The sequence below is a fragment of the Mytilus galloprovincialis genome, chromosome 5, assembly GCF_965363235.1.
Source record: "Mytilus galloprovincialis chromosome 5, xbMytGall1.hap1.1, whole genome shotgun sequence".
NCBI lineage: Eukaryota > Metazoa > Mollusca > Bivalvia > Mytilida > Mytilidae > Mytilus > Mytilus galloprovincialis.
In genome coordinates, this window is record NC_134842.1 from 5664294 (window position 1) to 5736382 (window position 72089).

General features: G+C 31.9%; 1 protein-coding gene and 1 long non-coding RNA gene across 3 annotated transcripts; one reads left to right on the top strand and one right to left on the bottom strand.

The window, feature by feature from the left end:
* The first annotated feature begins 2437 nt into the window (after window positions 1-2437).
* On the top strand, window positions 2438-21196 carry LOC143074273 (uncharacterized). Its single transcript, XM_076249809.1, has 4 exons — window positions 2438-2571; window positions 16324-16593; window positions 18554-18802; window positions 20792-21196. The coding sequence occupies exons 1-4, from the start codon at window positions 2523-2525 to the stop codon at window positions 21037-21039; spliced, it is 816 nt and encodes a 271-aa protein (XP_076105924.1). The 5' UTR covers window positions 2438-2522; the 3' UTR covers window positions 21040-21196.
* Window positions 21197-43501: 22305 nt separating this feature from the next.
* LOC143075024 (uncharacterized) lies at window positions 43502-47086 on the bottom strand. 2 transcript variants are annotated; one of them, XR_012978211.1, is made up of 3 exons: window positions 46971-47086; window positions 44084-44186; window positions 43502-43607 (listed from the first exon to the last, which is right to left on the bottom strand). It is a non-coding gene; the product is annotated as an uncharacterized LOC143075024 (long non-coding RNA). The 2 variants fall into 2 exon arrangements; XR_012978212.1 differs by having other exon boundaries at window positions 44084-44183; window positions 46971-47082.
* Window positions 47087-72089: the final 25003 nt, after the last annotated feature.

The window sequence follows — 72089 nt, forward strand, 5'->3', positions numbered from 1 at the left end:
AGTCTATCAATGCTTTAGCCTTTACATCTTAAAATAGTCTTTCAATGGTCTATCATTTACATCTAAGAATAGTCTATCAATTGTCTAGCAATTACATCTAAGAATAGTCTATCAATGGTCTATCATCTACATCTAAGAATAGTCTATCAATGGTTTAGCAATTACATCTAAGAATAGTCTATCAATGGTCTATCATTTACATCTAAGAATAGTCAATCAATGGTCTAGTAATTACATCTAAGAATAGTCTATCAATGGTCTATCATTTACATCTAAGAATAGTCTGCCAATGGTCTAGCAATTACATCTAAGAATAGTCTAATAATGGTCTAGCCCTTACATCTTAAAATAGTCTATTAATTGTCTAGCAGTTAAATCGTAGAATATATTAATGGTCTAGTAATGACATCTTAGAGTAGTCGATTAATGGTCTAGTAATTACATCAAAGAATATACAGTGTCCCAAGTGCGGAGCCTCTGGCCTTTGTTAGTCTTTTTGGTTTATAATTTTTGTTCATTTATATATTTCGGAGTTTAGTATGACGTCCATAATCACTGAACTAGTACACATTTTTGTTTAGGGGCCAGCTGAAGCACGCTTTCGGGTGCGGGATTTTCTCGCTGTGTTGAAGACCCAATTGGTGGCCTTCGGCTGTTTTCTGCTCTTTGGTCAGGTTGTTGTCTCTTTGACACATTTCCCATTTCATTCTCAATTTTATTTATCAATTGTTGATTTTAAATGCGCTAAGAATGGTAAAAATAGAAGGATTATATTGATTAAAGTTTTAACAGGTTTCTATACCTACTAAAAACTTTCTCTGTCACGAAGCACTACTAAAGCTAAACATCAAAATCAAGATCTTTTAGGATTAAACATGACTATGAATTTGAGTGTTCATATTGTACAAAGATGATGTATACATATAAATATTTCTAATAAAACTAACTCGTTTGTGATATTACTTTGCATTAGTTCAAATCTGCATTCAAATGATTTAATCTAAATTCCTGCCAAAAAAAGTATGTGTTGGTATATATTTTACCAAGGAAGAAAAATATTAAAACAATTAAATTTTGTATTACAAATTTGTTTCAAAATTCATAGAAATTGAACGGACTATATCTGATATATGCATACGACAAAGAACAAAATAGCAATTATTACTGGATGATTGCGTATTTATCAAACGTGAAAAATAGAAAATTACAGTACTTTTTTAAATATTAATTCAACTCTTTCTCTACTACTACATTAGCAACCTATGACAATCGTATGATGAAAAAAACATTCAGTTTGTTTATTTCCGTTGAATGTTTTTCAAACTATATAGTGACTACACTAGGTAGTCATGATGTTCAGAGATGTAATTGTATTGTTGTACATGTTATCTTCTTGTGGTAATGTATTATCTTTATGTCGTACAAACAGTTTTGGTTTAGAAAAACTGTGATAAGACTATATAATCTTTCTTATAAGATCATAATGTGTTTTTGAATCTCGCAAACTTAAGACTTTGCACTCATCTTGTGATTTTAGGTTTTAGTGTAATATTAGTTCCGGACGATCCGGTGCCTGCTAAGTTTGCTGGTTGGGAAAGACTCGTTTATTTTAATTTAAAACAAAGTTCTATTGAAATAAAATCATAAAGATAATCAAGCATTTAAATTTAAAATTTAAAAACACGTTAAAAACACGTTTTTTTTCACACGCCTTAATATGCAGCATGCTGAATGATCTGCATAAAACGCACTTTTAAGGTAGCACAATACAAAGATTTTCATGGTCTGGTAATAGGATATTGGAATATATAAAAAAAGTCGAACAATTACATCTTAAAAATATTTAAAGTCTAGCAATAAAAACTAAGAATATGAAACTAGTCTAGCAATGACATCTCAATTTTTTTTTATTAATGGCCAATTTTGAATACGAAAGAATGGAAAAGAATGAGGAAATAAGTATTCGAAGTTGGTACATTTTTGCCCCTAAGACTACAAATTCATACACAATAAAAAGTTTGAAGGGAAGTTTCATTTTACTCAAATACTCCCCATGCGATTGTACAAACATGATGTATCGGAGTTATAGAACTAATGTGTTGTCATGTAATATAGAATTTGTTCAAATCTGCATTTAAACTATTTATCAAAATTCCTGTTACAAATGCACGCGTTGGTATAATCAATAGAAATATATATAAAACGATAAAACAAAAATATCAAAACAATAAAATTTTGTATGACGTATTTGTTTCAAAATTCATAGAAATTGAAGGGACTATATCTGATATATGCATATTGCAAAGAACATTATAGCAATTATTACTGAATGATTGCGTATTTATTTAACATGAAAAATAAAAATTACAGGACTTTTTTCATTACTAATTAAACTCTTTCTCTACTACTACATTAGCAACCTATGACAACCGTATGCTGAAATCGTAATGATGAAAAAACATTCAGTTTGTTTATTTCGGTTGAATGTTTTTCAAACTATATAGTGACTACACTAGGTAGTCATGATGTTCAGAGATGTAATTGGATTGTTGTACATGTTATCTTCTTGTGGTAATGTATTATCTTAATGTCGTACACACAGTTCTGATAAGACTATATAATCTTTCTTATAAGACCATAATGTGTTTTTGAATCTCGCAAACTTAAGACTTTGCACTCATCATGTGAATTTAGGTTTTAGTGTAGTATTATTTCCGGACGATCCGGTGCCTGCTAAGTTTGCTGGTTGGGAAAGACTCGTTTATTTTAATTTAAAACAAAGTTCTATTGAAATAAAATCATAAAGATAATCAAGCATTTAAATTTAAGTTTTTTAATGCATTTCACTACTTTTTAAAACACGTTTCTTTTCACACGCCTTAATATGCAGCATGCTGAATGATCTGCATAAAACGCACTTTAAACCGTCAATTAAAATATTTAATAAAAACATATAATATATAATAAAAGAGGGACGAAAGATACCAAAGGGACAGTCAAAATCATAAATCTAAAACAAACTGACAACGCCATGGCTAAAAATGAAAAAAGACACACAAACAACAGCACACATGACACAACATAGAAAACTAAAGAATAAACAACACGAATCCCACCAAAAAACTAGGGGTGATCTCAGGTGCTCCGGAAGGGTAAGCAGATCCTGCTCCACATGTGGCACCCGTCGTGTTGCTTATGTGATAACAAATCCGGTAAATAGTCTAATTCTATAGGTTACATTCATGAAAGGGAAGGGGATTGTAGTAACGACGTAAGGAACATATCCGATATCATTTGTGAAACGGTTATTCCATAACGGTCAACCAACTCGTGATGGCGTCCGTAAAATTTACGAAGGGATGATTTCAACTTCACCATTTGGAACTCTTGGTTTAATAGCTTCCTTGTGAGCAGCAACCCTCTATCAAGAAAATCATGATAGGAAATGCAAGCACTGGAATATCGTATCAATTGGGAGATATATACCCCGTATGCAGGTGCTGCTGGAATGTTGCTACTTTGAAATTGAAAGTTCACAATTGGAAAACTGAAATCATCTCTTTTGTCGTAAAGTTTTGTTTTCAACCGACCCTCATTGTCAATTTCTAGATGTAAGTCAAGATATGAGACCGACTTAACTGTATCTGTAGTATTCTTTATCTCTAGCTCAATGGGATAGATGCGTTCCACATAGTCACCAAATTTTGAATTATTTAGTGAAAGAACATCATCTATATAGCGGAAAGTAGAGTTAAAGGATATTGCTAACTTCTTATCTTTTTTCCTAAGAAGTTCCTGCATGAAGTCAGCCTCATTATAGTAAAGAAACAAGTCGGCAAGTAGAGGGGCACAGTTTGTTCCCATTGGAATACCGACAGTCTGTTGAAAAACACGTCCTCCGAACGTAACAAATATGTTGTCAATCAAGAAATGAAGCATCTTGATAATATCAGTTTCAGAGAATTTTTTGTTTGAATCAGAGTGATCCTTTACAAAGTAGGATTTATCCCTCCCTAAGACAAGATACTTGTATCTACGTTGGCCATTCTTTTTTATGAAGCAAAGCAATACCAACTCTTTCAATTTGTCTCTTAGTTTGGAATGTGAAATACTTGTGTAAAGAGTAGAAAAGTCAAATGTTTTAATACTGTTACAAGATGAAAGATAGTTAGATTGTATGTACTCTAAAAGATCTTTGGAATTTTTAAGTATCCACATCTGATTCACGCCACCTCTAGAATAGGCAGTTTCACAATAACTTTGAAGCCCGTCTTTGATTGCTGATAAAATAGATAATTTAGAAATACGTGAATAAAATAACAGTTAAAAAATTGTCTCAGTGTATATAATGTATCATGATTAAAATAGCCAACGAATATGACTACCATTGAAATGAATAAAACGACAGTGAAATTTTTTATATTTTTCATTTTTCTGAATTATAATGTCAACTAAGAATAGTATATTCATGGTCTGGTAATAGGGTGTTGGAATATATGAAAAAAGTCTAACAATTACATCTTAGAAATATTTAAAGTCTAGCAATAGAAACTTAGAATATAAAACTAGTCTATCAATGACATCTCAATTTTATTTTATTAATGGCCAATTTTGAATACGAAAGAATGGAAAAGAATGAGGAAATAAGTATTCGAACATGTCGAAGTTGGTACATTTTTGCCCCGAAGACTACAAATCCATACTCAATACAAAGTTTGAAGGGAAGTTTCATTTTACTTAAATACTCCCCATGCGATTGTACAAACATGATGTATCAGAGTTATAGAACTAACGTGTGGTCATGTAATATTGAATTTGTTCAAATCTGCATTTAAATTATTTATCAAAATTCCTGTTAACAAATGCATGCGTTGGTATAATCAATAGAAAAGTATTAAATGATACAACAAAAATATCAAAACATTAGAATATATAGAATTTTGTATGACGTATTTGTCAATTAAGAGAAATGCAATGGACTATATCTGAAATATGACTAAGAGCAAATTAGAGAGAGTTTCAAAACTCCTTTAAGGTTGCATTTCTGTAAATATTGACAATGCAATTTCCCATAGGAACCTCTTTTACTATGAAGTTTTGATTTTTTTTTAATCCTAGAAATGAAAGTTCATATGCACTACAATGTTTTTCAAAGGTCAAAATATAGGGCTGTGCGGCATAATTTCAACGTTTATATGCCCTGAACTTTTCAGAGTTTAACTAACACTAATTTTCTTAACTATCCTTACCTCGAATGAAGGGTTACCACAGATTTCAATGTAAACAATATGCCCATGTTTTTTTACTGGTAACATTCTCAAGTTATGTCTCTATGAGATGGAACACAGAGAGCATAACTGGGAACCAGTATGTAAACAAAATTAATTTTCTATGAATATTCTAAATCTCCCCAAAAGAGGCGTGGTTTGAGAAACAGCTGTATTTACAAAGTGCATACTTAAATAGCATAAGATAATCTAACATTTAATTTCAAGTAATTTATTGAATTTTATTACCTTTTTAATCATTTCTGAACAAACCGTAATTTATTTTCGCCTTCTGATTAATGCAGTGCACGAATAAGAATCTGGAGTACACGCTCTTTTATCAGTAACAGTAAACTCTTAAGCATTTATCTTTTATTCTAGTAATTTTAGTAAAATGATAATAATTGAAGATTTAACTGATAATAACAAAGAAAAACTAATAAAAAAACGAAAGAGTATTATTTTTCATCAACAAAATATACATGTGTACTCGAAGAACTTAAAACAAAGAATGCGAGAAACTTTACAGTTAAACGATCGCCACAATGAGAATTTATTTGTTCTTTTGCATAACCCAATTTTTTAATAATTATTTAGTGAAAGAACATCATCTATATAGCGGAAAGTAGAGTTAAAGGATATTGCTAACTTCTTATCTTTTTTCCTAAGAAGTTCCTGCATGAAGTCAGCCTCATTATAGTAAAGAAACAAGTCGGCAAGTAGAGGGGCACAGTTTGTTCCCATTGGAATACCGACAGTCTGTTGAAAAACACGTCCTCCGAACGTAACAAATATGTTGTCAATCAAGAAATGAAGCATCTTGATAATATCAGTTTCAGAGAATTTTTTGTTTGAATCAGAGTGATCCTTTACAAAGTAGGATTTATCCCTCCCTAAGACAAGATACTTGTATCTACGTTGGCCATTCTTTTTTATGAAGCAAAGCAATACCAACTCTTTCAATTTGTCTCTTAGTTTGGAATGTGAAATACTTGTGTAAAGAGTAGAAAAGTCAAATGTTTTAATACTGTTACAAGATGAAAGATAGTTAGATTGTATGTACTCTAAAAGATCTTTGGAATTTTTAAGTATCCACATCTGATTCACGCCACCTCTAGAATAGGCAGTTTCACAATAACTTTGAAGCCCGTCTTTGATTGCTGATAAAATAGATAATTTAGAAATACGTGAATAAAATAACAGTTAAAAAATTGTCTCAGTGTATATAATGTATCATGATTAAAATAGCCAACGAATATGACTACCATTGAAATGAATAAAACGACAGTGAAATTTTTTATATTTTTCATTTTTCTGAATTATAATGTCAACTAAGAATAGTATATTCATGGTCTGGTAATAGGGTGTTGGAATATATGAAAAAAGTCTAACAATTACATCTTAGAAATATTTAAAGTCTAGCAATAGAAACTTAGAATATAAAACTAGTCTATCAATGACATCTCAATTTTATTTTATTAATGGCCAATTTTGAATACGAAAGAATGGAAAAGAATGAGGAAATAAGTATTCGAACATGTCGAAGTTGGTACATTTTTGCCCCGAAGACTACAAATCCATACTCAATACAAAGTTTGAAGGGAAGTTTCATTTTACTTAAATACTCCCCATGCGATTGTACAAACATGATGTATCAGAGTTATAGAACTAACGTGTGGTCATGTAATATTGAATTTGTTCAAATCTGCATTTAAATTATTTATCAAAATTCCTGTTAACAAATGCATGCGTTGGTATAATCAATAGAAAAGTATTAAATGATACAACAAAAATATCAAAACATTAGAATATATAGAATTTTGTATGACGTATTTGTCAATTAAGAGAAATGCAATGGACTATATCTGAAATATGACTAAGAGCAAATTAGAGAGAGTTTCAAAACTCCTTTAAGGTTGCATTTCTGTAAATATTGACAATGCAATTTCCCATAGGAACCTCTTTTACTATGAAGTTTTGATTTTTTTTTAATCCTAGAAATGAAAGTTCATATGCACTACAATGTTTTTCAAAGGTCAAAATATAGGGCTGTGCGGCATAATTTCAACGTTTATATGCCCTGAACTTTTCAGAGTTTAACTAACACTAATTTTCTTAACTATCCTTACCTCGAATGAAGGGTTACCACAGATTTCAATGTAAACAATATGCCCATGTTTTTTTACTGGTAACATTCTCAAGTTATGTCTCTATGAGATGGAACACAGAGAGCATAACTGGGAACCAGTATGTAAACAAAATTAATTTTCTATGAATATTCTAAATCTCCCCAAAAGAGGCGTGGTTTGAGAAACAGCTGTATTTACAAAGTGCATACTTAAATAGCATAAGATAATCTAACATTTAATTTCAAGTAATTTATTGAATTTTATTACCTTTTTAATCATTTCTGAACAAACCGTAATTTATTTTCGCCTTCTGATTAATGCAGTGCACGAATAAGAATCTGGAGTACACGCTCTTTTATCAGTAACAGTAAACTCTTAAGCATTTATCTTTTATTCTAGTAATTTTAGTAAAATGATAATAATTGAAGATTTAACTGATAATAACAAAGAAAAACTAATAAAAAAACGAAAGAGTATTATTTTTCATCAACAAAATATACATGTGTACTCGAAGAACTTAAAACAAAGAATGCGAGAAACTTTACAGTTAAACGATCGCCACAATGAGAATTTATTTGTTCTTTTGCATAACCCAATTTTTTATTAGAAATTGAAACTCACTCTTGATCAAGCTATCATACGAGATAAGATAGTACAGTTTCTGTAACCGTAAGAGGATAGGGATGATTTTTTGTGAGGTATGGTTTTGTTGTCCATATTTAAAGCAGCATAACCGAAATAACATGAGTCAGCTGACAAATCACTATGTATCACCATGCTGATGAAGACACCATAATATGGCCCTCTTGTGTCAGACTCTAAAGAAATATAATATTTTCGTTAAAGAAAATCTTGGACACTTCATCAGTCAAAGTCTTAAAATAAAACGTTCAAATTCTACCCATGGGTTAAAAAAGTTTATGTTTTACTGAACCAAATGTTTGGAAAATTAAATAGGTACAGAGATACAGGCGCGTTCGCTACCTGGTGAATAACGTCACAAGATAGTGTTTGATTGACGATCTTTTCTTATACGTTGAACCACAAACGTCAAAATCATTCAATCGCGTAGTGGAATTAACTATTTTTGGATTCTTATAAATTCTATATATAACTTTTGGACTAGTTTAAATCTCGGTCTATTTCTTAAATTTATTCTTACATACTTTTGATTTTTTAACCCTGTATGCTAATATTCCCATGAACATTTTAAAATTGTTTGTACGCACATTGAACGACAAATTTATGTGACGTATAAAATTTTCTGACGTCAGACACTCAAATCAATAAATGTGTTCGTAGATAGTAGATGTTTTTGTGTTCTGTTAAATTGTTCCTTTTAAAATTGTTAAACGATGATGACTGATGTACCCATATTCTGACTATTATATTTATTGTGTTTTATTTAACGCATCAATGTAAAAATATCGGAAATTGATGAGACTGTCATTAAAGTGAGAGGGTTAGCGCTATAGAACCAGGTTTAATCCACCATTTTCTACATTTGAAAATGCCTGTACCAAGTCAGGAATATGACAGTTTTTGTCCATTCGTTTTTGATGCGTTTTGTTATTTGATTTTGCCATGTAATTATGGACTTTCCCAATTGATCTTCCTCTAAGTTCAGTATTTTTGTGATTTTACTTTTTTCCGGTGAAAGCATGATTCGAGAAATAGCCTGTTGTTTGATATGTTACAAGCTTCAGTAACCATTTAACCTCAAGTTTCCAAAATATTCTATAGAAACATCAAATTAGAAAGTAATTGTGCTTCTAAACACCAAAAATATATATGTTTATGACTCAGAATTTTGTTTCTACAATGAAATGTAGGATTAATTTCGTACAACTGTCAAATTCAAGGGAATATTTTCTTTCGGCCCTTTTTTGTATGCAACCGGATGTGACGTACTATGATTTGGCGGTATTCCTCCTTAATCTGTATTTACTGAACTTTTCTTGATAACAACTCCATTAATCCTGTATCGCGAAGCACTGTAACACCACGAACACTTAGCTTATCTTTTTGCAACTGCCATTTTATTCACAAGGGATAAAGATACGGTACTGTTTTTGAGATGGCATTTTTTGAATAAATATTGATTCAATCGAATGGTCTTTGCACCGAAAATAAACGCATTTATTCTAAAACCATTTGTTGGCATGATAGCTTGTTTTCTTCGTTTTATTTTGATGGCGTAATACTAAACCGCTAACCGGAGGGATTGTAATTGATTTTCATCTGATGATGGACTACTACTTAGCGTATTTATTAACTACCAGCTAACGTATTTACCTTACTGAAGACTGGTAATTCTTTATTGCCTTTTTCACCTTAAATTTCATATTACGCGTATCCTTACCACGTCTGCCAAAGCTCTGTACACTACAAACATTTTCTCCTAATAATGGCCAATAAGATATCAAGTGGTCTGATTTATTGCACCTTCAGCACTTTCTGTCAAATGTACTTCCACCGCTACCGCCTACGGGTCTATTTTTATATGTATTACTTACACTTGACCGTTTTTTTGTCTTCTTTTTAAGTGCGACTATATTTTTCTCCCCTTGTCTCTTTAAATTAATCAGCATACATAGTCACCTCATCTATAAACTCTGGAACTCTCTCTTTCAAAAAAGTTATTCCCTCTTTATTACATTTACATGTAAGTAAAAACTTATTTTTCAACATAAGATCATAAAGCCCATCAAACGTCTTTAAAACATTTCGATCCATTTACCTAAATAACTTTCAAAACGAACGGAAAAACAGCTGAAATATTCCACAAGACTCTAAAACCACCTTCGGTCATGTTAAACCTTTGTAATAAATATGTAGAGCATCATTAATAAAGGCAACGTTAGTTTACCGCTGTTAAAAGTCATAAATCGATTGAGAGAAAACAAATCCGGGTAACAAAATAAAACTGAGGGACAACGATTGATCTAAGGAAGACAAGCATACACATTTAATGTATTACTTTTCAGAAGTGCATTCACACAAGTGGTCCATATTGATTTGTCCCATTTTTGCGAAAACGCATATCTTTCATAACAAAGCAATTATGAATCCATATCATCAGTACCTTCCTGAAGAGGAGGTTATTTTATGCACCTTTTAGGGGTAAACCTAACCTTGTCCGTTTTCTTCCTTTTGTTTCAAGTCTATGAGTGTTATCTAGCCTTTTGAGTTCACAACAGTGCTCTCAAATTATTCTCATATTCCCATTCTTCTTTCACTTTCTCTTTCTTCAACATGTTCAATACGTCAATAGGTTGCATTTCTCTAAATATTAACAATGCAGTTTCTCATAGGAACTACGGCTAAAACTTTACTACTTTTATACTAAGTTTTGAAAAAAAATATTTCCTAGAATGGATAGTTCATATGCACTACTATTTTTTTTAGAAAGGTCAAAATATAGGGCTGTGCAGCATATTTTCAACGAACTTCTAGGAGTTTAAAAACTTACACTAAAATTCGGAACTACCCCTACATTGACTTTAGGATTTCTACAGATTTCAATATGACCAAAATCTATGTTTATACATGTATCTACTGGTAAAATTCCCAAGTTATGTCTCTACGAGATGAAACTTAGAGATCATAAATTGAAACCAATACGTCAACACAATGTATTATCCATGAATATTATATATCTCCCCAAAAGAGGCTAGGTTTTAGAAACAGCTGTATTTACAAAGTGAAACCAATACTAAAATTTATTTCAATATACAATTCTCTTAAACCATTTTTTTCTCACAACAATACTTATTTATCAGAATTATAGCCTTAAAGAAATCACTGAATATACCCTCAGTTTTCCTTTACAGTACATTTCATACCCCCACCCCTGTTTCATTTTTTTTTTTAATTTGAAAACATGACTTTAATAATTGCCAGCTTACATGTTTCATGCTTACATGGACATGTTTTCTGATATGAAATGTCTATAACCAGTTTGATAACATTTCAGAATTCTATAAATGTAATGTTTAGCAGTTAATCATTCCAACATTCAAGATTATATAAAGTATCCTACCCTGACTCTGTCTCCAGTCCACATCTTACTGTAGGCCTATTATCAATGAAAGTTCACAATTTATGCCTCTAATGATCAGTTTAAATTTTGTTGTGACAATAGTATTATCTCTAACCATATATCTAACATAAGTTAGCTAATATATGAATTAGAGGTCTTTAAACAAAAAACATATTTGCAAAAGTTACATGTATTAAGATACCAGTCTGACGTATGAGTTCATTAAAAGTTTTATAGAAATGACTGCTCACATCTGATTTTTGCATAACTTCCAAGCACAGTTATTTTTTTTTCTATACAAAGACTTTTAAAATAATAAAATCATAGCACTTACAAGTTAAATTATAAACATTCTTATCTTTCATACCATGAAAAAACCACAATAAGGACTTAGCTAGTGTCCAGTGTGATGGTAATTTATGTTACTGTTAATAGTTATCAAAGGTACCTGGATTATAATTAAGTACGCCAGACACGCGTTTCGTCTTCATAAGACTCATCAGTGACGCTCATATCAAAATATTTATAAAGCCAAAAAAGTACAAAGTTGAAGAGCATTGAGGATCCAAAATGCCAAAAAAGTTGTGCCAAAAACGGCTAAGGTAATCTTTGCCTGGGATAAGAAAATCCTTAGCTTATCGAAAAATCAAAGTTTTGTAAACAGAAAATTTATAAGACTCATCAGTGACGCTCATATCAAAATATTTATAAAGCCAAAAAAGTACAAAGTTGTTAACATTCATGGACATGATTTTTGACTTTTTACAAAAAAAAATCGCCCTTGGAAAGCATTTAATGTTTAACAACTAATGCATGAATACAAAGTAAAATCATTTCTAAAAACATTGTTAAAAAATTCATTTTGATTAGTAGAGTTGTTTTGTCAGAAAATGCGTTTGAATTAACAGTAATACATTTATAGCTAACTTCTAATTTCCCTACAAAATTTTAACATACACTTTAATGGTATTGTTAGATTCTCAAAACAATTTAATACAATACTAGTAGGTATATTTCAATTGGTCTAATGAACGAAGGCATAGAACACATGTGTAGACCCCCAAAAAAGTTAAAAAGCCTTTGAACATAATGTTTCTTTAAACCAAATACCTATCTGACTTGAAAGTTAAGATATTAAAATCCTGTGCTCTTATGTTGACTCAGCCTAGATGTGTAGAAGTCAAGACGTTTGTTTGTTTCTTCACGGATTTTATTTTTTTTATTTTTCAGTCAACTTTTTTTCTTTTATGAAAAACATAAATACAAACTCACGACACTTACAAAATTTTAAAGATGGACATGATTAGCATATTCTTTTAAAAAAGATAGAGACCAAAACCACAAAATCGAATGTGAAGCGTTAAGTGCATTTGTACTATGGAATATAACATAACTCAAGTTGTAATACCTTCATAGTACATGTACGTCACACCCAGTTGCATAAATGAAACAGTTCGGAAAAAAATCACCTTCATTTGACAATTCGACAGTTAAAACTATATTTCATTGCAGTAAAACATATATCTTGGGTGTTTCAAAATTAATGATAATGTATAGGGTGATAATTTATTCATCAAGCTCTACTCAAAATTGATAAATAATAGAGAATATTTAAAAAAGCAATTTTCAACATTTCTTCTTCATTAAACCTGACTACATCATTCACAACCAATCAAGATAAAGAAGTTATAAATGGTCTTGTGTTAACGTCGAAAATATTATCCAACAATATAAAGTAAAACACAGAGCTGATAATGTACAAGTATCTTGTAGGATTGTTGTTTTTATTCATCTGCTGTGGGAACGTATACTTTTATTGATGTACATTTTTATTGTAGGATAACACTCTCTACATTTTTAATTTGTTTTTTAACATCATAAAAGGAGGGCAAACAAATCCCAGCAGGACATTCAAACTCATAAATCGAAAATAAACTGACAACGCCATTTTAAAAGGTTTAGAAATGTCTCTATTAAAATTCTAAAATTGTGTAAGCTATACACTGTTTACTTAAAATGATCAGAACAGAATTTCAATTTCATTAAAAGAAAGTGAGTTTGTAGATTGGAGAAAATTTGGAATTCTAAAAACTAGAACTGGTTTTGATTTGTTAGATTCCGTCAATTGATATTCGATTTAAGTCATTAGTGAATTAGAAAGTCAAAACTGTTGTTGTATCTACCCAATATTTTGTAATAGATTTACAGACATTACCTCCAATTGATGTGTATTAAACTTTCAAACAGTCAATCGTAAATCACGTAAATATTCTATCAAACAATTAAAGACACTAAAGGCGTCAAAACAAAGCGCTGGTAATTTTGATTCATGATTTGGAGCAGACAGGAATAGCAGTTCTGATGAACAAGTTTATTCAGATACAAACAGTGACAAAGTATGAATGTTTTCGTGTTATTTCATAATCTTCATTATTATTGATTTTAACATAGCCATCGTTACTTGCGAATAAGTGCTGGAAAAGAATTTAACAAAGTTCTTGCCAACAATAAACTCATCGCAGATACCAAGGTTGAAATTTTGTATATGCGCCGACGCACGTTTCGTCTACGAAAGACTCATCAGTGACGCTCAAATAAAACAAAAGTTAGAAAGGAAAAATTAAGTACGAAGTTGATGAGCATTGATCAAGGACAACAAATTCCTAACAGTTTTGCAAAATACAGCTAAGGTTATCTATTCCTGAGGTAGAAAAGCCTTAGTATTTCAAAAAAAATATAACGGAATTTCAATAATATTTTTGACTAAGTATGAAAACGAGTGTGAGGATTTTGATTGTTTCTTTAGTTTAGTTTTGTTTTTCTTTTCTTTCGGAAAGTACAGTATAACAAGAGAACTGTCTTCTCACATACATTTTATCTTTTTAACTCTAACGTTTAGTTTACTTTTTGTTTATATGAAAATGCGTTTTCTATAAAGACCTAAATTTACACGAACCACAATTTGTTTAATAGGAGGACGGAATCCGATATCTAACCAATTTGGAGTAATTCATTAGGACATTCTTAACCAACACAAATATTTATCGAAAATATTTCAGATAATATCAATCAACGAAAACATAAATTTATGTAAATAATTTCGTTTAATGTCACGTAATGTTGTCATTTTAGCGGTATTTTTAACATAACCATATCACCAGGTTGAACCCACCATTTTTCTTAAATGTCCGGTACAAAGACAGAAACATGGCATTTGTTATCAAATAGTTCGCTCTATGTGTTTAACATTGGCGTTTGTTTTTGTTGCTCTTCAGTGTTTCAGTTGTTCCGTTGTTTTTCCTCTTATAGTTGATATGTTCGCCTCGGTTTTAGTTTAAAACCCGGTGTTGTTTCCGCTCAAACGAGTTATAAATGTTGACAGCAGTATACTATTGTTGACTTTATTTAAAACAAAATTTAACAAAAGCATGACAAAGTATAAATATAATCTTAAAATAATATTCAGAAGACAATCTTGTTAATCTACTCGAAATCTCCTGGATTTTACAAGAAATTTAGTGCATCGAAGAATCCTATTAATATTTAAAACTATTTACCGGGTTTGTAATAATATGAGCAACACGACGTGTACATCAGGATCTACTTATCCTTCCATAACACCTGAGATCACCCCCAGCTTTTGTGGGATTCGTGTTGCTTAGTTTTAAGTTTTCGATATTGTGTCTGATGTACAATTATTTGTCTGTTTGTCTTTTTATTTTTTAGCCATGGCGTTGTCATTTTGTTTTCGATCTATCAGTTTGAATTTTATCTCTGGTAATTTTCGCCTCTATGTTAATACTATGTGGCGATCCAAACGTCTACTAGTAGATTTTTGAATTCCAATTTGTACTAGGAGGATTCTGGATTCAACTATTTTCCAATTTGTATAGTAACATTTACGTGTATTACCAATGTGTATACCTGTATTACAAGTGTATATATATGAATTAAAACTATTCATACCGGAAATGTTGGATTTTTTAGTAATCTATATATATATATATATATATATATATATATATACAAACAAGTCTAAACAAGTGACAAACCATACAATATAAATTGTTGAGTTAGATTGCTGACAAATAATAAATACATTGTGTATGAAAATAATAATATAACATCTACACACGCTTAAAAAACACGTGTCTCATGTCTATCTCTAGATTCACCTTCCGTGACAAGGTAACACTACGACTATTGAAGTTATATTTTTATATAGCGGATGTGGTCGAGTGGTCTAGAGCGCTGGACATGAGGCTAAGCGATTGGTGCTGTAGTGTATCAAAGGTGTGAGTTCGAATCCCGCTGAGGGACGGACAAAAATTTGTCAGTATAAAATCTAACTCTAACACTGTTTGGTGTAATTTTCAGACTTATATATATATATATTTTGTTTGAGGACTGCCCTCAATGCAGTTATAACATCTAAACTGTCACAACCTTTGGAAATTTAGAGTTGTGCCAGTTCACATCGAAAATAACTTTTTTCATTTAGCATATCTTTGTAATCTTTGCGCCGTGTTTGGAAATTTTAAAATTGTGTATCAGCGTCTGTGGTGTTGCTTAAATTGTATAAATTTCAAGGTTTAGAAAAAGTTTCTCAGTTTGAATATATTGACATGATTCTTTTGACATCGTGCTATTATTGAAGAAGGATATCTGTTATCCGAAATATCTAATATTTGTTCATTTTATAGTTATTTAATGGTGATGTTGTACCCTTTTTGACTTGTTATATATTATATTTTGTAGTGTACAGAATCATATTACATGATCCATCGACCTGTAAGATTGATCGTTGACTATTTATTCAGTCATTTTATATATATATATATATATATATATATATATATGCATAACCTGTTTTATTTTGTTTAAGCCTTTGCTGATATAAACATTGCATCAAAGAAACCTACAAAGATGTCTTCCATTTATGATCCAAAAGTTGGCGAGGGTGTTGATTATCTGTGTTGTAACTCTTCTTATGCCAATGATGGAGTGATGCCAAATTCGAAGCGGCAGGCACGCGAAGATTTTTTATGTGCTCATACACACAGGAACGATAATCAGCAGCAATGGTGGACTAACGACCTTCAAAATATTTATGATATCAGTGTTATCAATATTTATGGACGCACAGATTGTTGTCGTAAGTGTTATTTTTTTCGTTTTCGTTTATGAATATTTATATAAAAATACTTAAAAAAACCAACATGTAACCAGATAAGACTTTATCATTGTTTATTAGTGTAAAAGTTGAACAAGAAACTGATATGACTAGTTGATATTCAAAAGTGATACACCTTATACGTATTTTCAGATTGGCATACAGAATTACAAAAGGGGGAAGGGGGAACTAGACAATTGTTGAAATAAAAAAGGTAAAAAGCATGCATGAAGCATAAATGTAACTCCAAGAAGGGCGCTGGAATTTCGAGCCCACCTACATCCGTCATTGAAACTTTTCCCGTGCTGTTATATCAACCCCTGCCTTGACTCAATTATAAGGTAAATATATATCAAAGTCTAGCAGATATAAAATGTTTGATCACTTTATGGTACAGGCTTTTAATTTGGTATAATGAAAAAGTAAGGGATATGAAAAAATTGCAATATAGCCGCCAAATTAAAGATGGCCGGCATGAGGTAAATAATAATAATAATAAAATTCTTTATTTAACGAAGGTAACACATTTAACAATGAAATGTAAATCTTCCATGAGTCCTTCAACAACTATTAATACAAATAGAAAAGGAAAAAAATAAATAAAATACAAACAAAATAAAATACATAATACAGTTATGTATAGCAGCTTAAATATTGAATAAGTATATATTTTTTAAATAGAAGAAGAAAAAATACATTAGTTTCGTGCATCTTTATTCTGTTCAGTTAGAAAATAGTTTGAACAGTGGTCTTAAATGTATCTCAATTATCTATTTCTTAGACCAGAATATTTAAATGTTCTTTTTAAAAATTCAGAATTAGGTCTTGGTACATGACGAAGTCCTGAAGTTGTCGACTTGAGGAATACTACATCATACATTTAAAGAAGTCTACCTATATGCAAGAGTTCAATAGAAATCACAAGTTTAAGAAATTACATTTAAATTAGGCCAATAATTATTATTTTTCAATTCCATGAATACATAATAACAAATGAAAATGGCGTTTATTTCAATTTAGCACTTTCAAAGATGTCAGAGTTTGACGGAATTGATAGGAGATGTATATACTCAATGTGGTATAGAAAGTTAGCAAATTAGTGAAACTGATAATGTGATATAGACACAGGCTTACAATTTATTTACTATACAAGGGAATTAGTTCACTCTTAATCAGTTTCTCTCTGATAGTCTAAACAAGTACATAATGCTGACATTTCAAATCTGCTTTCAAGGATGTAGATGCACCGTTACATCCGTTTCTACAGTAACAGTGGATAAGCTCTTGACATGACATTGCAACTTCTGCACGCTCTGGTATGAAAAAGTAAAAACACAAAAATACTGAACTCCGAGGAAAATTCAAAAAGGAAAATCAAAAGGCAAAATCAAAAGTCCAAACGCATCAAACAAATGGATAACAACTGTCATATTCCTGACTTGGTACAGGCATTTTCTAATGTAGAAAATGGTGGATTGAACCTGGTTTTATAGCTAGCTAAACCTCTGACTTGTATGACAGTCGTATCAATTTCCATTACATTGTCAATGCATCAACGCAACATTTGTTGTTTTCCAACCAAACAACACTGGTGATAGCCTAACAGGATTTGCATCGATATAATTAACCCCCCCCCTACTAAAAAAATAAAAAAAACCCGTACCTAAGTAAGCTAAACGTTTAGTATGTTTTTTTTGTGAATCTAGTTTCCGCTGAATATTGTCAGTTGATCTTGTTTTCTGTATAATTGTTTTCTTAAAAAAACCTGTCCCATCGAACTAAATAAACAACAACCTTAATTAGTGGATACAGTGTACCGCACGATATGATTTTCTTCCAAATAATTACCTTTCTTTGTAGATATTTTTCACATTAGTAATAATGTAATATGATAAATCTTAATTAAATTATCAATGTAATCTCATAATTTTATATTTTTTAGCTGACCATTTGACAAACCTTGACGTCGAAGTTATCATGCCATCATGTGCATGTAATAGATGGAATAATTTACATGAGGGAGATGTATTTCTGTGTCCATATCAGAACAAATCAAGCTACAGCATCACTATAACCTGCCCTCCTAACACAAGAGGGAGGTTTGTCAGGATTAAACGTAAGGATACGGAATATCTAGCATTATGTGAAGTGGAAGTCTATGGCCATCCAGTAAACAGCGTCTTTGGATCAGGTAAGTATTCTTCATTCGTTTGGTAATGAAGGGTAGATCTTAATCATGAAGCATTCAGAATTATATAAAATAATACTTAATAGTCTATAGAATTTGGAATATTGAATCCAGTTCAGATGGCATGCGCTTGATAAAGATTGATGTCGTTTAAAGTGAGAGGTTAAGCGCTATAAAACCAGGTCCAATCCACCATTTTCTACATTTGAAATGCCTGTAACAAGTCAGGAATATGACAGTTGTCCATTCGTGTCATGTGTTTTATCATTTGATTTTGCCATTTGATTAGGGACTTTCCGTTTTGAATTTTCCTCGGAGTATTTTTGTGATTTTACTTTTTAAAACCTTTCTTGAACAGCTGAATGGAACATACATCTACTTGTGATTCCAAAGATAACTAAATAAGTCGTAAACCCCTTATTTCATTGTTTTGAACTTGCATAAAAATATTAACCACTAGACGTTTAGGCATACAACAAATAATTCACCGATCACATAAACAGATTGACCATATTCCATGTTTATGTCTGAAGTATATAAACTCGTCAGTGTCCTTTCGATTGTTTTCCTTTTACATCGACATTCGTTAAGGACGGGCAAAAGATATCAAAGGGACAGTTAAACTCATAAATCGAAAATTAACTCACAACGCCATGGCTAAAAAAGAAAAAAGACAAACAGACAAATAATAGTACACATAACACAACATAAAAAAGACTAAGCTACACAACCCCGCAAAAACTTCCCGTCGTGTTGCTTATGTTATTAAAAATCCGGCAAATAGAGTCTAATTCGGTAGGTCACATTCGTGAAAAGGGAAGGAGATTGTAGTTACAACATAAGGAACATATCCGTAACTTGACCAAACCAAGAGCTTGTTTACAACAAATTTCCATTGATTGATTGATAATTTACATACACATATAACCCCGCCGCATTTTTGCGCCTGTCACAAGTCAGGAGCCTCTGGCCTTTGTTAGTTTTGTATTATTCTAATTTTAGTTTCTTGTGTACAATTTGGAAATTAGTATGGCGTTCATTATCACTGAACTAGTATATATTTGTTTAGGGGCCAGCTAAAGGACGCCTCCAGGTGCAGGAATTTCTCGCTGCATTGAAGACCTGTTGGTGACCTTCTGCTGTTGGTTTTTTTCTATGGTCGGGTTGTTGTCTCTTTGGCACATTCCCCATTTCCATTCTCAATTTTATCATATCATACAACTTTTACAGATCACCTAACTGCAATATACAAAGGATTGTCCATGATATACTTCATAAGTGATCTAAGGCCCAAAATAAAATGACTTGATTCACGAGTAACTAACAAAAGAGAGGCGAAAGATAACAAATGGACATTCACATTCATTAAAAACTGACAACGCTATGGATAAAAAAAGAAAAAGTCGAACAGACAAACAACAGTACACACAACACATCATAGAAAAAAACCTATAAGCAACACGAATCCCACAACCAGGAGTGATAGCCAGTTTTCCGGAAGGATAAGCAGATCCTGATATATTTTTACGTAAATATATAAATGAAGGGTAATACATCCACATCCCGTGGCGGTTTCTGATATTTAGACCGGCATAGTTTATCCTCCTTTGTGGAAGAAACTAATAACATAAACGGTACCAATTTTTCTGCACAAGATGCGTATATCTACAATCAATGTCTGTCAAGGGAGGTTCAAGGACAAAATATTTGAAAATCCAAAGCTTATTAAAAGAATGAAGAGCTATAAACCAAAACGGACAATAAAGTATATTCAAAGACAGTCAAGGAATCAGAGTTTTACATAAGGGAGATACAATCCTTGATCTTAAATAATTTCAAAAATTGTGTAACACAAAATTATAATTACAAAAAATCCGAATGTTCATGACATAATCAGAAAAATCATCGAACGAGTGATAGTAATAACATAAATGGTACGTATTTTAGAAGTGAATTGTCTATTTTAACAAAGGCTATTTATTTGTGTTAAAGGTTTGTCCAGAACGAATACTTCATATGCATGTGGACATATCGGGTACGGATATGAAGGTCCTGTCATAGGAACATCTGTAGAGGACAGTCCCATTCAGTGTACAAGAAAGTGCATCACCAAGACAGCCTGTTCTGCTGCAGAGTACGACAAGAACACACATGTCTGTATACTGAAAGGTGAATGTACAGGTGGAACTCAGTCATCTTTGTTCCCAGACAACAACAAGGATGTTTATTTCATTCAATAGGACATCTGAAGGTCACATGATATGAATCCATTTTTAAGTGATAAAACAGTTTAAGAAGTTCAAACAAAATAGTTGTAACAAATCAAAAACTGTTTTCATTTTGTATTCCAACCTTATAATTGTTTTGTAAAAATATACTAGTAAATACTAATTTAAATCGTGTTTAGTTTTATACATGATCCTGCAAGAAAAAAAGAAGCTATTTACCGCGTGATTTTGATATATCTGAACATGTGTGTTCACATGGGATATCATTGATATGGTCATTATTATACCTACAATCATGAATGTGACCTACCGAATGTGACCTACCGAATTAGACTATTTACCGGATTTGTAATCACATAAGCAACACGACGGGTTCCACATGGGGAGTACTTTGTACTTTATTTAGGATTTCTAATTTTTTTAATTAAAGCGTGTCTGATGAGTCTCTCAGAGACGAAAATCGCGTCTGGCACATATTTATCACACATAACCATTAATTTGTATACTAGCGTCGACAGTTGATTCATTGTCATTCGTGCGATAGCAAATTTTGTGGATTTTATGGTTAAAGGTAAATCACTAATTTCTATATGGCTTTTATAGTGACTTTAGCAAATCTACAAGATCAAATATGCGTTTGGCAAATCCCCATGTCAAATATTCATAAAACAAATGTATGAAATATATATATTAAGTAAAAATTATTGTACACGCCCTGAATATACATTCATGATTAGCGACTTTCCGTTTTGAATTTTCCTCGGAGTTTAGTTATCTTGTGATTTTACTTTTTTTTCATAGGTTGTTATTGTTTGTCAGATTATCAGTGGGTGGTATTGCACACTATCAACATATGAATTAATAGTGTGGTTGGAATTTAAATCTAACAATGAGAGTCTTGAGAGTCAAAAGGTATAATAGAAATCATAACTCGAAATATGGATTGACAATTGGATAGAAAAAAACACACAAAAATCCTGAGTAACCTGAAAACTACCTGCACTGATGGAGACTGGAAAAAATATAAATTGATTAATTTCAAAATATGTCTTTAAAAGATAAAAATGAAAAAGTGTATACTTGATATATAATAAAAATGTGGTATGATTTCAAGGAGAAAACTCCCCATCAGAGATTAAATGACAAAGAAGTTAGCTAGCAAAAGTCAATCAAAATGGAGCAAAACCCATACCATATAGCAAGCTATATACATGTAAAACAATAGACACGTGGAAACTGTAAGGCTTATTACGTACAAAACAATGAACATAATACAAATATATGTTAATTATACAGGTTCCTGACTTAAGATACGAACAAATAAAACGGAACAGAGTATTCGTGGCTACCTAATCTTTCCCTAACCGTGGGTTGTAGTGAATCAGAGTATAACGTATTCGTGGCTACCTAATCTTTACCCTAACCGTGGGTTGTAGTGAATCAGAGTTTAACGTATTCGTGGCTACCTAATCTTTCCCTAACCGTGGGTTGTAGTGAATCAGAGTTTAACGTATTCGTGGCTACCTAATCTTTCCCTAACCGTGGGTTGTAGTGAATCAGAGTTTAACGTATTCGTGGCTACCTAATCTTTACCCTAACCGTGGGTTGTAGTGAATCAGAGTTTAACGTATCCGTGGCTACCTAATCTTTCCCTAACCGTGAGTTGTAGTGAAACAGAGTTTAACGTATTCGTGGCTACCTAATCTTTCCCCTAACCGTGGGGGGTTGTAGTGAATCAGCACAATATAAACATAAATCATTTAAATAAGTTGAAAGTACTTATATATGGAAAGGATTTTTTTTGTATTTACACTAGTGTAAAACCGACATGGCTAGAAAAAAACAATTAATTACACCATAACTAACATAATGCTATATTAATATTTTTGCCATTGTTAGTAAATACATCAAATAGCTCCATTAGAAACCTTATCCTAATTCTATATCTAATTTGTTAGAAATTTACATGTGAAGTCACGTTTTGTGGTGTTGATACATTCGTATGATGCAGAGTTACTGTTGTTAATTAATTTTTGGTGTTCGTTAATATAAACCAGCAATCATAATCGTGTGGTATAAACTATATACAATGAGTAAAGCCTAAACAACACAACGATCTTTAAAAGGCCCCGACAAGATATTTTTAAACAATTCAAACGGATACTCTAACGTCTTACTTTTTGTACAGAACAATGAATGGAAAACACATTTGATATACACCAAAGAACAACAACTACTGAATTCATCACAAGATATAAACACATAAATAGTGTGATAGGGTTGCAAATCTAACCCTTTTTCATCTTATATTGGACAGTACAACACATGAACAAATTAAAAGTATTCAGTAGAGAAGAGTAATCCGATTGAATTAAAGTATAAACAAATATGAAATCACAAACATAACGAAAAATTCTAATCCCTAATGAAATGACAAAATCTCATACAGTTCAAACGATTGAAAAACAACTGTCATATTGTTGACTTGGTTCAGGCATTTTTTTTATGTAGAAAATGATGAATTAAACCTATTTTAAAAGCAAGCTAAACCTCCTAATTCTATGATAGTCACATTAAATTCCATTATATTGATAACGATGTGTGAACAAAACAAACGGACATAACACGTAAAAATGTCAAAAAGAGGGGTAGAGTAGTCAACAATGTGTTATTATTCTTATCACAATAAAAACAGACAAATATGTAACAAAGAAGCACAAATGGCATACAGACCAAGCATATTGGCAAAAGTTAATAACACGAAAACACAAATTTACCATAGTACAATAACAAAATGACGGGATATATAAGTAAAGAGTCACGTCATATATGTATCAACGAAACATAAAAAGGCATATAGACAAAGCACATTAGAGAAAAATGAAAACACAATACAAAAATGTCATACAATAGCAAAATTATTATAGAACAATAACACAATGACGGGATGAACAAGTACCGAGCCACGTAAAACGGATAAAAATAAAAAACCCAGATTAAACAGTAAAACTAATATTACAAAGACAGCACGTTTTAAGATGATAAACAACGTAATTACCTAGAATACAAACGTCAAGACCGGTACCACTACTACTGCATTGAAACTCCTTGAGGGTATCGCCGCGAAAGATGACGTCTTCTCTCGATTCTTTTTTTTTTATTTACTAGTCAGCATGATAAAGACAGTTCAATAAAAATATGATTTTGTATCACAAACTTGAAAATCGCTTTACATCTATTATATCAACTAAAAGCAATATAATCAGATCGATCATATGTCAAGCGACATCATTTTTTCTACCTTTTACTATTTCGAAACTGGTTTTGATGATCTTTACCTGATCAGTGTCCAACTTAATAAGGTCAGAAATCCTTGAATGCAAATAATAGAAAAATTCCTCATAAGACATGATAGCGAGGAAGACACTGACAATTATTGGATTCATATTATTGACTTCACAGCAACTAATATCACGTCTTGGAGAAAGTAACAAGCGGCAGTTGTATAAACTAGTGTACAAAACTAGCTGAAAACAATTAACCGACAACAGCTGGGTAGTAAAAGATGAATCGCAGAAGGACATACAGCAGTCTACTCTACAAAATACTAAATAGAAAATTTAAATCAAAGGTAAAATCGGACGTTCCAGAGTTTATCATATCACGTTTCCTAACACCATACGTGGTGTGTGCGTTCGAACGCAGTATTAATTGACTAGGATTGTCAGTTTTCCCTCCGCAGATCAGTCGTTCTCTCTAAGCACTACGGTATTTCCGACGATAAAATGACCGCAAAAATGATGTAACCAAAGGGCTGAAAGTGGACTTTTACACCTACATTCAAATAATGATGGGTATTTTGTTTGAAGGTGAGCATCAAATGTATGTTCTCTGTCCTAGTCAAAGTTTAATAAACTGAAATATTTCGCTTAAAGGAAATCAATAATAAATAAAAAGATGATTACTTAAATATATAGTTCATCACATTCAATGGGAAAATTTAAAAGGAAATCCTATTTATTAAATTAAAAATATCTTTCTTTCACGAATTTCGTCATAGTCAATTTATCATAATAAGAGACTGAAAGAAACAAAGAAGCACAAAATGGAATACAGACCAAGCATTTTATCAAACATTAAGGACAAGAATACACAATTTTACCATAGTACACAATAACACAATGACGGGATGTATAAGTACAGAGCCACTTCATATATGTAACAAAGAAACATAAAAAGGCATATAGACAAAGAACATAGCAGAAATTAAAGACAAGCAACAGACAAGTTTAACAAAAGCACAATAACGGGATGTATAAGTACATAGACAAGCTATATGTAACAAAGTAACACCAGAGACATATGGATAAAGCACATTAGCAAAAACGAAAGACAGAATACGAGAATATCATACACAATATTGAAAATACAAGTGCAACAAGTATCTTAATCACAATAAAAACAAACACAAATTTAACAAAGAAGCACAGACAGTAGTCTATTCCTGGTGCAGAACATTCTTAGAAAATAATTGGAATTGAAATTAAAGTAGACCGAAATAGAGGAAACGCTTATTACTTTTAAAATAAGAAGACACATTTCTATTCGTTCAAATTTTTTCTAATCGCCATGAAAGTCTGTTCTGCATCCAAATCATTCCAAATAATGTTTATTCAAGCAACTCAGTTTTTTCCTCTAGACATTTGATCTTTCATTAAAATAATAGATTTTATTTATATTTATGTGGTTAATATTTACAATTAAAATGCCAGTACATTTTTTGTTAAAACATTACATAGTGTAAAAAAAGAACAAAATATCTAGTATTAATTTTCGTTTTAATCGCATGGATAATACCATGAATAAGAACATTAAATTGCAAAAGTTAAACTGAAACCGACAAATAACAGTCCACAACACATCCCATAATGATAGAAAGACTGGGTAAAAATAACCTCAACAAAATATGGAAAAGGGGGGGGGGGAGGAAGTTCTTAGAAATAGGCAGGTCTAAAAACTAAGAATTTTCTTATCCCAGGCATGGATTACCTAAGCCGTATTTGGCACAACGTTTTGGAATTTTGGATCCGAAATGCTCTTCAACTTTTTTACTTGTTTGGCTTTATACATATTTTGATTTGAGCGTCACTGATGAGTCTTATGTAGACGAAACGCGCGTCTGTCGTACTAAGTTATACTCCTGGTACCTTTGATAACTATTTACACCACTGCGTCGATGCCACTGCTGGTGGACGTTTCGTCCCCGAGTGTATCACCAGCCCAGTAATTAACACTTCGGTGTTGACATGAATATCAATAATGTGGTCATTTTTATAAATTTCCTGTTTACAAAAGTTTGAATTTTTCGAAAAACTAAGGATTTTTTTTATCCCAGGCATAGATTACCTTAGCCGTATTTGGCACAACGTTTTGGATTTTTGGATCCGAAATGCTCTTCAACTTTGTACTTGTTTGGCTTTATAATTATTTTGATTTGAGCGTCACTGATGAGTCTTATGTAGACGAAACGCGCGTCTGGCGTACTAAATTATAATCCTGGTACCTTTGATAACTATTTACACCACTGGGTCGATGCCACTGCTGGTGGACGTTTCGTCCCCGAGGGTATCACCAGCCCAGTAGTCAACACTTCGGTGTTGACATGAATATCAATAATGTGGTCATTTTTATAAATTTCCTGTTTACAAAAGTTTGATTTTTCGAAAAACTAAGGATTTCTTATCCCAGGCATAGATTACCTTAGCCGTATTTGGCACAACGTTTTTGAATTTTGGATCCGAAATGCTCTTCAACTTTGTACTTGTTTGGCTTTATAAATATTTTGATTTGAGCGTCACTGATGAGTCTTATGTAAACGAAACGCACGTCTGGCGTACTAAATTATAATCCTGGTACCTTTGATAACTATTTACACCACTGGGTCGATGCCACTGCTGGTGGACGTTTCGTCCCCGAGGGTATCACCAGCCCAGTAGTCAACACTTCGGTGTTGACATGAATATCAATAATGTGGTCATTTTTATAAATTTCCTGTTTACAAAAGTTTAAATTTTTCGAAAAACTAAGGATTTTCTTATCCCAGGCATAGATTACCTTAGCCGTATTTGGCACAACGTTTTGGAATTTTGGATCCGAAATGCTCTTCAACTTTGTACTTGTTTGGCTTTATACATATTTTGTAAAAGGAGCGACAACTGTAATTTTACCAAACGTTCTTTATATTTAACATACGTTGTAATTGTTTGGATGGCATGTAATCTTGATAATAAACAGAAACGCATAAAATATATCGATGTTAAAAAGGTTTATAATAAATATGAAAAACGTTTCAAAATCTGCGCAAGTGTTACATTTCTATGACGATATGTAGAGAAGAAGACAAAAAGGAGGAAACTAAAGCATTTTAATATTGTATGTGCTGTACAAATGTAACATTGAAAATAGAAAAAAAATACTTAATAGAAACAGTCATTGTCTTTAACATTTGTTTATTATGTAAAAACACAATATTTGCAAATACATCATACTTTGATTTTAGACTTCAAGCAATTACATTATAGAAGTGTTATATTAACGTGTGTATTTTTATTACAAATTATTCAGATGTAAATATTGCAATGAACAAACCAACGACAATGTCTTCAATGTATTTGCCAGTAGAAGGATATCATTGTTGTAACTCTGAATTAGCCGTTTATGGAAAAACGTCAGGATGGGTGGGTCCCGATTTTTTGTTTGCACATACACTAAATAATGATCATCAGCAGCCATGGTGGGCAGTCGACCTACAGAATGTTTATGATATCAATGTGATACATATTCATTGACGCACAGATCGTGAGTGTAGTAAAGTTTCTATTAATTATCATAAACTGTAACCCAAAATGAAAAGAAAACAGGATTGTCTTGTTTAGTTTTACATAACTGTTTTAGTGGTTGTCGATGACTTATCATTGATATGGTAATCATTAAAAATGCTTACAAGACTTTCACGTTTTGAATTACTAAGGCTTTTCTACGCCAGGAAATGATTACATTAGCTGTATTTAGCAAAACTGTTAGGGGTTTTTGGTCCTCAATGCTTTTCATCTTCGTACTTTATTTGGCCTTTTTAACTTCTTTTGATTTGAGCGTCACTGACGAGTCTTTTGTAAACGAAACGCGCTTTGGAGCAAATATAAAATTTCAATCCTGGTAGCTATGATGAGTTTATTTTATCTGTCCTATTCAATTTAAGTAAATTGTCTGTAATGAATTACGCCTTTTAAAGTGTTCACGTTTTGATTTTTCTACGTTTTTGTTTTATGTCGAGACATTTAACAACAGACTATACTGTAATGTTTTCCTCCTTGTTAAAGGCTGCGTGGTGTCCTATAATTTCTTACATCCACTTCTTTCGAAATCTTATGTATAGATGTCTCATTGGCAATTAAACCACAACTTTTTGATTTGATTTTGATCTAATATACATAGAAAGTAACATAAATTTATCAAGTGAACTTAGATTTAATTGAAGGATGTTTAAGAAATAAGGGAAACTATCAATTGAGAAAATACCATATAATGTGTAAAACTGTAAATGATTCAAATTTAAAGTAACTTCCGGGTCAACTTAAATACCTTTTTGTGTTTCTGGATATTTATTATTTGTTTTCTTGTAAAAATTTGTCTCATAAGCAATCATACCTCAAGATATAAGAAATAACTACAAGATGTACAAAAATACACTTAACAAATATAAATAACACAGTAACCAGTAAGGGACATTATCATCAGGAAACAAAATTGCCAAAATCAATTGTGTCGTAATGAATTTTTGTTTTAAGTTTTCAATGAGAAATAATAGTTCTTACTTTTAAAAAATTGACAAATAAGATGTCGGATGCTAAAAGAGTAAGTTACATGTAAAGTCGAAAAAAATATTGTTATAATACGAATACAAACACTAATTACCTGATGTATCAACGTTTTTATGAGCAACATCAAGGGTGTCACATGTGAAGCTGGACTCGCCTACCTTTCCAGAGAAAAAGGGTCAATTGCGGTCATTGATGGCGTTTTTGATTCTGTATGTATTTTTTTGGAATCACATCTCAAATGCTGACGCATGATCCATATTAGCTATTGAATGTTATTTGTATGATTAATAAAACGAATCAACGATTAATATAGTATAGTTATTTTCATTCATGTTCCTAGGTACCAATTTTCATGAATTGAGAAACAAATAAATTTTTGATTTTGCAAAAAATTGCTGGAAAAACTGAATTATACTGCATTCAAAATAAAAAATTCAAGGAAACTAGTGTCACACTAATTATAATGTATTCAAAGTACTAACTACTTGAGATAGTTTTTACATGTCAAACTAAATATAAATAGTATCATGTGGAGTACTGATGCATCTTTGGATTTGTAATATATTTAAGTAAACATTTGTTTCTCCATTATAGATGGCAAATATGGCATACACGACTATATTTTTTCGAACTATAAACATGAACAAAACTAGGATGCAAGCATGTGTATGCCGTATTTTTATCCATCTGGTTATGTTAATTTTGTTTGTATCAAACACAGAACCAAAAAGGGACATAAATCTCAGATAAAAAAGATAAAAAACCAAATTAAAGATATATAAGAACGAACATCATTTCACATTTAACTTACTACTGGTTAAAATTATTTTACTTTAACTTTTAAGCGATGCTATACTATTCTGTAAATCATTGTTTTTATTTAATATGTTTTTTTGGAAAAAAAGAACAGAAATGCAATATTTATTATTACGGTTTTATGACATGTAAATATATATATATATATGTATCATATATCATAATTCGAGTAAACCAGTTGTACTACTAGTATTTATAAAAACATCGCAATAACTTCTAAACTAACAGTAATACAATTAATGCACATAACTAACAGGATTCATTTCTTATTTGTAATCAGCTAACCATCTAGTAAATTTTGATGTTGAAGTCATAAATTGCCCTCCTAACACCAGAGGGAGATTCATCCGGATCAAACGCCGTGATACAGAAACATTGGTTATTTGTGAAATAGAAATATATGGAAATCCAATAAACAGCCTACTTCAGTCAGGTATTTACATTTGTTATTTTGATTGTTCGATACCTCTTGGTTGTTATTGAAAAAGGACGAGTGTATATCACTAGATTAAACAATTAATGTATTGCATATGAGTAACACGTTAGATATGACACTCTAAAGGTCCAATACACTCGCATCCACTAAGATGTCTAAACAATCTTCGACATTTGATAGATGATACAAATCTTTGCTGGTTATTGCGTTGATTGTCCTATAGCCAATGCACCATCTGATAATCCGTATATAACAACTAGAGTTAACCATTCATAGTGAAACATTACAACTTTTTCACTTTGGAGTATTTTTTGAAGTGCTCTTTTTCATCACTTTAGACATGTTAGATACCCATCAGAGGTCGTCTGAGGGGCTGATGAAATAGCTTATCTTCGCCTGTCTTTATTCGATGTTTAATGCCAGAAAAACAACCAAGATATTCATCATTCTAAGTAAAGATTTGTTCACCAATTCCATTTAAAGACTTGCAACCTCCTGTTTCCTGTCTCCTCTTTAATCTATAATAGTGGATTCGTTCGTTTTCGTGGATTGCTGCACATCTGCATATTCGTGGATATTTGATTTCTCGGTTTTGCCAATCTCTGTATCTAAAGTCTATTGAAAATTAGTTATTCGTTGAACATTCAAATGATTTCCTTCTTACCCAGTTAATTATTTTCGACACAATTCTTGTCAGCCTCCATTTCGATTCTAATGTCTGTATTTATTAAGTTATCTTTCATACTGGTAGTAATGGTGCGCCAATTTTATGTCTGGCTTAAACCCGTCTCTTAGAAGGTAAACATGTATATGTTGTCTGTTGTGTTATCTTGTTGTAATAATATATGTTTGTAATCTAAGCGTATTCCTCTAAAAATATGTTTTTTTAATTTTTCAATTTGTGTGTTCAAAAGCTAAGCGTTCTGTTTGAGAAACTCTTCCGTTTCTGATTATCGTTTGACGCAGAATATTGAGGAGTGCAAATACATTTTATAGTTCCTTGTTATTGATGACAAAGGAACAGTTACATGTATGTCTGTATTGAACTTTTTCCGACTTGATTCCTTGACGATCACACAATAGTGCTGCAAAAGTCACTCTTACGCTGTGGGATGAAGAGTGGATTAGTCCTGAGGTAGTTGTGCTGACCTGTACCACTCATAATCTCTTTGTTTCGTTAACTTGATCTGAAATACTTAGAATAATAACATAAAATAGCCCAACAATATGCAAACTATTTTGGTACAGAATGTTATATTAAACTAACAAATTTTCATCAAAATATTTGTATGCACGAACATTTGGTGAAAAAGTTAGAGCAATCTGATTAATTTTTCTTCGAATGCAAAATTTCGTCAACTAATGGTTGGTAAAATTTTAACAAATTTTAGTAAAAAGGTATACCATTTATTCTATCTTACCTATGGTGATTCGCGTTTGGATTGACCAATCGTCGACTCACGTGGTTTTTCAAACTGGCAAATTTCAAACTGCTCTGTCAAATAAAACCTCCATAATCAATACTTTTGACTTAAGTTGTCACACAAGTGTTATTCATTAAGCACTTCTTAGTAACATGGGTCCTAATTGACACGGAAAATAGCAGATACCAATAAAAGCCTGGCAATGACAAAAAGACGTCTGCCAAAACAAACTTTTTTGAAAGAGCGAACAACATCAAAAACTAGTTTACAATCCAGAACAAAATAATCATTATTAATATTTACAAAGACAAATTAAAAACAGAATGAATTATAAAACTGGAATTGTGACAACTATTGGTTGTTATAACGATGTTATGCTAACCACTTAAAGACAAACACATGAAAACGAATGATGTATAAATACTTGACTAAAAGGGGCGAAAGACACCAGAGGAACAGTCAAACTCACAGACCGAAATCAAACTGACAACGCCATGGCCAAAACAAAGAAGAATAACAGACAAACATTAGTACACAAGACACTATATAGAAAACTAAAGACCAAGCAACACGAACCCCACCAAATCTGGGAGTGGTCTCAGGTGCTCCGGAAGGGTATGCATATCCTGCTCCACATGCGGCACCCGTCGTGATGCTCATTTTATTGCAAACCAGGTAAATAGTCTAATTTAGAAGGTAACATTCGTGGTGAAAAGGGAAGTGGATTTTAGTTATGACATTAGGAACAGATGATGTCGTTATTACAATCCCATCCGGTTTTCTCGAATTTGACCTATTAGATTTAGAATTATAACACAGCTTGTACTACCACAAGCAACTAAAAGGTGCAAAATGTGAAGCAGATTATGCTTACTCTCACGGAGCACATGAGAATACCCACTCCCTCATCCCTCGTTTTGTTTGGGATGCATGTTGCTCAGTCTTTCATTTTCTATTTTGGGTTTTGTTTAGAATGGTTTATCTTTATGTCATATTCTCATTCATCCATGACGTTGTCAGTTCATGTTTCACTTTTGAGCTTGAATGTTCATTCGGGTGTCTTAATATCACGTATATCTAACACTGGAATCTTTTTTTCTCTTTAAGGAATGACTGTAACACTTTTTCAAAAATGTGGTGCACACTGAATGACCTGCGTATCGGTTTACTTAAAGTGTGCACCACATTTTTGATGTTATTTTGAATAGGCAGAAAAAATGTTACAGTCATTTCTTATAATTTAATTCTTAATTCCATTTCAAACCGGAATAAATCATGAAAAAACGTTGATGACGACATGGTCACATGACAAAAGTATTTCTATTAGCTGATAAACAAAACGATGCCAGCCAATCAGAACACGTGTTACATTCAAAATTAAATTAATAACAAATATGAAAAATTAACTAGGATTTTATAAGATTTTCAAAAATAGCCTTATATCTACATGTAACTAAAGTTTAGAAAGAGAATTAAGTGGTAGTGAAAAAAAATTGTATTGGTATGAAGACTGATAAACGTGGCTTATTGTTATGTCTATCTTCTAGACATTGGTCTTTACTCTTTCATCATTTACTTTATTCAGAATCCGTTGGCAATCAACAATCTTGGGTTATATCAATTATAAGGCCGTGTCCCTGATTGGCTCTGCAACCTGTCTACAACAGAGGCAGCTAACATCGCATGCAGTATCCTGCTTTAAGAAAAGCCACTAGCAATCCTCTATAAGTACAATGAACATATGTTTTATATTTTTTAAAGGTCTCTCAAGCACTAATACTGCATATGCATGTGGAAAAATTGGGTACGGATGTAAAGGTCCTGTCACAGAAACGTCTGTAATGCAAGATGACATTCAGTGTCCAAGAAAATGCATCACAAATACATCATGTACTGCTGCAGAGTATGACAAGAAAACAAATGTGTGTTCTCTAAAGGGGGAATGTACAGGTGGAAATAAACTCATCATAGATACCAGGACTAACTCAGTCATGTTTGTTCTTAGACAGCAACAAGGATGTATTTTTCATTCAATAGGACATAGGTGTGTGAGTCATCTCTACATCATTTATAACGACAAGAACATATTAAAGGATTATCAACGTTACTTCATTAGATGCGCATTTTCAAAGAAAAACTCAATTTTGAGCCGTAGATAGATAGCAAGTCATTGGTACAAAATAAAAATGAATCAACAATAGAGGCAAATGAGATTAATTATTTCAAACGAGTTCGATGATATCATGGTATTCAATGAATATGTTCACATGTATATTTTATAAATCGTAGTTATACTAACAAACTAGTCACCACATGTGTAATGTTCACATGTTCATTAAATCAATTCACTATTCAAGTTGTCATATAAGGCGTAACGGTTACATTTTGAGTAAAATCGATATACTAACTAGATAATCATAACAATGGATTATTCACTTATTTACTCAAATTGATGCACTAACCAGCTGGTCATTAAAATGACTTGCCTAATTGATATACTTACCGGCTGGCTATAGTATTTGAACACTAACATGTATACTTAACCGCTTTACTTATCTGCTGGTTATTTTAATGGAACATTTACATCTTTCTTAACCGTTATACTTACAAGCTAGTTATTACAACAGAACATTTATATGTTTACTCAACCGCTATACTTACAAGCTAGTTATTACAACAGAACATTTATATGTTTACTTAACCGTTATACTTACAAGCAGAACATTTATATGTTTACTCAACCGTTATACTTACCAGCTAGTTATTGCAGTTGAACATTTACATGCTTACTTAACTGATACACGACCGACACTCGGCTAACCGAGAGATTGGTCGGTTAATCTATATTGAGTATGCGGCTATATCGGCGGTTGGTCTTGATTTCTTTAAAATTTGAAACTGATATAACTTCAAAAACAAACAGTATTATTTATATACTCACATGAAACAAACCGGGATGCGGTATTCAGTACGTAGGTGAAACTGGACGATATTTATCTAAACGCACTCAAGAACATCTGTATCGTTTGAAAAGACCCAATTAATTCAAAAGTATCATTAATCAACACCTTAAGAAGCACAATCATCCTATTAAATATTTAGCAGTTCAACCTTTGGAAGTAGTAAATAAGCAGCCTGGTGAATCTCATTCAAAGTTTGTACGATCACGGAAAATAATTGAATTAAATTGGATTAAAAAATTACAGACAGTCTACCCTCTCGGTCTTAATGATAATATCATGGGAATTGGCAATATATCAAGAACCGATTCTGTTAACATTTTGAATATAGTTTCTAAAACTGTTCGGAAAAAACATTCTCATGGTCGTAGACATTATCTGTTAACAAAGCTCTGTTCATTACCGATTAATAAGTTAAATAAAATTTTAGAGGATTGCAACAAAATTTCAAATAGCAGTCCTAAGTATGAAATCGTTCAAATTATAATGGCATATTGTTATTCTAAACTGTTTCCCAAAATTGATCGCCCTGAAGTTCATAAAAACATTTTATTAAAATAAAGTATGTCAATAAAGGTTTGATTTTGTAAATATTGCCGGTATATTTAACGACCATTCTGTTAAAGAACAAATTCCTGGATATTTTGATAATACTGAGCTCCCTCTTATTTGTTATATTTACAAGAAATCTACCCGGAAATTTGTATTTAATTATAGCCAATTGTGTAAAGATGTTAATATCAGTGAAAATACACCTACTTCATGTAATTGCAGTAATTCCGAATACATTTATGGACCCATTTCCCATGTTATAATAGGAGCATCTTAACATCGTTCAAGACCGAGAGTTAAAATCATTCCTCAGTAAAGGACCTAAATACCGCCCCCGTCATTTATTAATTGGAATGACTGTCGTAATATCATCCACGACTCACTCAGTACTTACTGTTTGAAATGGATAAAACTGGAAAAAGCTGACAAAAAATCTTTGGACTCTTTTTTTAATTCAGTAATGAACATAGTTGATATACGTATTCAACATTTTAAAGAACATTTTACTTTTAACAATAACCACAATAAACCTATTCGTTCATAGTGTATTAATTTACGTTTTTTGATTGAGTTAAGCCTGCCAATTGATATTTATCGTATGTTTTTCTATGTTGTGATGTTATGCTATTGTTTCAGAAAAAGGGAGAAGGTTTGGTACCATTAAAACGTTTAATCCCGCTGCAAATGTTTGCACATGTCCTAAGTCAGGAATCTGATGTACTGTAGTTGTCGTTTGTTTATGTAATTTATACGTGTTTCTCGTTGCTCGTTTTTTTATATAGATTAGACTGTTGGTTTTCCCGTTTGAATGGTTTTACACTATTAATTTTGGGGCCCTTTATAGCTTGTTGTTCGGTGTGAGCCAAGACTCCGTGTTGAATGCCGTACATTGACCTATAATGGTTTACTTTTTTTTTAAATTGTTATTTGGATGGAGAGTTGTCTCATTGGCACTCACACCACATCTTCCTATATCTATAAACTAAAAGAACTAGCCAAGGAATTTGTTTTTGTCCCGGCCGATAAAGCTGCTAATAATATGATAATTGTTTGACGTAAATTTTACATTGAGGTTCTACAAAAAGAAATCACCAATTCACCAACATTCCAACTGACTCCATTTTTCGAAAACGACATCTGTAACAAACATAAACTTTTAGCTACCGCTTTACAAGCAGAACCAAAAACAATGAAAGTCCCAACTATGTATTGGCTTCCGAAGCTACACAAAACACCTTACAAATATAGATTTATTTCGTCTTGAAGCCATTGTTCCACTACTAAATTATCTATTATTCTTACCAGTACACTTGGTACAATCAAAAACCTGATAATAAATTGTTCAAATAAGGCCTTCGAAAATAGTGGAATTAATTACTTTTGGAGTCTCAAAAACTCATTGGAAGTACTTGATAAATTGCATGCTTATATTGGTGATTTTGAATCTGTTCAAAGTTTTGATTTTTTACCCTATATACCACATTGCCTCACATTTTCATTAAGAAAAAATTCACACACCTAATGGGTATTTAAAAAGTCAGAATGTGAATATATATATTCAAACTCTTTTAGGTCATTTTTTAGTAGCAATAAACAAAAAAACTATGTCAATTGGACATCCTTTGATACTATATCTGCCCTTGAATTTTTAGTAAATAGCATTTTTGTTCGCTTTGGAGATTCCGTATATCGCCAGGTTATCGGAATTCCAATGGAGACTAACTGTGCATCACTTATTACGGACCTGTTTTTTGTATTGCTATGAGTTACAATTTATGACAAAAATCAGCAAAGACCCATCGAAACATCATCTGATACACAAATTTAATAATACTTTTAGATATTTGGATGATATTTTGGCTCTCAATAATGACGACTTCAGTATGTATACTAAAGAAATGTATCCTGTTGAACTTACTTTAAATAAATCTAATACTAACAATGACCACTGCGCTTTCCTCGATCTTAATATCTATGTCAATACTAAAGTTTATGATAAAAGAGATGATTTCTCATTTCCTATCGTTAATTATCCATTTTTAGATGGTGACGTTCCCTTGTCACCATCTTAAGGTGTTTATATATCTCAACTTGTACGATTCGCTCGTGTATGTAATAATGTTTTAGATTTTAACGAGAGAAATTTATGTATTACTGAAAAAATATTACACCAGGGTTTTCGATATCACAAACTAGTCAAAACATTTACTAAATGTTATCATCGGTATAAGGACATCATTCGTAAATATAGCTCAACATGCAGACTTCTTATACGTTCAGGTATTTCACATCCGATATTTTATGGAAATATTCTTTATAAAGCACAAAAATGTCAGTATTCACCTCAGAAGCTAACAAAACCTTTAAATAGACTTATTAAGAAGGGATATAGTTACGATACTGTTGTCAGGTCATTAAAGATTGCATATTTTGGCGTTAATATTGATTCACTTATAGGGTCTTTGCATCGGAACTAAACACATTTATTTAAAAACCAATTGTTGGCATGACACGGGTTATGTTCTTCTAATATATGTTATGATGGTATGATACTAAACCCCTCACGGGAAGGATTGTGCCTGATATTCATATGATGAAGACATAATCTTTCAATCAGTTTAATTGAAGTCTGGAGCTGGCATGTCAGTTAACTGCTAGTAGTCTGATGTTATTTATGTATTATTGTCATTTTGTTTATTTTCTTTGGTTACATCTTCTGACATCAGACTCGGACTTCTCTTGAACTGAATTTTAATGTGCATATTGTTATGCGTTTACTTTTCTGCATTGGCTAGAAGTATAAGGGGAGGGTTGAGATCTCATAAAAATGTTTAACCCCGTCGAATTTTTACGCCTGTCCCAAGTTAGGAGCCTCTGGCCTTTGTTAGTCTTGTATTATTTTTAATTTTAGTTTCTTGTGTACAATTTTGAGTTTAGTATGGCGTTCATAATCACTGAACTGGTATATATATTTGTTTAGGGGCCAGCTGAAGGACGCCTCCGGGTGCGGGAATTTCTCGCTGCATTGAAGACCTGTTGGTGACCTTCTCTGTTGTCTTCTCTATGGTCGGATTGTTGTCTCTTTGATATATTCCCCATTTCCATTCTCAATTTTAGATTTGGCATATTATAAGAATCAAATAAAAAAAGTGTCTGACAAAATGATTTCTATCATAGAACATTTTCCACCTGTAAAAACATTTCAAAGTCTGCGCAAATTTCAGTAAAACTAAAAGGCGTCGCGCAAATATGTGGTATTTATGCTTTTACGCATAGCAACTTTTTTTTAATAAAAGGCGAAGTAAACAATTTTAGATATCACTTTTAGTTAATATTAGGGGAATAAAGTCTGTTAATGGGTTGGACAATTAAAATCGTGTCAGTTAAGAGTAATTTAGCCATGTCAATAGTTTTGCTACCTTTATGATTTCCCATTGAAAAGGTTAAGAATGAGATGTACTCGAGTAAAAAAAGGACAATACGGTGCAACAGTATCCTTCTAGTATGAGCATTTTTATTTTGACTTATTTTGCATTTTATTGAAAGGTGTGTCACTTCAATATAGTTCAGCATCATCCAATTGGTTCTTTTGTTCTATTACTTAATCATGTGTTGTTTACAAATCATTCTAAAGAAGTAAATGAAGGAGCGAATGCAGCTACATTTGGTTATCTTAAGTTTTAATTCATTTTATTCCGTTTAGTTCCTTTCTACATAAGTGCAGAGGAGAACTGCAGTTGTGCGCTTGTAAAATTTTAACATTTATCACCAATTTGAGTACATCGCAATCCGTTACTGCTTCAACCAACACCCCCCCCCCCGCCCTGAAATTTTGTTTTGTTTGCACTTTACAATATTGACTGAGGTATCAGATTCAGAGGTTGACAGGAGTCCAATGTTTATCGGACTCCAGTCAGGCTCAAATAACATACATGTAAAGTGATATACCGTAATAAAATTCCAAATCATATAATATAGATATCGTTGTCTATACTATTAATCTAAAAATAAGGAAATGTGGAATAAATGCCAAAACTGTTTTAACAATCATCTTCGAGGGTCTAAATAGTGAAAAGGGGTGTCTCATGTCTTTATTCTTAAACAATTTTTTTTTTTGTCTCATTTTTTTTTAGCAATGCATCACTCTCTACTGTCCTTATGTATTATTCTATATTCTGCGTCTCCATCCAGATTCTCGTGTATACTATGAGGGCCCGGATTGGGGGTGTTGTTTATTTCTGTATTTTTTAAATTGTTATGTCACTTTTCTCTACATTGTATGTATTTTTCTCATGATTTTTTCTCTATTCTTTATATTTATGCATCCCAATATATCTTACTTGCTAATGTTTATTTACATTACTACGTTTATCTCTGATGTATATACTTGTTACCAATGTAGATGACAAATTTGTGTCGTTCATAACAACGAAACAGAATCCACATGATATATGCGACCATTCTTGGATGACATTAATATTACTTTAATGTTACACTTTTTGAAACCATTTTTATCAATTTCCAATTTTCATTGTCTATGTTTCATTGTTCATGTGTTGTTTCCGTATATTTTAACCTCTTGTCTTGAGCCTACCCATTTGATCCGATAACTCCCAATAAAGCAATAAAATTATACTGTTATTGATATTCATAACTCTTAACAGATCAATTAACAGACTTGGTTTTATACATCCGACCCATTAACAGACCAGGTTTTTAATAAAAATTGATTAATGTCACCAAAATACAGATTTTCGTGTAGATTATTCACACAATGATATTAATATGGTTAACAAACATAATGCCTGTCTTTTTTTTATATGTTCAAAATGTTGCATGTACATCTGTAAGTAAATTCAACCAAGTAGTCATTTTGTGTACATTTTGTGTGTGTAAAATGTGTATAAATGTATTGATGAGTAACCCGCCTTTTCATTCTATAGATCGTTTATCGAAGCTAGAAAAAAAAATTACACCACTAGATTCAGTACATAAAATTGTTTTGTCAGACATGAATAATTTTTATGATAAAAATATTTTTAAAAGTTATACAATGAAACATACTGAACTTACAGTGATTTTCTCGATAACACCTGATTAACAGACTTTAGCCAACCCGATTAACAGACCAACCGCCGATATAGCCGCATACTCAATATATATTAACCGACCAATCTCTCGGTTAGTCGAGTTTCGGTCGTGTATCAGTTAAGTAAGCATGTGATACGTTTACCTGCTGTTCAATACAATGTAACATTTATCTGTTTACTGACCAGATATATAATAATAGTATTGATAATGGAACATTTTCTTGTTTACTCAGAGGATCATAAGTGTAACCTTTACCTTTTCAGGGGCAAGAGATTAAATAGGATCAATAATCTGTATTTACTTACGTATCCTAACTCCATCAGTTCAATGGCAACACCAGTGATACTCATCTTATCGAATTATTATATTCTGGAAAATTTAGCCCTTAAGAATAGTGTAGCGGACAGAGGCTTGAAATGCTTCGACCCAAAAGTTTTTACTCAAATTTTATGAGTAGTTGGTAAATAACAAAGTCAGTATGACAAGATATGAGCTGGTCAGTATAATATAGGCATTTGCCAAAAGTCACGTAAATAAGTTTCTATATTTTATTCATTTCAAGAATCATATATTTTCATTTGTATTCAAGATAAACAACAATTTTAACTAGTAATATACTTAAACTATAGACTTAGATGGTATGACAAGAATCTATTCAGTATAATACATGTAGTAATTTATTTCTACACTCAAGAGATATTTATTTATTTTTCTCTAATTTTTGTGCTATTTTCACATTTCCTGACCTGTGTGAGAAAAATATTTCTCCTCACTAGTGAAAAATCTGTTCTCGGCAAATGATTAGTCGAAATTTGATTATGACGTCAAAATGTTTTGTTTTCTTCTCAATTTTCCTATTGTGACGTCATGAAAAAAGGCGACCTTGCCTGATGACGTCGCATATAAAGAGCACAATTTTCTGAAAATCTTTGAAAAAGAACGATAAAAAGCATTAGAGAAACAGATTCTGACACTATAACTCGTGTATTACGATATTTCTCCACTCTCGACAGTTAAATTTTATTATTTAAAGGGCTCGGCAAGCCTCGCGCTTTAAATAATAAAATTTAACTGTCTCGAGTGGAGAAATATCGTAATACACTTGTTGCAGTGTAAGAATCTATATATCTCTACGCTCAAGAGGTATTTATTAACTTATCTCTACACTCAAGAGATATTCATTAATTTATCTCTACACTCAAGAGATAATATGTTGGTGTGTCAGAAAAATACATAAAAAGGCTGAGTCCTGCTATCTTAATAAGAAAATAAATTACCCTAAGAGAAAATACCAATTTCTAGTGAATTTAGTCAGAAGATCTCTTTCTGACTGTTTTTGTATATAGTTGTAACTGATACCTCACCAGTTACATAAAAAAATGTTTATTAGTTATATTCAGAACCTTTCCTGAATAACTAACAATGAAATACAGTTTATACCCTACATAAACTGTATTGTTTATTATAATTTCCAGACCTTTAGGAAATTATCCCTTACTTGCCAAATGTTTTCCTATTTAATCCTATTTATTACAAAAAGACAAATATTTACAGTAAACATGAACTTCAATGAACAATTTCATTAATCCTAACTTTAAAAGATAAACTAAAAATAAAGCTCCAAAGAGTCCGCTTAAATGAAATATTCCTTTTAAACTTTGACAACGCTAACTTTAGTATTTTCCTTTACAATTTATCCTTTAAAAAAATGAAGTTTCTAAGAAAAATTAACCCTTTTGACTAAAATAATTAACGAGCAAATAAAATACTAACTGTAACAATCAAAATTTTAAGCAGAACTGACGAACAGGCGTCGAAACTACGTCAATGTTGGATTGTTGGCAAAGTTGGAAAATTGTCAGATTGTTGGATCGCGCGCTTGCCGTCCAACTAAATATTTGAATTCTCAAATAAATTACAAAAATCATAACTATATACAATTTTAGTAACCTTTATATAATAAACAAATTTTGCATGGTACTAAACAAATTTCTATGGTAACTAAAAATACAACAATACAGCGCCACCGGAAGTCACAATACGTAAACAACATTGCAAAAAGTTATGTGTGTCACCGGCGGATCAAAATGATAAATATCAAGGATAGTGAGCATTTACATCTGGAAAACACTGAAGACGTTGACTACAAATACTAAAAGGAATTACAAGGAGTATGTGAAAACAGTTGCCAACACGTAAAAATAGTGTTTTTATTGGAGAATTGTCCCGAGTGACACATGGGTTCTACTGCGCATGTCAATACATTTCATTCATAAATTCAAACAAGGTGCGTGGAATTTACTACGATTTACTACGATCTACTACAGTTGCTACAATTGGATCATCACAAAAATACAAGACATACAGTGGATTATTACTATGAACTGGTAAATTATTACATGAACTTCAATTGGTAGTGACTCTGCAGCTTTTGCTAATCTGACAGAAGATGATTATTTGTGTACACCAATTTGAAGCATACTTATTGCCTGGTAAAAAAATGACATTATTTTTTGTCATCGGCACGGGAGATTTTTTTAAGGGCATTATCTCCCCCTTTGGCGCGTTTTCTTCCCTGGAGGAATCGTCTCTTTTCGGTCATATGGCAATAAGACCAAATAATTGGCATATTGCCCTTTTGGTATACCTAGTAAGTAATTTCTATTACATATAATGAATCACTGTTGAATAATTATAGATTATTTCAGCACAGTAAAGAGCATGAACAAGTTTGTGGCAGTAGCCCTACATCAAATATCAGCAAAAGATGAAGTTCAGAAAATAACAATATTTCATACCACGGAAACTTCTGAGCAATGCATATCATTTTAAATGCAATGACTCTTTAAAAGAATACTATTTAATAAAAACATACAAGAAATTAAGAAAAATGACTTACATAATGTAATATCACTCAGTCACCATCAAAACCAATATAATTACGCAGAGAGAAGTCAATATGAAGTGGGATGAAAGACATAACGAGACAAGAGTAGGAGATATTTCAAAACATATAAAATCAGTTGTCATATTGGCAATTATACCACATCTCCTTCTTTGTATACTGACATATTCATCTTAAATATGGAATAAATAAATCATTCATAAACAAGTTCTGAAGCTATAATTCTGAAACCGTGCAAGTTGCACCAGAGCCTCAAAGAGTTGCTAACTTTCAATTTAATTTATATTGAAAAACCACAAATTTCATGTTTGCATGAAGTTTGAGTAGACCTCCAAATAGCTATTGGGATTGTGCTGCTGGCTTGCTGTCTCATTAAAGTTTATCCCAATGCTCATATTTGAAATACATAATGAAGAAAAAAATACATTTATTTCAATTTCAAGCGAAATGTTTATTAAAATGATGACTCTCATTCTTTTTTCACTGCTGTTTCTTCTACTTCTACATCTACATGATCTGAAAAAACACAAAATACCAAAACATAAAATTGTTGAAATTAGTGTGTGCTGTTGGAGTTTCCATATTTAAATATATAAAGCTTACTAGTAGTTTAAAATCAAGACAACAAATATCAAAAGGATTACAAAAATGTTATGAGTAGATGTTAGCTGTGACTCTTCCATAATTGCTATCTTGCAATTTGTCTAGTCTGTTTTGTAAAACCTGAAATATTGATCATTTTTTTGCCAGTCAAATGAACTAGTAAATACTTTCAGTATAATTCTACAACATACATGTACATGAATACATCTACTTAGTAATTGTTAAGGCCATTTAAAGTAATTTTTTAAAATATTACTATCAAATTGTTTTTAATTTTGATTATATGAACATGTTGTTTGGTTACTGTCTCAACAGCATACATGTATGACTAATTTCAATGTTTTCTCGATGACATATTTGTTTCATGATATGTATGAATAACCACCTACCTGATACATTTCCCAACCTAATCAAGATCTCCAAGTTAGACATCGGCATATCTATCATATCAGTAGAGCCTGGTCAACTAGGTAAGGATAATTCTCCATTCTACTTCAAAAATGAAAAAAAATACTCAATTGAAATAATTCATATATATCAAATGACTTTCAAAAATGCATATGAGGTTTTTTTTATGTGCATGATTGTGTGTGTTCTCATATACATGCAGGTCACAAAAATAACCATAAAAAAATAGAAGAAAAAAATCAATGATGGGTTAAATGATATAATACACCATTAATTAAACAATACAAATCTAACAAGAATGTGTAAATAAGTACATGGATACCCCACTCACACTATCATTTTCTACATGTATGTTCAGTGACTGTGGACCGTGAAATTGGGGTCAAACATCTAATATGACATAAAAATTAGAAAGGTCATATCATAGGGAACATTTGAACTATATATTTCAAATTGATTGGACCTCAATTTCATCAAAAACTACCTTGACCAAAAACTTAAACATGAAAAGGGACACACAGACAATCTATCAAACGGACGATCAGATCAGAAAAGGTAATACCCCTCTACTCTGCTGTTCTTGTAAATGAACATGGTTTAATAAATTGAGAATGTGTTTTTGGGCCGCAAATACCCGGCCTGTAACAATATGCACCAGAGGCAGTCAACTTCCAAATACAGATGCAGGATTAATTTCATTAAGGCTCTTATGTAATTATAAGCATTGTGTATAAATTTCATAACATTTAGTTGAAGCAAACAAGAGGAAGAGAATTAAAGCAACCGATTAAGTAATTGCTTCATTTAAAAAAGAACATAAGTCATGAATGGTAAAAGTGACACCACCCAATTTTGAACATGATCTGGTTTTTGTGGTAATAGGCATTGTATACCTATTCGTTTTATAACATTTGTTTGCGGCAAATTAAAGTAAGAAAACAGAAACTCAGCAATTTTTTATTTAACTTGTGCTATGGATAAAGACTGCATGTTTTTCTATGACACATTGTTGTGTAACTGTTTCATTGCAATTGGTTTCAGTAGACAAATGGTCTTAAGTAAATAACTTCTCTATTCCTATCCTGTCAACACAAAGGTTGTGAATTTCAAAGCCTTTCAGTTTGACTATAATCTTAATTGACTTAGTTAGCCTGTCAATTTTACTATCTTGGATCTTGGTTCTCTTCAAGCATTATTTTCTCACTCAACCAATAAAAACCAACTACTACGAAATAGTACATAAAGCTGAAAGTGGCATTAAACACCAATTAACCATTGACATAAATCACACATGTGACAGAATAATTAAAAATTTGACACCATTAAATGTTGTGTTTTTTGCACTCGGGGACTTGCTTTTAATATAGTAAATATTTGATACATGTATTGACAAAAATATTTATATTAAGCATATAGTATAACTTAATCAAATAGCATCATCATATTTTCTTAATTCTTGTGCGTTTTGTACAGCAGCTGGTATTAAATCTAAACAGAAATTATAATAATTTTTTCTCAAGATTAGATTGATAGCATATGTAATAAAAAATTCAAAATCTAAAAGCCCATTTTTTCTTGTTATAACATATTAAAACTTGGCCTTTGTTTTCACTTGCTAAGAGCTATATATATTTGTTGGGTTGCTTTTCATGTCTAATAATCATACGACCATTAATTACTGGCTTATTGACAAATCATTAGTGTATCATTATACATTAAATGAAGTATTTTTTTCTGTAGCAGTATCTTTGTTTATTTGGCCTTTTTTGAATTTAGTTGTTTTTCTGGTCTCTTTTTAAAAGTGCACATGTTTTTAAAACATATTCTTTAATCTTAGCAATTCATCTAATTACTATAAGGATAAACAAATACTTGTTTATTTTATCAAAAAGGAGGACACTTCATGAAAACGAATGTATTAAACAAATACAGCTGTGTTAAATCTGAGTCTGATGATGTTTTCTTGAAGAAAAAAAATACCTTCAAAATATTTTTTTATATATTTCTTTTGTTGGTAGTTCTTTCTGCATTATCAGTGGTGCATCCAAAAGGGGGGGGAAGCAGGGGTTGGAACCCCCCTTTGTTTGACATTCAATGCATTTGCATTTGAATGGGAGCATATAGTTGGATTCACCCCCCCCCTTTTTACTCTGGCTTCGGAACCCTTCTTCTTAAAATGGCTGGATCCGCCCCTAATTATATAGCAAAAAATTGAAGGTGGCATATTTAACTGTAGTTTGTTGTAGTATGAGGTCCAACATTCACTGTCTCAACTCTTTGATGATTCTCGTAAAAATAAAACACATCCCCGATAAAGACTCGTAAAGTGAAAGTTAAATAAGAAATAGACTATAGTTTCTCGGGATATAAATAGACAGACCCTAAATAGACAGTCTGACAAATAACTCGGCCGTCTCCGTTTCAATCAGATATTACATAGACTCATAGAGTATGCTGTTTTAATTTGGTGTATTTCTTTATTACTTTTAACAATTCAAAGTAATATATATCAAACATACACGGCTTCTTCGGTGCCGGGCTACCATACTTTTTGCGATGATTGTTTACATTTTTTGGCCAACACAAATGTCTTTCTGACATTTTCACGGAATTACACAAATCGTCAAATGAGGAAACGTTACAAAGCACAACGTGACGTTGTAGACTAATTCCATAAAAAGCATCAACATCTATAGTTTGCCTGGTTCGCGCTGTGCATTAGAAAGCCAGATCAAGCTAAAAATTTGGGATCATTTCAACGAAGTTCTCAAGTATGTTCTCTGAAAAGCTCCAATTTATTTACGTACGTTTTCAAGAGAAAGATAACATTTTACATTTTAAACGTACAGGGCTAATGTATTTACCTACCGAACGATAGGAGCATCAGACAGTACAATCTCTGAAACTTTTCCATCACAATGAGTCTTCTGCTATACATATCCGTTGTTTATAGATGGCGCGCCAGCTTAATAAAATAAAGTCTATTCCGATAAAATAAACGAAAAGTGTAACGTCGTCTAAAAATTGCCGTTTTGTTTGACAGGACGCAAATTTCATTTATTGTGTATCAATAAATATAAAACCATGTAAAAATTCTTTAAATATTCATTTACTTTTGCATCTAATTTATTTCTAGCTCAACCCAGTAATTCCATTTGCAATTACAATAACAAGTGGCAATACAAAACAAAATATTGTATGACGGCAGATAGCAAAATTACGACGTTACTTTAGCGGACAGAGTGCCTACAATTGGTTTATCAAATATACAAATGACAGTAATTCAATATTTCTAGAAAAATCATAACATTGTAATTGTTCTAACTTTACTTAATAAAATGTGAATTAAACTTATTGCTTCAATTATCATATGTTCCAGACTACAAGCATTACAAGTAGTATAATACAAGTTATTTCACACAGTTACTGTTTCCTACATTATAACTTTCATAAAAAATACAGAATATTAAACAATATGCTCTATATTAATACCAATTTAAAACATACATCAAAAATATCTTACATGTCTATCACACGTCACAATAAAATACATGTACCCTAGTCTTCGTACTCTACAATAGAAACAACCCTCATCAAAAGCATGCATCAATGTAACAATCTGATGTCTTTATCTATATCAATTTATATAAACGAGGGGATTGTATACACCTCTTTATATGAAAAATATGGGACATAGGTACATTAATAATTACAGGTATTCACAATTATAAACAGTATATCTTAATCTAGTTTGTACATTCACATTTTTTTGATTCCATAATTTTAATATGTTTAGCAGTTGTATTTTGAATATCAACATTTTAGTATCAGATAAATGATTTTTTGATAAATTAACATTGGCTTTGAACTAGCTGTCAGTTACTGCGATTACTCTCAGGTGTTAGCGTTGTGTCTTTTTTGTCGTGGAGTGAACAAAATGCCTGGCACGTCCGGTCTGTGCTTTTGTTTGTATGCCCCATTTATTGGCATTATGTTTTCTGGTGTGTGCGTCCGTTCGTTCGTTCGTCGCACCGTCCGTCCGTCCGTCTGTCCCGCTTCAGGTTAAAGTTTAGGTTAAAGTTTTTGGTCGAGGTAGGGTTTGATGAAGTTGAAGTTCAATCAACTTGAAACTTAGTACATATGTTCCCTATATTATGATCTGTCTAATTTAAATGCCAAATTAGAGATTTTCCACCATTTTAACGGTCCACTGAACATAGAAAATGATAGTGCGGATGGGGCATCCGTGTACTGGGGACACATTCTTGTGTTTACCTGCTTTGTATCGATCCGATGAGTTAAGCCCTTTTCATCTGATTTCTGTAGTTTACTAGAATTTAAAATGAAATAGAAACAGTTATGAAAACAATAAGAATTTATTATACAAGTGTTTGTTGTCTCCATTACCATATCAGATATGGCTTCCTTGTAGCCTCCTTTTTAAACAATAAATATATTTATAATCGAGAAGAAAGTTTCATTGGACATTTAAAATTTGGAAACAAAATATGATTGATTGATAAGCCTTTGTCTAACAACCAGTTAGCAATGTATTTTCTATGTACTGAATGAAAACTGTTTCCAAACAAGACATTAATAAAAGGGAAAAAGAAGGGAAAAATATGTGGATACGTTTGATTTTCTCTGGGTCGATGCTTCTGGTGGTGGACGTTTCGTCCCCGGTAGTATCATCTGTTTAGTATTCAGCACTTCGGTGTTGACATAAAAATCAGTTAATATATGGTCATATTTATAAATTTATTGTTTTCAAAAGTATAAATTATTAGAAATAATAAGGATTTTCTTATCCCAGACATATATTACCTTAGCCGTATTTGGCACAACGTTTTTAGAATTTTGGGTCCTCAATGCTCTTCAACTTTATACTTGTTTGGCTTTCTAACTTTATCTGAGCGTCACTGTTCATCTAGACGAAACGCGTGTCTGGCGTAACAAATTATGAACCTGGTACCTTTGATAACTAATAACTTCTACTTAAATGGAGGATATGACTGATAAAGTCAGAAATTTAAATAACGACTGACAACCGGTTACATACGAACCACCCTAAAAAGTAAAATCACAAAAGTACTGATCTGAATGTCCTTCATTTGATCACAATATTAAAAGCTCAAACACATCAAATGAAAGGATGACAACTGTCATATTCCTTACTTGGTACAGACATTTTCTTATGAAGAAAACGGTGGATTTAACCTGGTTTAATTGCTATCTTAACCTCTCACTTGAATGACAGTCGCATCAAATTCAATTCAACGAAGGGCACTCTTTAAAACGGTATAAAAAAATCGAGAGTTGAAGTCTCCCTCAGTTGGATTTTCATTAAAAGGGACTTGATTTCTATAAATGATACATCAAAATTTGAAAGGAAAGTGACAAGTTGCTTGTTATTTTAAGCAAGTATGGTCCTGATGGACCTGTCAATATGGCTTAAGCTGATCAGAGAACAAGTTGTGGTAATTGGCAGAAGCAAGAAGCATGAAACTGTATACATTTTTGCACTGAATTCTGCTTTTTTGAATCTTTTATGTCTATTTTATATTTTGAAACCAGTTATATATACTGGTAGATACCTTAATACAACCCGAATTTATACTATTTACTGGGTTTGTAATAACATGAGAAACACAATGTTGACACATGTGGAACAGGATTTGCATACATACCCTTCCGGAGCACCGGAGATCACCTCCAGATTTTGGTGGGGTTCGTGTTGCTAAGTCTTTAGTTTTCTTTGTTGTGTCTCTTGTTTTATTAATTGTCTCTTTGTCTTTTTCTTTTAAACCATGGCTTTGTCAGTTGATTTTTGATCTAAGAGTTGACTGTCCACTCTTGTATGAGTGTTCTGATAAAAAAAGGTCCTTTATATAGCCACAACAATCAAATCAAGACATTTTTCACAAATTTCTTTAAAATAACTTCTTAATTAATCAACATTGAATTTAAGCAAATTATGTCAAATCATATCAGTGCCGTCTTTCTGACATCTGATCTCATCATACCATCCAGAAAATAACAGTCCACGTAAAATTCACATGATACTAAACAATACTATATAACTAATATCTACAATGATGGTCACAATGTAATGAATTCGTTCACCAAAAATAACAAACGTTTATGATTTTGGAGGTACCCCTAAATATAACATAATGCAACAACTCCTTATGAAAACGATTTGCTCAGCTCCTGACCAATAAATGTACCACGAGTAAACAGTTACTTAGGTGATACAAATGTAGCACTAGCATGAATGAATGATTTTTGTCTCTAACATGAATAAATCATCGGCTCATGAAGTAGTTAAGTCATGTTATAAGGTTGCAAGGTTAAACGGTTTTGCTGGTCTGTAGATGTAACATGTGTTATTTTTGTACCATCCAATGTTTTGTGTGTAATAGCTGTCTAACCTATGGATGTCAACGTCAACGTACGTGGTCCATCAAACAGACTTAACATAACAGTAATCGACAACATACCTTTTTTTAAACCTCTTTTTTCTCATTTCTTCATATTGGGACCTTTTATACCTGACTCAGTGGTATGGATTTTGCTTATTATTGCAACTGCAAATATCTTAAATATGTCTAATTGTATAGATTTTAGTCTGAGCAGTCATGTATTCATAACTAGTCAATATATTTTTTTTAAGTTTTTTTTAACGATTTCTGTTATCCTTTTTATACATATGTTATATATTATTTATGTATGTGCCTGTCCCAAGTCAGGAGCCTGTAATTCAGTGGTTGTCGTTTGTTTATGTGTTTTTTGTTCATTGTTTTACATTGTCTTATCGGGGCCTATTATAGCTGACTATGTGGTATGGGCTTTGCTCATTGTTGAAGGCCGTACGGTGACCTATAGTTGTTAATGTCTGTGTCATTTTGGTCTTTTGTGGATAGTTGTCTCATTGGCAATCATACCACATCTTCTTTTTTATATTAAAATTTCTACTTTGTACTTGTTTGGCTTTATAAATATTTTGATATGAGCGTCACTGATGAGTCTTATGTAGACGAAACGCGCGTCTGGCGTACTAAATTATAATCCTGGTACCTTTGATAACTATTTACACCACTGGGTCGATGCCACTGCTGGTGGACGTTTCGTCCCCGAGGGTATCACCAGCCCAGTAGTCTCAACACTTCGGTGTTGACATGAATATCAATAATGTGGTCATTTTTATAAATTTACCGTTTACAAAAGTTTGAATTTTTCGAAAAACTAAGGATTTTCTTATCCCAGGCATAGATTACCTTAGCCGTATTTGGCACAACTTTTTGGAATGTTGGATCCTCAATGCTCTTCAACTTTGTACTTGTTTGGCTTTATAAATATTTTGATATGAGCGTCACTGATGAGTCTTCTGTAGAAGAAACGCGCATCTGGCGTACTAAATTATAATCCTGGTACCTTTGATAACTACTACAACTATATATATAGGCTCGATGAGGAATAAACTATGGCCCTTTTTCAGTCGAATTCAAACTTAGGATTAATGCCTATAAGCCCTAACAACATTAGTGAGGTAGACAAAATTTACTTTAAAACGAAATTATTGACTTTTGAAGTCTTAAAGGATTTACTTTGACTCGTTTTACTGACTAATTTATTTAAGGACTGATGTAAATATAAAATTCCAATGAGACTGAAAAATGATTTTGCCGTGCCTAAAATGTATTTCGCCTTTTTTCTTCGATTATGACTAGATTAACGATATGAAACGTCTTATTTGTAAACTTTATTTTGTCCCCTCAAATATAGGCTAGCAACAAATATTTATGTACTGTATATTTGGACAATTCGGGGAAAATATGTGAAGTGACAATTCGTATCTTTCATACCTTTAGTTTCATTGAAAAAAGATAATATGGACTCGTCCAATGTCCAGTTAAAGGTCATTTTAGTTACCGTTAACATTTATGCACGTTGGTTTTCCCATTTGAATGGGTTTACACTAGTAATTTGTTGGGGTCCTTTTAGCTTTTTGTTCGGTGTGAGCCAAGGCTCCGTGTTGAAGGCCGTACATTGACCTATAATGGTTTACTTTTATAAATTGTTATTTGGATGGAGAGTTGTCTCATTGGCACTCACACCACATCTTCCTATATCTACATAATTATTGACTTTTAACAACAACAAAACTTCGCACTAAAGCATTTAATGTTTCGCAACTATACTAGTACATGCATACAAGTAAAATCATTTCTTAAAACATTGTCAAAAAATCATTTTGATTGGTAGAGTGGTTTGTCATAAAACTTGTTGAAATTAACAGTAATACATGTATAGAGCTAAATTCGAATTGCCTTACAAAATGTTATCACAAACTGTAATTGTATACATGACATGTCAAAGTGTCACAAAAAGGAAATGTTTAGATTTTCGAAACAATTTAAAACCATTCTAATAGGTCAATTTCAATTGGTTTAATAAACGAAGACATAAATCACATGTGTAGACCTAAAAGAAAAAGCAGAAAAGCCTTTGAACATAATGTTTGTTTTAACAAATTACGTAGCTGACTTGAATGTTTAGATAATAAAATCCAGTGCTCTTTCGTTTACTCGACCTAAATGTGTAGACGATTGTTTGTTTCTTCACGGATTCCTTTTATCTTTTATAACTGACGATATAAACTTTGAAAAACAAAATAATTTTTTCAGTCAACCTTTTTTTCCCCCGGAAAAACATAAATACAAACTTGCGATACTTACATTTTTTAAAGATGGACACGATAAGCATATTATTAAAAAAAAGGGACAAAACCAAAAATTCAGTCATCAAAAAGTAAAATCACAAAAATACTGAACTCCGAGGAAAATTCAAAACGGAAAGTCCCTAATTGAATGGCAAACTCAAAGGATAAAACACATCAAACGAATAGACAACAACTGACGTATTCCTGACTTGGTACCGGCATTTTCAAATGTAGAAAATGGTGGATTGAACCTGGTTTTGTATGTTTTTTTTTGTACTATGGAATATGAAAGTACTTTTGGTGTAATACCTACATAATCATAGTACGTCATATCCGATTGCATAAAAAAACGGTTGGAAAAAATATTCACATCAATTTAACAGTTGGACAGTTAATACTACATTTCATTGCAGTAAACCATATATCTTGGGTGTTTCAAAGCACCAATATATTTGTATTTTGTGTTTCTATTGAATACATTTGTAAACTTGGGGTTACATTCATATGGTTATTAAAGCTTGTATGCAGGACAATAATGAGGTGAATATTTGATTGGTTAACTTCCAGTAATGATTATTTCTTATATGCAATGAAATGTTTATGTGATTTTTTGTCTATAATACAGGACAGGATAAAACTTTACTCATGCCAATTAGTTCTGTATTTATTTATTTGAATCGAAGATCAATTCTGTACAATTTTTTCAATAGTTCAAATTTAAGAAAGACTGATAGTGGAAATCAGTGGTGATATAAGTTTACGATATCGATTTCATCACCAAAAAGAAATTCTGTTTCAAATAATTCATAATTCAAAATCTAAATCTATTTGTAAAATAATTAGATTTATTTCCAGAGAAACTTTAGACAGTTATAAAAACAATTATACTTAAAGTATACAGGTGCGTGTTACGGATGGTATTGTTCTCGATTTTGTTCTTTGCAAACAGATAGTGTTTCCAGCAAATCAATGATAAATTATAAAGTGATCATTTATTCATCAAGCTCTACTCAAAATTGTCAAATAAAAGAGAATATTTAAAAATGCATTTCCAACATTTCTTCTTCATTAAACGCATCTACTTCATTCACAACCAATCAAGATAAAGAAGTTATAAATGGTCTTGTGTTAACGTCGAAAACATTTCCCACAATAAAGAAAAACACCGAGCTGATAATGTACATGTATCTTGTAGGATTGATGTGTTTATTAATCTGCTGTGGTAACGTATTATTTTATTGATTTATTGATGTACATGTATATTGTAGGATAACTCTGTTTGCATTTTCAAAGTTGTGTTTTCTTAACATTATAAAAGGGGTGCAAACTAATACCAGAGGGATATTAAAATTCATAAATCGAAAATAAACTGACAACGCCATTTTAAAAGGTTTAGAAATGTCTCTACTAAAATTTTTAAAATTGTGTTAGCTATACACTGTTTACTTTAAATGATCAGAACAGAATTACAATTGCAATAAAAGAAAGTGAGTTTATATATAAGAGAACATTTGGAATTCTAAAAACTAGAAGCAAAGCAATACCAACTCTTTCAATTTGTCTTTTAGTTTAGAATGTGGAATACTTGTGTAAAGAGTAGAAAAAATGACGAAAAACCAAGTAATATAACGTGCCACTTCATCACCAAAATATAAATTTGTACTCGAAGAAACTTAAACCAAAAACAATCATTTTGTAGTCAACCAAAACATTTCTTTCATAGAGAATGTTGATTTTGATCAGTTAGTAGCTGTTCTCGTAGGGTCTTATTACCTTTGTCTTTCTGTTAAAGTCCCTTCTGCTTTGCTTTCAGAGATTCACTGGTTTGTATAAAAGCCTCATCTTGGTGTGTAGCTGATCCGGCAATTGCATGGCCATATTTGTGTGTATTCAGTTTCATTTCAATAACATTGACCATTAATCTCCTGTTGGGTGGATCATATTCACCTCCATCTTTCTTTCGAAGAGTCAAAAGGTAGTTGTTCAGCAAAGGGTCTAATTCATCTAGTGGAATAGTCTGTAATTCTGTGTTTTCATTTTTGACTTTCAGTTTATTTAGAAGGGCAATATCTTTTACTGTTTTTGTGAAAGTGTTTTTAATTGTTGGCCTTTAATAAATTTTTAATTTCATGTTCTGTTATAGATATAAGAAGATGTTGTATGAGTGCCAATGAAACAACTGTCCATCAAAGTCAATATATGTAAAGATAAACCATTATAGGTCAAAGTGCGGAGCCTTGGCTCACATCGAACAGCAAGCTAAACACGGCCCCAAAATTAACTAGTGTAAAACCATTCAAACGGGAAAACCAACGGTCTAATCTATATAAAAAACGAGAAATGAGAAACACTTATGCCACATCAACAAACGACAACTACTGAACATCAGATTCCTGACTTAGGACAGGTGCAAACAAAAGCAGCGGGTTTAAACGTTTTAAAAGGTACCAACCTTCACCCTTACCTGAAACAATTTGTCTTCAATTATATGTGACTTGGATGGAGAGTTGTCTCATTGGCACAAATACCTCATCTTCTTATATTTATATAACCTGTATTTTGTTTTGTTTTAGTCATTGCTGATGTGAATATTGCATTAAAGAAACCTACAAAGATGTCTTCTTGTTCATGATCCTAAAGTTAGCGAGGGAGTAGATTTTCTGTGTTGTAACTCTACATATGCTGTTGATGGAGACAAGTCACCACGGACAGGTAGCAATTTTTTGTGTGCACATACAGAATTAAGTATTGTTAATCAGCAGTCATGGTGGGCAGTCGACCTACAGAATGTGTATGATATCAGTGTTATAGATATTTATGGACGAACAGATTGTTGTCGTGAGTGTTACTTTTTCCTTTTTCTTAAAATATCAATATTAAGAAAACATTTCTACTTTAATCAAGTAAAACAATTTAAACCAGATGAAACATTATTCGTTTAAAAATAGAGCAAGAAACTTACTTGAACTCAGATGCAGAATCAGGACTTGGAAAGGGTGGCGTCCCCAAACTAGCCAACGTTTGGAGTGTAACAGTTAAAAAGTCTGTATTAAGGTGGCTCGGGACTATTCGACTACGCATAATTTCATGCATGAATTACTTGTCGTAAAATCGATATATATTTTTTTTAAATATTTTGATTGATTGGAAATTGTAAATCATTGTAGTTATGTGACTGATAGAATATTTTCGTCATTATCCGTATTTGTTAAAGAGTCAAAATGACATTTCACCAATTTTCACCATTTTCCCGCCAAAATTTGGGTTTTAAGGCAAAATATATTTTTTTCCTTATCGGTGACCAATGTCTTTTATTTGCTCATTCTATGAAGCTATATTTCAGCTTTTTATATTACAGTTTTGGACCAAGTGTCATAGAACGTTTTTTATATTCCGATAAAAATATGTCAACACCTCTCTATTTTCCTATCAATTCATTGAAAAATGGCCCCTTTTAAAATACCTGTTTAAAAGTAAAATTTTGAGCTTAAATGGTCCGTGACTCCCTATTTTTTCGATTTGATTCACTTTCTCTAAAGATTAAAATAACAAAAAATACGGCACTTCTGATAGAAACTTCGAATAGGTCCGAGCCACCTTAACCATAAAAGCAGCTCTCTCCCTAAATTCGCCTCGGCCACTCTATTCTCTTGATTTTATACCACCCTTGAGTTGACTCAATAATAATGAAAAGAGAGAACATAGTCCAGCGGGTGGAAGAATAAAATCATTTAATAGTAGAAGCAAACTTGGCATAGTGAAAGATTAATGGGTTTAAACAAAATCCAATTAAAATTTGATGACATACGATACTGGGAATACAACTTTCTACATTTGATGAGGTCAACAAATATGCATGGGTTCAGTAGACATCACAAATTTAAGGAAATACATTTGAGATATGCCAATTATTATTTTTTTCAATTTGATAAATACAAAATTAATCAAAATGGCGTCCAAATTCAAAATGGGACCGTTAAAATTGTCAGAGTTTAACAGTATTGAAATATATGCACCATCAATGTGGTAAAGAAAGTTAAAAAAAGTTGTAAAGGAATAAAACCACCAATTCATAACACCATTGCTTTCTATGTTAAATTCTGCAATTTCAAGCATTAATGGCTGCTTTTTCTTAAGTTGAAATAAAGTGGCAGTCATTTCATGTCAAAACTATACTTCATCATGACTTGTGCTGACAAAATTTACATACTTTTGATTGCATATAAGAGCATACTAGTTCCTTCAAGTATAAAAACGGATACTTCTGATCTAAACAACAGGGCAAATGTGTCTTCCTATTATAATCTTGTATATTTTTGTTATTATTAAAACGAAACTTTCAACAATAGTAATACAGTGAGTCCCTTAGGTTTCACGCAATACGAAAACTTCCCAGATATTTCATCTATTTTCAAAAATACAGCTATGCGTAGGAATATTTTGTTTAAAATATGTACTACTTTCTTGATATTCTTTCTGACAGGGCCCGAATTAGTGGTTCTGTACCTAAAACTGAGCATGTGATATAAACACAGGCCTACAATTTATTAATTATATAAGGGTACATAGATTATGTTTTCAAAATGGCAGCAAAATGCAAACTGGTGCCGTCAAAATATTAAAATTTGACTTTTTTGTGTGTGTAATAGTGTGATATTAACTGATACAAAAATTATAGAACATTTATTTGGATACAGATACAAAACAAAAACAAATATTAGTGTTATACACAATAAAAAAAGGCTGATATAATTCGAAATGGCGTCTCTGAAGAGTTGTAAATTTGCACAGTTAAAGTTAATGTTAACATGATTTCAGAAAACCTTTTTAATTACTACCAATGATAGAAATGGGTGAAACCCTACAAAGATACAAGATGTTTAAGAATCCCCCTTTTTAAAATTATTATTGTACTTATATTGTGTCATAGATCAAATCTATGTTTATTTGTTGTTTTTATTGCGTTAAGCCATTTCAATTGATATTGTATAGTGTGTCTTTCTATGTTGTAATGGATAAACTTCTTTTCAAGGTTAGGGTGAAGGTTGGCGCCGGTTAAAACGTTTCAACCCTCTGCATTTTTTTTGCACCTGTCCCAAGTCAGGGACCTGTTGTTCAGTGGTTGTCTTTTGTTGATGTGGTTCATAAGTGTTTCTCGTTTCTCGTTTTTTATATAGATTAGACCGTTTTTTTTTCCTGTTTGAATTGTTGTACACTAGCCATTTTTGGGCCCTTTATAGCTTGCTGTTCGGTGTGAGCCAAGGATCCGTCTTGAAGACCGTTCTTTGACCTATAACTGTTTACTTTTTACACATTGTGACGTGGATGGAGAGTTGTCTCATTTTCAGTCATATAACATCTTCTTATATCTGACAAGTATTTCTTTTTTTCAAAATGGGAGCGAAATACAAATGGCGTCTCAAAAGGAACTGTTTGGCATAGATATTAGAAGATACCAACTTTATAGGACATATTCAAGTTATTGATAATTTAAATCAGATCCAACTGCAGAATAATCAAAATTTAGCACAGTCTCAATCCCTTTCTCTCTAACAGTCCGGTGTGCACTTAATACATAATGGTGTGCACTTAATACATAATGTTGTGCCTTTCAATGGTGCTTTCAAGCATCAACATGCTTTCTTACAGCCACAGTAGATGAGCTCTTGTATTGACATTGCAGCTTCTGCAAGCCTTGACCAGAATAGAACCAAGTTATCATCAATTTTTTTGAAAAACAAATAAATCTGGTGATGGCATACATTGATTTGCGAACTAAATAATTAACTCAAAATAACACTACCCCAGTAAGTATACGTTTGTTGTAGTAGTGCATCTAGTGTCTTAGGAATATTGTCAATTGTTCTTGTCTTCTGTGTGAATAAATATTTGTATCAAAAGAAGCATATTAACAACTGCTGATCTATCACGATCAAGAGAAGATACTACAGTTTGAACATCTTTTGGAGGTGACAAATTATCTAGACTTTTTTTGTTTTAAGACGGATCGTACCATTTTGACTAAGCGATGTTTCGATCACTCGATTGACAAGCAATATACAGTATTGAAAAATAAGGAACAGTTACTTTTCAAATACAATAGCACGTCATCTATAAGTTTTCGTTGCAGTTGGTGGTGTTTGAAAAAGTGGTATTTTGTTTCTGTTGATTTTATCAAAGACAGACGTTGTTCGATCGACAAGGATTTATCAAGTATAGACCTTACAAATATCAAAACTGTCTATTCAAACTACAGGGTAACAGACCATCATACAATATAAGGAGATTCTTTTGGTATGATATCTTTGAAAACTCCACTTTTCAAATTCTAGGATTACCTCATAAGCATTTAAATAATATGTGTACTGGCGGTAGCGGTTTGACACTAAGCGGTACAGGGTACGTACTGTAACTTGGTGTGCTCTTTATGTTTTTGTAACATGAGACGCCGTCGTGAATGAATATGACTGGGTGTTTTACCTTGGCATTTACTAAAACCCACATCAAAATTCACGATTTGTTCAAAATCAAATAAAGATGTCAAACATCTTTCATAAAGTTAAACAAAGTTGTTCGAATACTAGCATGTACTTCATGTGCTTTATTAGATAAGGTGTTGATCTTGAAAATAAACACGATAATCCTACCTACACACCTACCATATTAGTTTTGATTATAGCTTGCAGTATAAACAACCATCCCGAGAGTCTCGTTGTCGCCTCGAATACTGAAGGTCATAAGTTATATATCCAGTCGCGCCAAATTCGGGACGTGAAATTAGGTATTTGCTTCTTGTACGCTAATCACGCGCAATAAAGGGGAAACATCAAAGACTGGTCTGCTAGGAGCCAGGATAATGTGTCCGGGTAAGGTGACATATATTTCTGGGAAATGTCACTTTGTGAAGTAGCACCTTTAAATCCGACTCAACATGTCTGTCTAGTAGAATGTAGATTTCACATTCGTATCAAACTTTACATGTTTTTGAACTGATATGCCTGTAATATTTGCCACTGAATGACATACAGAACATCCTATATCTTTTCGTTTAATCATCTAGAATGCTGTAAGCAAACATGTTTGAAGAACTTACGTACTTGTTATGCTCTCGTCCAATATATTTGTTCTTCATATGATTTAATCATATCACTTGAAAAAATAGGAGAAAAATCCTAAAGGGCAATAAGATAAAATATGTCTGAAGTCTCGTTGGATACACAGAACTCGGAAAGAAGGAAAACAATAAAGGCGAAACGAAAATCAGCAGCGGTCCTAAAAAAACAATTTGACAATGAAAACCTAAATACTAACCTTGCTTTTAGGTGGATACGAACCAAGTACTTATCTTACTTTGTAGATACCTGTCTCAACGAAACCAAAATACTTATCTTACTTTGTAGATACTTGTCCTAACCAACCAACTACTTATCTAACTTTGTAGATACTTGTCTCAACGAACCAAATACTTACCTTTCTTTATAGATACTTGGCTCAACGAACCAAAATACTTATCTTACTTTGTAGATAATTGTCCAAAACGAACCAAACACTTACCCTACTTTAAGTATAAGAGATTACTTTGTAGACACTTGTCTCAACGTCCAAAATACTTATCTTACTATGTACATACTTGTCTCAACGAACCAAAATACTTATCTTACTATGAAGATAATTGTCACAATAAACCAAAAAACTTATCTTACTCCGTAGATACTTGTCTCAACGAACCAAATACTTACAATACCAAGTGGAGACTTGTATCAACGAATTGAAATATTAACCTTACTACAGTACTTGCAACCCAAGGCGTTACTGTTTGACGTGAAGTTGACTGATCGGTGAATGATCGGTGATCGGTGACCCATAGAATCCGTCAGATAAGTCAAATAAGCTATGCGAGAGTTACCGTGACAACAGTCAGCGATCGATCAGTAATATAATTTTATGCACGGATCGGTACTTTTCTCGACAAACAAATACTTACCTCATTTAGCTGGTAATTTTCCCGACAATCAAATACTAACCTCATTTAGTTGGTACTTTTCTCGACAATCAAATACTAACCTCATTTAGTTGGTAGTTTTCTCGACAAACAAATTCTTACCTCATTTAGTTGGTACTTTTTCTCGACAAACAAATACTTACCTCATTTAGTTGGTACTTTTCTCGACAAACAAATACTTACCTCATTTAGTTGGTACTTTTCTCGACAAACAAATACTTACCTCATTTAGTTGGTACTTTTCTGACAAACAAATACTTAACTCATTCAGTTGGTACTTTTCTCGACAAAGGTACTTACCTCAATTAGTTGGTACTTTTCTTGACAATCAAATACTTACCTCAATTAGTTGGTACTTTTCTCGACAAACAAATACTTAACTCATTTATTTGGTACTTTTCTCGACAAACAAATACCTACCTCATTTAGTTTGTACTTTTCTCAACAAACAAATACTTAATTCATTTAGTTGGTACTTTTCTCCCCAAACAAATACTTACCTCATTTAGTTGGTACTTTTCTCAACAAAGATATTTACCTCATTTAGTTGGTACTTTTCTCGACAATAAAATACTTACCTCATTTAGTTGGTACTTTTCTCGACAAAGGTACTTACCTCAATTAGTTGGTACTTTTTCTCGACAAACAAATACTTACCTCATTCAGTTGGTACTATTTTTCGACAAACAAATACTTACCTCATTTAGTTGGTACTTTTCTCGACAATCAAATACTTACCTCATTTAGTTGGTAGTTTTCTCGACAAACAAATACTTACCTCATTTAGTTGGTACTTTTTCTCGACAAACAAATACTTACCTCATTTAGTTGGTACTTTTCTCGACAAATACTTACCTCATTTAGTTGGTACTTTTCTCGACAAACAAATACTTACCTCATTTAGTTGGTACTTTTCTCGACAAACAAATACTTTCCTCATTCAGTTGGTACTTTTCTCGACAAAGGTACTTACCTCAATTAGTTGGTACTTTTCTTGACAATCAAATACTTACCTCAATTAGTTGGTACTTTTCTCGACAAACAAATACTTACCTCATTTATTAGGTACTTTTCTCGACAAACAAATACCTACCTCATTTAGTTTGTAATTTTCTCAACAAACAAATACTTAATTCATTTAGTTGGTACTTTTCTCCCCAAACAAATACTTACCTCATTTAGTTGGTACTTTTCTCAACAAAGATATTTACCTCATTTAGTTGGTACTTTTCTCGACAATAAAATACTTACTTCATTTAGTTGGTACTTTTCTCGACAAAGGTACTTACCTCAATTAGTTGGTACTTTTTCTCGACAAACAAATACTTACCTCATTTAGTTGGTACTATTTTTCGACAAACAAATACTTACCTCATTTAGTTGGTACTTTTCTCGACAATCAAATACTAACCTCATTTAGTTGGTAGTTTTCTCGACAAACAAATACTTACCTCATTTAGTTGGTACTTTTTCTCGACAAACAAATACTTACCTCATTTAGTTGGTACTTTTCTCGACAAATACTTACCTCATTTAGTTGGTACTTTTCTCGACAAACAAATACTTACCTCATTTGGTTGGTACTTTTCTCGACAAACAAATACTTTCCTCATTCAGTTGGTACTTTTCTCGACAAAGGTACTTACCTCAATTAGTTGGTAATTTTCTCGACAATCAAATACTAACCTCATTTAGTTGGTACTTTTCTCGACAATCAAATACTAACCTCATTTAGTTGGTAGTTTTCTCGACAAACAAATTCTTACCTCATTTAGTTGGTACTTTTTCTCGACAAACAAATACTTACCTCATTTAGTTGGTACTTTTCTCGACAAACAAATACTTACCTCATTTAGTTGGTACTTTTCTCGACAAACAAATACTTACCTCATTTAGTTGGTACTTTTCTGACAAACAAATACTTAACTCATTCAGTTGGTACTTTTCTCGACAAAGGTACTTACCTCAATTAGTTGGTACTTTTCTTGACAATCAAATACTTACCTCAATTAGTTGGTACTTTTCTCGACAAACAAATACTTACCTCATTTATTTGGTACTTTTCTCGACAAACAAATACCTACCTCATTTAGTTTGTACTTTTCTCAACAAACAAATACTTAATTCATTTAGTTGGTACTTTTCTCCCCAAACAAATACTTACCTCATTTAGTTGGTACTTTTCTCAACAAAGATATTTACCTCATTTAGTTGGTACTTTTCTCGACAATAAAATACTTACCTCATTTAGTTGGTACTTTTCTCGACAAAAGTACTTACCTCAATTAGTTGGTACTTTTTCTCGACAAACAAATACTTACCTCATTCAGTTGGTACTATTTTTCGACAAACAAATACTTACCTCATTTAGTTGGTACTTTTCTCGACAATCAAATACTAACCTCATTTAGTTGGTAGTTTTCTCGACAAACAAATACTTACCTCATTTAGTTGGTACTTTTTCTCGACAAACAAATACTTACCTCATTTAGTTGGTACTTTTCTCGACAAATACTTACCTCATTTAGTTGGTACTTTTCTCGACAAACAAATACTTACCTCATTTAGTTGGTACTTTTCTCGACAAACAAATACTTTCCTCATTCAGTTGGTACTTTTCTCGACAAAGGTACTTACCTCAATTAGTTGGTACTTTTCTTGACAATCAAATACTTACCTCAATTAGTTGGTACTTTTCTCGACAAACAAATACTTACCTCATTTATTTGGTACTTTTCTCGACAAACAAATACCTACCTCATTTAGTTTGTAATTTTCTCAACAAACAAATACTTAATTCATTTAGTTGGTACTTTTCTCCCCAAACAAATACTTACCTCATTTAGTTGGTACTTTTCTCAACAAAGATATTTACCTCATTTAGTTGGTACTTTTCTCGACAATAAAATACTTACTTCATTTAGTTGGTACTTTTCTCGACAAAGGTACTTACCTCAATTAGTTGGTACTTTTTCTCGACAAACAAATACTTACCTCATTTAGTTGGTACTATTTTTCGACAAACAAATACTTACCTCATTTAGTTGGTTCTTTTCTCGACAATCAAATACTAACCTCATTTAGTTGGTAGTTTTCTCGACAAACAAATACTTACCTCATTTAGTTGGTACTTTTTCTCGACAAACAAATACTTACCTCATTTAGTTGGTACTTTTCTCGACAAATACTTACCTCATTTAGTTGGTACTTTTCTCGACAAACAAATACTTACCTCATTTAGTTGGTACTTTTCTCGACAAACAAATACTTTCCTCATTCAGTTGGTACTTTTCTCGACAAAGGTACTTACCTCAATTAGTTGGTAATTTTCCCGACAATCAAATACTAACCTCATTTAGTTGGTACTTTTCTCGACAATCAAATACTAACCTCATTTAGTTGGTAGTTTTCTCGACAAACAAATTCTTACCTCATTTAGTTGGTACTTTTTCTCGACAAACAAATACTTACCTCATTTAGTTGGTACTTTTCTCGACAAACAAATACTTACCTCATTTAGTTGGTACTTTTCTCGACAAACAAATACTTACCTCATTTAGTTGGTACTTTTCTCAACAAAGATATTTACCTCATTTAGTTGGTACTTTTCTCGACAATAAAATACTTACCTCATTTAGTTGGTACTTTTCTCGAGAAACAAATACTTACCTCATTTAGTTGGTACTTTTCTTGACAATTAAATACTTACCTTACTAAGTGGAAACTTGTTATATTAGTAATCATCTAATATAATAAATCTGTCATAGAAAAATATATAACTTGTTCTTATACTTGATTTTTTTTCAGCTGAACAACTGGCAAACTTTGATGTCGACATTATCATGCCAGCATGTACATGTAATAGATGGAACAGTCTAGATGAGGGAGATGTATTTCACTGTCACTATCAGGCCACAGCAAGCCAGAGAATCACTATAACGTGCCCTCCTAACACAAGAGGGAAGTTTGTTAGGATTAAACGTAAGGATATGGAAGGTCTAACAATTTGTGAAGTAGAGGTGCACGGCGATCCAATAAACAGCGTCATTGAATCAGGTAATCAGAAAAATCCAATCTTCATTGTTTTTGCAATTTAGTGTTCATTTTAATCATGCAGCAGCAAGGAGTAATATCAAAGATAGTCGTTGGGAAGTTCGAATGTTTAATCCGGTTAAGATGACATGCACTTAATAGGTGTGTGATATAGTGCGCTGAAACATAACAAGCCATTATAGTACAAATATGCATTTAAATTTACCCTTTCTTTTGCAGCTGAAGTGAGCATAAATCCAACAATTAATCTAAGGAGAACCTAATCAGATTTTAACCCCTCATTTCGTTGTTCTGAGCTTGTATGCAATATATACACTAGATTTTAAGCATTCAACAAATAATCCACCTATCACATTAATAGATAAACAATGTCATATCTTTTTGTCTGAAGTAAATAAACTCGCTAGTGTCCTTTATTTTTCTTCCCTTTTTCATCGAAATCCGTAACTTGACTAAACTGAAAGGTTAACGATAACTAACAACCCTATATGACCCAACAGTCTTTAACAAAAACATCTGTTAGTGTGTAACCGGAGGATATGACATCCCCTGCAGGTGTCTGATATTGAGGCAGGCGTTTTGTCTCCTCGGGAGGGGGATCACTAACTATATTATCGGATGATATGATATCCCAAGCAGGTCTCTGGTATTTAGGCTGGCATGTTGTTTCAATATTGTCTCAAATTTTTTTTTAACAATTGATAAACATTTCTATTGAAGATTTGTCAAGGACTGCCTATACATGTGGACATATCGGGTACGGATATGTAGGTCCTGTAATAGGAACATATGTAGCGAACAGTGGCGTTCACTGTACAGTAACATGCTTCACAAATACAGCCTGTTCTGCTGCAGAGTATGACAAGAAAACAAATGTCTGTACACTGAAAGGTGATTGTACGAATGGAACGCAGTCATCCTTGTTCCAAGACAACAACAAAGATGTATTTTTCATTCAATAAAACATCGGATGGTTACCAGTACTGCAAAAATATAAAACCAAACAAATGCTATATCATTCTGTAATTAAGACAAATAATTGTGAAATTATGAATACTAATACACGAAATGTAAAGTGTCTGGCTGAGATCGATTTTTTTTCGCGTAAACCGGTCAATTTTTTTCAAATGTAGACCTTTTTATATATTATATATTCCCAATAAGTCTAAAAAGGATTTTACTCATGTAACTATGTCCTTTTCAATTAATGCTAATTTCCGTTATACTAAAAGGAGCCGCTTAACACTCCTTTGCACGTGTCAATCAAACTTATCTTACATAAATATTGTTCATATCACAAATAATTCCTAAATGAAATCCATATCGGTACGCCAACACGTACATTGCTCACATTAAGTAAATTATTGGTTTGGAATCGACATGGTATACGTAGGTTTGGAGCGATACAACATGTTTAGCTGGGCGTTGACATGTTTCCAAGGGCGGAGACATGTCGGATCAACCCAAACATACGTAAACCTGTGTTGGTTGAATACAGTAAAAATATAGCCACTAATTCATAGCCCATTGCTTTCAATGTTAAATTCTGCAATTTCAAGTAATAATAGCTACTTTGTCTTAAGTTCCAATAAATTGACAGTCAATTCATATCAAAACTAGGGCTTGTATTTCCTATCATGATTTCCTTGATAGAGGGTTGTTGTTTACAATGAAGCTATTAAACCAAGAGTTCCAAGTGGTGAAGTTAAAATGATCCCTTCGCACATTTTACAGATACCTGAGATCACCCCCAGTTTTTGGTTTGGTTCGTGTTGCTCAGTCTTCAGTTTTCTATGTTGTGTTTTGTGTACTATTGTTTGTCTGTTGATCTTTTTCTGTTATAGCCTTGGCGTTGTCAGTTTATTTTCGACTTATGAGTTTGATACAAAAGTTACCTAAATATTTTACATATTGACAAAGTAATAGATATGTGTAGGAACTATTTTATTTAAAATATGTACTACTTTCTTTTGAGTTCTTCCTGATAGGTCGCGCATTATTGGTTCTATGCCAGTAGACGAGGACGATGTGAACAGTCTTTACTGGCACAGCCATTTCGATCTATCCGAATATACGTATGCTGGGTCCATGTAATTTATAAGATAATTGTTATTGCAAACAGCAATACATGTATATACCTATGAACACTGCATTTTTATGAAATTTACGTGTAAATGCAATATTATTTGATTGCTTAAATGCAATTGTTTCGTATTTTATTTGAACCTTTCCATTGTTTTTTTTAAATGTAATGCGCTTACATATACCATTTTCCTCGATAGGCATTTTGTGTATTCAATTGATAAAACCTGAACCACAATAAAAAAAAAAACTAGGACAAAACCCAGGTATATAAAAATGAAGTATTCTTATATTTTTCAATGCAATACGAGGATTTTTATGGTAAAGTGTCTGCATATCTAAGAATATATTGATTTCATGTAAGATTTTTCTTTGACATTTGCATTGGCATGTGTATAAAAATGACGTTATTCTATATTTTGGAATGAAAGCATTGTAAGGCTAAAATAATGTTTTATAACAAAAAAATATGTATGGTTGATAATATCTTTTATCAGAAACACGTAATACCCTTGTATGATCTTATATATAAAGTGCTATTTTCGGGAAGGAAATATGTTTACATATTCACTAGAAAATAACACGATCATAGCCAAACACTATACTTACTGTGAATATAACTTGAATAGCGGTATATTACTGTTGCCTTTATTGTGACTTTCTAGATGTTCTAAGTGTCTTTCCATAATCGATTCCTAACAGAAACATTAAACTCTATATCGTCAGATTTTAACACACATCTTTTGATGTTTATGTAACATGTTAAATGTTTCCTAGCAGACCTATCGCTTATAAAACCGTTGAAACTACTGTTGTTACCACGTCCATTTTTCATTTTCGTAAATTATTTATTCAAAGATGCAGACATTCGATGTTTTTACCGTTGCGAGTTCCACACTTGAGAGAGTTACATTTTAGTATAGTTTTGTATTTTAATCACCTGATTTAACCAATTTGTCCTTCAAATTGTTTTTGATATTCTTAAAACTCGGTGTGCATTAATAATGATACACCGTAAGTTAAGTTTTTTTTTCATTCAAACCTGCTCCGGTGACCAACTATCATTAACTAATGTGGCTGTCATACAAGTGAAAGGTTTAGCAAGATATAAAACCAGGTTTAATCCACCATTTTCTACATAAGGAGATTTCTGTACCAAGTCAGGAATATGACAGTTGTTATCCATTCGTTTGATGAGTTATGAGCTATTGATTTTGACATTTGATAAGGATACGTGATTTAAAACTATGTTTAAAAAAAGCATCCTCATATTTGTTTTTTAATATTTGGTTTTGTTTTAATGTAACACTTTATAATATATAGCCAGTGTATAAACGTATATTCATACTTATTGTTCAATTTAATTGTGTATCTTACACCCTTATCTTTATATGGAATAACACCGTTTTTCATTCTAATGCTTTTATTGTTAGATTTTTTGTTGGTTCCTGCTAAGTTTGCTGGTTGGGAAAGACTCGTTTATTTTGATTTGAAACATAGTTCTATTTAAATAAAATCATAAAGATAATCAAGCATTTAAATTTAAGTTTTTTAATGCATTTCACTACTTTTTAAAACAAGTTTTTTTTTCAAACGCCTTAATATGCAGCATGCTGAATGCTCTGCATAAAACGCACTTTTAACAGTAAATTAAAATATTGAATAAAAACATCTAATAGATAATAAAATAACAGTTAAAAAATTGATTTAGAAATAAAAAGGTGTACACTCAGTGTACATAATGTATCATGATTAAAACAGCCAACGTATATGACAACTATTGACATGAATAAAACGACAGTGAAAGTGTTTATATTTTTCATTTTTCTGAATTATAATGTCAACTAAGAATAGTATATTCATGGTCTGGTAATAGGATATTGGAATATATAAAAAAGGTCTAACAATTACATCTTAGAAATATTTAAAGTCTAGCAATAAAAACTTAGAATATGAAACTAGTCCAGCAATGACATCTCATTTTTTTTTTATTAATGGCCAATTTTAAATTATTTATCAAAATTTCTGTCAACAAATGCATGCATTGGTATAATCAATAGAAATTTATTATACGAAAAAAACAAAAATATCAAAACAATAGATTTTGTATGACTTTTTTGTTTCAAAATACATAAAAATTGAAGGGACTATATCTGATATATGCATATGACAAAGAACAAAATAGCAATTATTACTGGATGATTGCGTATTTATCTAACATGAAAAATAGAAAATTACAGGACCTTTTTCAATACTCATTAAACTCTTTCTCTTCTACTACATTAGCAACCTATGACAACCGTATGTTGAAATCGTAATGATGAAAAAACATTCAGTTTGTTTATTTCCGTTGATTTTTTTTCAAGCTATATAGTGACTACACTAGTAGTCATGATGATCAGAGATGTAATTGGATTGTTGTACATGTTATCTCCTTGTGGTAATGTATTATCTAAATGTCGTTCAAACATTTGTGGTTTTATTAGAAAATCTGTGATAAGACTATATAATCTTTCTTATAAGACCTTAAGGAGGCTCGATGGTATAAAAATTTTAGAAAAAAATAAACATTTGTTTTTCACTACAAATTTTATTTATTACCTTTTGTAGTTGTTACTTTATCATATGGTACAAAAATCATTCAAAACAATCAATTCGAGTTGGCCCCAGATGACATTTAAAATGTGTACATCATTGAAAAAGTTCCAAATTATCTCCCTTTGGTGGAAAAATGCCATTTTTTGGCTTTAGAATTGAAATATCTTTTTTAACTCATCGGTGACATATATTTTTTAATATAATTTCCATATAAGCTGTACTTAAACTAAATTATTGTAAAATTTGAGCGATTTCTGTAATATATTACTTTTTTTATTTCGATATTACCTATATTTCTCCTATTACTTCAACCACCTTTACAAAAATGTATGCTTCTTTCGAAGGCAGATTGTGAGCGCAAATGAACGGTGACCCCACTTTTTTATTTTAATGTTCTATTTACTATAAGATAAAGTTCATTTATAGAAAAATATAGAGAAATCCTATATAAATGATTTAGACCCGCGAACCCCCTTAATGTGTTTTTGAATCTCGCAAACTTAAGACTTTGCACTCATCTTGCGATTTTAGGTGTTAGTGTAGTATTAGTTCCGGACGATCCGTTGCCTGGTAAGTTTGCTGGTTGGGAAAGACTCGTTTATTTTAATTTAAAACATAGTTCTATTGAAATAAAATCATAAAGATAATCAAGCATTTAAAGTTAAGTTTTTTAATGCATTTAACTACTTTTTAAAACAAGTTTCTTTTCACACGACTTAATATGCAGTGTGCTGAATGCTCTGCATAAAACGCACTTTTAAGGTAGCACAATACAAAGATTTTTTCACTCCCAATCAAACAACTTTAAACTTATGTAATTCATTTCATCCTTCTTTATATTTTATAAATGAAGTACCAAAAGAAAGAAGAAAGATTAATCTTCCAAATTGTGATAATTTCATTATGACATAATTATTACATAATTAATTATTATGTAATTAGTCTATATTGTGATGTCCACACTTGAATGAATTTAGCGTCTTTATTCTTCATTGCATCCCAAAATGTTTGATAGAATCTTGTTCAACACAGCTTGACCTCCAAAACTGTGTCTCAGATTTCAAAAAAAACATCAGTAGAATAAATTTTATACCGCGCCTGTATCTCTGTACCTATTTAATTTTCCAAACATTTGGTTCAGTATAACATAAACCTTTTTAACCCATTGGTAAAATTTGGTTCATTTAACGTTTTATTTTAAGACTTTGACCAATGAAGTGTCCAGGATTTTCTTTAACGAAAATATCATATTTCTTTAGAGTCTGACACAAGAGGGTCATATGAATGTGTCTTCATCACCATGGTGATATATATTGATTTGTCAGCTGACTCATATTATTTCGTTGATGCTGCTTTGAATATGGACAACAAAACCATACCTCACAAAATATCAACTCTATCCTCTTACGGTTACTGAAACTGTACTATTTAATCTCGTATGATATCTTGATTAAGAGTGAGTTGATATTTCTAACAACAAATTGGGTTATGCAAAAGAACAAATAAATTCTCATTGTGGTGATCGTTTAACTGTAAAGTTTCTCGCATTCTTTGTTTTAAGTTCTTCCAGTACAAATGTACATTTTGTTGATGAAAAATAATACTTTTTCGTTTTATTTTCAGTTTTTCTTTGTTATTATCAGTTAATTCTTCAATTATTATCATTTTACCTAAATAACTCGAAATTAAAAATAAATGCTTAATTAAGAGTTTACTGTTACTGATAAAAGAGCGTGTACTCCAGATTCTCATTCGTGCACTGCATTAATCAGAAGGCGAAAATAAATTACGGTTTGTTCAGAAACGTTTAAAAAGTAATAAAATTCAATAAATTACTTGAAATCAAATGTTACATTAAAAATAAAAATAAATTATTCAGTCGAATTAGTTTAACGAAAAATTAAATGCATTGGTTTTGGCGCTGACACAAACATTACACATATTACAAGACGGAACAATTACATCATCAAACAGAATATCCCGTTTTGAAATAATTCAGAAACGAAATCTTCTGTGATTCTAAGTATTTTTCAAAGCAACATTAGAAAGATATGAAAACAAAAGGATCTAAAGTATGCAAGTGCTTGTTACGTATGGTCTTTTCTCTATTGTTCTTTTACACAAAAAATATTATTTCGTGAAAATCTATAATAATTCATATGATGATCATTTATGTTCCAAGCTCTACTCAAAATAGTCAAATAAAAGGGAATATCTTAACATGCATTTCCAAAATTCTCTTCCTTCCCAAATTCGTTTACTTCATTCTTAGCCAATCAATTTATAGAAGCTATATATTGGTTCCTGCTGAAAACGTTAAAAATATTGTCCAACAATACAGAGAAAAATACAGTGTTAATGATGTACCAATGTCTCATAGGATTGTCATTGTTGTTTTCATTAATCTGTTGTGCTAACGTAGTGATTTATTGATGGACATTTATTTTATGCGTTTATAAATGTTGAAATTATACATCTAGTCAAAAGTAAAGCAACACCTTATATTTTTTCAGAATTGATGGGTTTTAAT

Coding starts and splice junctions, on each gene's coding strand:
- LOC143074273 (XM_076249809.1), top strand. CDS start 2,523: ATGATGTTCAGAGATGTAATTGGATTGTTGTACATGTTATCTTCTTGT. Junction 2,572..16,323: donor GTACATGTTATCTTCTTGTG/GTAATGTATTAT, acceptor ATTTTGTTTAAG/CCTTTGCTGATATAAACATT. Junction 16,594..18,553: donor TGGACGCACAGATTGTTGTC/GTAAGTGTTATT, acceptor TATATTTTTTAG/CTGACCATTTGACAAACCTT.